This window comes from Caloenas nicobarica, chromosome 15, assembly GCF_036013445.1.
Source record: "Caloenas nicobarica isolate bCalNic1 chromosome 15, bCalNic1.hap1, whole genome shotgun sequence".
NCBI lineage: Eukaryota > Metazoa > Chordata > Aves > Columbiformes > Columbidae > Caloenas > Caloenas nicobarica.
The window spans coordinates 14,860,860-14,932,694 of NC_088259.1; the positions used below are offsets into that span (position 1 = coordinate 14,860,860).

The 71,835-nt window shown below is 41.7% G+C and overlaps 2 protein-coding genes across 4 annotated transcripts in view; one reads left to right on the plus strand and one right to left on the minus strand.

Annotated features, from left to right (window-relative positions):
• The first annotated feature begins 8,944 nt into the window (after positions 1 to 8,944).
• Positions 8,945 to 37,350, plus strand: ZNF217 (zinc finger protein 217). 2 transcript variants are annotated; one of them, XM_065645853.1, is made up of 6 exons: positions 8,945 to 9,087; positions 23,540 to 25,336; positions 27,627 to 27,752; positions 28,609 to 30,201; positions 33,953 to 34,081; positions 35,327 to 35,410. In XM_065645853.1, the coding sequence occupies exons 2-5, from the start codon at positions 23,938 to 23,940 to the stop codon at positions 34,060 to 34,062; spliced, it is 3,228 nt and encodes a 1,075-aa protein (XP_065501925.1). In that variant the 5' UTR covers positions 8,945 to 9,087; positions 23,540 to 23,937; the 3' UTR covers positions 34,063 to 34,081; positions 35,327 to 35,410. The 2 variants fall into 2 exon arrangements, with proteins under 2 accessions (XP_065501925.1, XP_065501926.1); XM_065645854.1 differs by lacking the exon at positions 33,953 to 34,081 and having other exon boundaries at positions 35,327 to 37,350.
• An 18,164-nt stretch (positions 37,351 to 55,514) lies between these two features.
• Positions 55,515 to 71,835, minus strand: part of TSHZ2 (teashirt zinc finger homeobox 2) — a 216,641-nt gene continuing 200,320 nt past the window's right edge. For both annotated transcript variants that reach the window (XM_065645595.1, XM_065645593.1), the window contains exon 3: positions 55,515 to 55,808. In XM_065645595.1, the coding sequence (XP_065501667.1) occupies positions 55,807 to 55,808 (2 nt within the window). In that variant the 3' untranslated portion in view covers positions 55,515 to 55,806. The remainder of the gene's footprint in view (positions 55,809 to 71,835) is intronic.

Sequence of the window (71,835 nt, forward strand, 5' to 3'; positions counted from 1 at the left end):
ATCCAACTTCACGCACATTTGCAAAACTCCATCGAGTTCCTATTTTCTCTTGAAAATCCACCTTTGATAACAAATGTCTAAAAATGTTTTGGTCTCTAACCCAGCAGAATAGATTGTTGAGCTTTTCTTACACTATACCAAATGATCCTATTTACTATCACCTTTCAACATTTGCTAAAGGTATTTATCTAAATCTACACGTACAACGCCAGAGGACACAGCACCACCAGGTCACACATTTTGCTAAACTTCTGCGTGCTGCATTAAAGGTTTTAATTCACCACGCAGCCTGATAAAGATGTGATGTCTGAAACAAACTGGTCTGTGCTGTTCCTGCAGCAGGGGCAGGAACCCTGCAGCAGGAAGCGTTTTTTCACTCTCATGGTTTACAGTGTCACCAGAAGTCCTTGATAAAGCCATGGTTGCATCTGTTGGGCAAGGATTTTGTGAGCACCAAAAGCTGTTATTAGGAGAGAGGTCTGCTTCTCTGCAGTATTAATAGCTAGTTACTGCAGTATACTCCAGACATTCTTCTTTCTTCTTCTAAGTATGCATATACATATACTTTCCAATTATTATATATAGATTTTATAAATGTCCTGCTTTCTTAATCACAGAAGCAAGCTGTCTTCTCCCAAACTGTGTTAATAGAAACTTCACTATTATGGAACTATAGTATCCTCTAACTTTGGAAGAATGGTCTCATACAAAAAAGTCCCATATAAAATGTTTATACTATTTAATCTGTAGTAACACCATCTCAGATGAATAAACTGAAAGGGGGTTACATTTCAATTCTACCTGTCATTTCATGTCTGATGGTTTAGTTTTTGCATTTGCTTCTACAGAATGTCACCTTCCTCTTTGTCTGATGCCAGTAGCTTAAGCTTAAAATGTGCTCAGTTGCATGTGTTACTGTAAGGCCTCACAGTGTCTCGTTTGAAAACAGGCTTTTTAACTATAGAAAAATTTCCACTTACGTTAATTTATTTTTTAAAAGTCCTCTCAAAAGCTTCCATATGAAGTAATAGCTGATTTCTTTTGAGAGGGAAAAAAAAAAAAAAAAGTCATACAGGAAATAATGTAACAATGGCAAAAATGAAGCAAAATCTGATGATTTACTTTGAATACTATCCCGACACAAACAGACCACAGGGAAGGTATTACTCTGTCCCATATACAATACTTCCATTGTAGCAAAACACCAGCGTCCAATTTTGAATTTCCACGCGAGTGGAAATCCCGCTTGCTGGCGGGCAGACTCCAGGGGCTGCCGCGTCCACCCGACAGCCTGCCCATCGCCGCAGGAGTACGCCTCCCAGAATAGAAGGTTTTAAAATCAAAACTCCTCTTCAGCACGGTAAAATGCTGCGGCGAAGCCACAGCTGCTGGAAATTTCTGTAGCTCCATTAAAGGCAATAGTGTGATATTGATACGCACCAGCTGAAGCTCTGAGCAGCCCCCACCGCATCCCAGCAGGGAAAGATACTGGTAGGGATGGTGCGCTGGGTAAGCAGGAACTCAGCATTTTATTACATTTATTATAACCGGGCAGGTTATTTTCTGATGCTGGCTGGCTATCAAGAGTTGTCTGTCTGAGCCAGAGTATTGGCAGCGTATTGACAAAACTCCCCTTGCGGGATTTTTGGGGAAATGTTGGTGTAAATCAGCACGGCGGGAGCTGTGGGTGCTGTGCAAAGAGGCTGCGCTTTGGGCTGGGTTTCAAAAGTTGCTTGAAAGCTTCTTAGATCTGGGAAGTGTGGGTTTTTCTGTTTCCCCCGCCCCCCTTTAGCCCAGAACATAGATGGCAAATGTTCATCACCTGTTTATCACAGCACGGGCTGCGCCGTCTAGCACAGTTACAAGAACGTTATTTTTGCAAGACGAGGGAAGCAGAAAAATGTAAATCAAATAAACATAACAAATGTAAGGCCAGGGATCAGGTTACTAGTCAGTTGTGAAAGGGGGCGGGGGGGAAAGGCTAATGTGTTTTGAAGTAAAACGATATCTTCTTATGGTGTTGGAACAATAATTCTCAAAATGGGGAAGCACATTCGCTGTGTGTGTAAGAACACGTGAGGCAACCCTGGCTCAGATCAAGGGATACTTGTTCTCATTAACCAGCATTAGAAACCAGTGAGATCTGGCGACATACCATGCCTTTGTCAACTGTCATGCTAATACCTCATTTTAAACAATTGCTTGTCTTTTTTTATAACCTTTCAAATGCACATTTTTGTCATACCAGCTCTGCAGCATTCACAATAACGTTTAGAAGCCTCAGATTTTTTTTTTCCCTGCATTTCTGATACAAGGAGGAAGCGTTGATGAAAGTACAATAGCAGCCGTAGGAAGAAACAAATAATGATAACAAAGAGCCAAGCTCGGGGAATTCTTTCTGTGATCAGCTTAGGGTGAAGAAAAAACGTTGCAGCCCTCCAAGAATGGTAATACACTTCAGGATTGATCAATATTAGTTTTCTGTTTATAGAGCACCTTTCATTCTGAGGCCGCGTGGTGTTTATAAATTAATAAACACATGTGCAAGAATCCCATCATCCATTATTAATGCATCAGCACTTTGAGTTTATGAGAGACAATTATTTTTAACGCCATGAAAGTTTCTGAAAGAATCACAAAATTGCTTTTTGTATCCCATTCTCCCTGCCCTACAACTCGGGCATTGAAGTGCTTTAATAGCACCATGGCTGAGTGTAAGAACACACTCTAAGGTAATTGCTTTTGCAAAAGTGTGTCTCAAAAAATTAACTGAACTCACCATGTTGTTCGTAGGGATTACACCTGACAGAGCGTAGGATAATCTTATATAAAAAACTTTACAATATGGATACTTCCTTAACTCCGACTTGATGTGCGTAGACGCCTTCACTGTCTCCGCTGTCTTAAGGCAGATTTTGTTTCCTTGCCCATGGGTCAGTTCTTAAGGATCTGCCTCCACATCATAATTACAAGCAGCAGTAACTGCCACCCTTTAAGGCAGTTTTGGTCTTTGAATACACTTGGGAGTATGCCATAGAAAGTAATGGAATTCACCTAGAGAGATGCCTTCCCAGTTGGGAACATCTTGTGAAACTCTGACAAGCTACTTCCATTATTTTGATTATACACCCTGTTGTAAATATTATCGGTGTGCCTGAAATTTCAATTCAATTTGTTTAAGATCAAAACAAAGAGGAGGCAAAATGGAAAATGACCCCCAAAAGGAGAAGGAGGAGAAAAGGTGACATTTGAATTACACCTACAGCACAGCATGTGTTGGGATTGAAATGTGGCTGTGAAACTCTCGTTTTACAGACTTGTGAGCTCTGTAAGAACTTGCATTTTTCATGTAGATCAACTTATGTTGTAACAAGTGTGAACAGAGCTCAGTAATGGAGTGTGGAAAGTTGTATTAAATACAGAATTTCAGCATGTCGTCCTATCAAACCGATATATTTAGGCTTCAATTTTAGAACCAGTTCACTGTACACCTACCTCTGCATAAGTAGTCAGCTCAGGGTTGGGCTTTTAATATTAGACTTTTTTTTTAATTGAAGAATGATGTCAGGTGCTAATTAGCATGGGTAAATATGCTTTTATTTTGCCATATCCAAGCAATGGAAAGCAGTAGTTTATAAATTGAGAGTGAGAAGATTGGAAGCTCAAACTAATCAAGAAAGGGAGAAGATTAACAGCCAGTCTCTAGATCCGACTCTTGATATTCAGCGTAAAGGCCACGTGATGCTGGGAAGGACGATTTGGAAAGTTACAATAAAAGTTTAGGGCCTCTGGTGCTGATAACTGAGCCATTCTGGGCAGAGGGTTTGACTTCGTTATCTTCAGCTTGTTTATCTTCTCAAGCAGCCTTTTTAACATCATTTGTGTTTCACCAATGTATTTGTCCTCACAGCACAAATGTAAGTGTGCTTGAAGTTTGTTTCTGTTTTCAGTCCTGAGGAAGGGCTGGCACGCCTGAAACCTCTTCTCTGTTCCAGCTACATCTAATAAAAGCAATTACTTCTCCCTGCAAATCTTGATTCTCTTTCTATCACCACGGTAGCAACAACGCTGCTGTTACTGCTGTTGTGATATACCCTATCAAGCAACTAACGCGTGTTTGAATAAACAACTGTAAGATCCCAGAGATCTTTCACCCCACGAGTTATAAGAAAAGAGAACATACGCGCCACGGTGCGCCGTCATTTCGAAAAGGATCCATTTGCAGAACAAAGTACAGGAACAAAACTGGAGGGTGAGCAAAATGAGCCTCAGGAAAGTGATATATTTTCTTTGAGAAATCTACATGCTATTGAACAAGCTTCTATTTACGTGTCTTTCCCTATGCTATGTGTACCGTGAGAAGTAAAAAAGAAAGGACGTGTCATGCTTCAAGTCTGTTAAAGTTCATACGCAGCAAAAACAAAACAAAATCAAGGTCAAACAGAAAATCTTTAATAGCTGTACCGTCAATGTGCCTTGCAGGATTTGAAATCTATGAGTTTATACAGACAGGATGTATAAAAGCGAAAGAAAAACCCTGCAATTTCTTTCTCATTATAAAAATAAACCCTTCTGCGTTAAATGTGCTGCTTGGAAAGTAACGAAACATTCACATTTGAGCTGAGCATAAAAAAAAAATACCTACGAATGCATTTTTAAAGAATGCGGCACTTTGGTCTAGAATGCAAAGGCGGTGGGGGGGGAGGAAGAAAAGAAAAAAAAAGAGCTGCTGTTGATGAGAGGGAGCCTGGTAACTGAATCTGGGCTGAGGAGATAGTTACTAATGCAAGAGCCAGGCACATTCTTGGGGGGGAGGGCGCGGGGACCTTCTGCATGGTGACTGCACAACAGCGCTGCACGGCTTTTCTGCTGTCGCAAGAACCCGATCGCTCCCAGCTTGCTCATCACCGTCTCGTCTGTGTCTTCATTTAGTAAATCTAATCATGTGAGCACGTTAGTGAAATCCGTGAGCGTGTCCGCGTCCCGGAGCGCCGCTGCAGCGGGCGCTTCCCGGCCGCCCAGCAGCGCCTGCGCTTCCGCGGGGGCAAAACCAGGAGAATCATCTGACACGACGGGATTTTCTTTTACTTGTTGCTGAAATAACGCCGAAAGAAGTAATTCGTGCAAAGGGGAAACTCAAAAACAAGCCACAGAAACACTGATAAAGCCTTCTCATAAGAGATCCTGCCTGTTTGCTAGTCTCGGTCTCATCCGAACGTCGCACAAACAATTTAGGGACAATTTTGTAAGCAAAGAACCAAAATGATACTGACTTTACAAATAGAAATTGTTGTGCAGAAATGAAGACTGTAAAATTTTACACTCCTAACTCACAGCCCAGACACCCATCTTAAAAAGGACTTCTAAAATTTGCTCTCTAACTTTGAGCCATTAGGTTACACTCTGATCATGGTTTCAAGCTTATCTCCTTAAAAGCTAAAACACTGCGTATTTATTTATCTAGTCATGCCAGTGAATGGAGAATTTCATGTAATGACTTGACTGCTAGAGCTTTTTTTTTAAAAAAAAAAAACCCACCAAAACCAAAACTGCCAAATTTTGTGAGCCCTGTGAGAAGACTCACCCAGTCTGTGGCAGAGCTGGGACTGAGCCCAGATCCCCTAAATCCCCTTTGTGCCTTAACCACACGACGAGCCAGATTTAATAGCTGCCTAAATATGAATCTAAAATGAGAGAGTCCCTGTGCAAAAGAATGAAACGTGGCCGATGCCCTGCTGCCAGGTATAGACTGGGTACTTTGCTACTCGGGTCAGTTGTTTGAGACAAACATCCCCAGTAACCCTCAAAATACTTTAAATTTAGGAAAAAGCTTCCTGTTGCCTGATCAGCTCTGTTCTCATTCTCTCTGACAGCGAGGGTTTTCTCATGTGCACTACACAGGAGAGCAGGACTTGAACCAGTTCGCAAGACTTTTAGTATGGATTTTTACATAATGTAAGTGCACATAATGTAATTTAAAAGAACTTATAAATTTAAGTACATTAGGAGTTTGGGGACTGAAGCTAAAGTTTTCAGCTTTCAGCAATGTTATTTTCTTTTTTTTTCTGTTGTTATGGAGGAGATTATCACAATTTTGGGCATGTTGCCTGGTTCCAAAGTCTAGTTTGGGGCCAGGTTTAATATTGCAAGACTGTGTAGTAACATATACTGCAGAACAGTAAACACAGGTCTGTCAGTCTTTCCTGTGCATTTGTTGTAGAGGTTTTAACTTCATACATAATGCATGGATTGTTGAAGCTTCTCCAGAAAAGCAGCAAATGTCCTCAACACAAGGCAAAACAGAGGGGGAAGAAAATATAAGACTTATTTTTACAAGTTGGCCCTTGCCTCATATCAAACATTTCCAGCACCATGAGCATAAATCACAGAGGTCACTGTGGCTGATCTGTAAAAAGAAATTGGATGTTTTCATTTCAGTCATGTAATGTGATATTATATGACGCATTTTGAGAAAAGAGGGAAAAAGAAGAAAAGTTTTAAGATATTCTGAGCCTCTCATTATTTCCTGAAAGTCTTTTTCTATTTTCTTATGTTTTCCACAGAAGTACCATATCTCAGTGGATAAAAACCATACGGCTCCTATGTTCTCTGTTAAATCATGTTTACAGTCATCCAGAGTCCTGGCTCCAGTGAAATGCCCCTCGCGATCAAGAAGGTCAGTATATTTCATCTAAAAAAGTACAATCTTTAAAAAGGGGTGAAAAAAATGAAAGGAGGGGGGGAAGTACCGAATTTTGGTATGTCATGAGAATAAGAAATATTGCAAACCCTGACTGTGCGAGTCTTTTAGGAGACATAGTTAAGACCAAAAGCACAAGTTTAATACTTTTTAAAGTTTGTGGGCCCTGAAGTTTGTAACTCTTCAACATAAGGACTTTCACAATGCTAAAATCAGAAGACAAGAAAAAGACTAATTTTTTAAGAGTCATAATTTTTAAGAGTCATGTGACTCGGAACATGGGGTGTAGCAAAACTGGTGACTCCTACACTTATTGCCAGCAAAATTCTACTTTATTCTTCTTGCTGTGCTGCCATTTGTAGATAATCGATACTCAAAACAAGTAGCAAGTCCTGCTCAAGAGTACTGGCCTACTCCTGTGCTTCACCTGGGAGTGTTTGTGGGATCAGGTTTGGTCACATAGTACAAATGAGTACACAGCAAGTTACAGAGAAATGTGAAGCTCTTGCAATACAGTGGAATATTTTGCATACACATACAAACACGTCGCTTGCATACATCATGCTGCAAAAAAAAAATCACACTTAAAAAACCAACTGCAATTGGTCATTGTTCAACAAGCCCTACATCGGTTTCCTCCTGCACCAATTCAAAACTCTTGGACCATTTAGAGCAGCGGGAGGACCGAGACTTAATGTCTAAAAACCTGTGAAGATGCAGACAAAGGCAAATCCCCGCGGTCTTGGTTCACACAGCTGATTCATGGACTTTCAGGACACTAGTAAGGGTGCACCATCTACCTATATGACTAGTTGAAGGGACAAGTCTTAAAGATTATATATTTTACAAGTTGGGCCTTATCAGTTTGACCTTCTTTTCGCAAAAATAATTGTTTCAAGTTGGTGTGAAGCAAGATGCGAATTTGCCAATAAAGATTTCATCTTCCAGACTTACCCGGTGAGTATATTACCACATTCTGTAATGTTTTTGATTAATCTTTATTTGCCGTGTAAGTGACCTAAATTTCAACCTGAGTAGTGTTGCTCATTTCGGACTGGAAGATCGTTTTGGGAAAAACTTTAAAAACAAAACCAAAAAAGCCCTCACATTAATTTTAGTTGCAATTATTTTAGAAATGTCCTCCATTCAGGCAGGATGATTTTTCTGTTGAAGCAAATAAGCCCCTGGGTGTGATCTAAACCTACTGATGTAAATTAAACTGACTTTTACAGGTCTCGGTGTGTCTTTGGGGGAAAAACAGGAGGAGAGAGCACATAGAAATTCACCTCTTTCTTAGCCCATTGACTTGAAGAAGGTGCTAACCTCAGAGTCTAGCAGAGATTAAGCACTTTGCTAAGAGCATTATAACAGTATTACAGATTGCATTTAACGCCTAAAAACCTCCTCGGTTGCAAGTGGAATCCTTGAAAAAAAATATTTTAGGTCTTTTGTCTGCTTGATTCCACTTTGGCGCCTATACCTCCAGAGAAATGATGCTACGCCAGACACGACAGCTGAGTGCTTATGACTGGCGAAAGAAAAGCAAAAATATACGAGACCCTTGGCTTTTTGGGGGGTGAAGTCCAGAGCAAATGGACTTTCTGCCAATGTTTCTGCAGTTCCCGACCCCCCAGAGCCCATCGCGGTTCCCGGTCGCATGACAGAAAGGTGGTTCGGGGCATTTCACCCCTCAACGACCCACAAAAAAGGGGACCGGCGGGCAATATTCACGAGGTGCGTTGCTTTCATTTACATCTGCAAAGACGCGGCTTCGGGAGCAGCCCAGGCCGATCCGGCCCGTAATGGCCCCTGCTGGGCATACACTTTATGTCAGGGTGATATAAGGCTTCATACAGCCGCCCTCCGCCGCGTTTTGTGATGCAGGGCGATAACCATCGCCCCGGCTCCCTGCATCACAAAACGCACAGGCCGCCGGGCCCCGACCCGCCGGGGACTCCCGCGCTTCCCCCCCGCACCGCGCCGCCACAAAGGGAACAATCGCCGCGGCTCCCGCGTCACCCCGCCCGCCTAAAGGCCCCGGCCCAGCCGCCCCGCGGCACCACCGGGGGCAGGCGGCAGCGGCGGGAGCCGCTCCGGGCCGCGTTATTTAACGCCGGGGCCCTGCCGGGCCGCCCGCCCCGCCGGGAGGGGGGGGGCGTGGCCTGCGACAGACGGGGGCGGAGCCTGCGCGCGCGCGGGGGGTGTGGGCGTGGCCGAGGGCAGGGGCTGCCCGAGCAACAGCTGCCGCGGGAGCGGTTTACAAACAGTGCCCGAGCGCCAGCGCCGCCGAGTCCGGGCTCCGGCGGCACCGCGGGCGGCTGCCCCCGCTCCCCTCCTCCCTCTCCCCCCACCTCAGGATGCCGGCCGGGGAGGCGGCTCAGGCACAGGTGAGGGAGGGCTGGGGGTCAACTTGCAGGGGGCTCCGGTCCCCCTTCCCCTCCTCCTCCTCCCCCCTTAGGGGGGCACCTGAGGGAGGCGCAGCCCCGTTCCCCGCGGGGCGGTCTCTGCCGTGAGGGGCTGGTTGTGTGACTGGCCGCGGGGCGGGCAGCTGCCTTCCGGGACGTTCTGAGGGGACCTGGGGGGTACGTGCCCCCACCTTGTGAGGAGGGGGGTCCGGGGGGACGCCCTCCCTCAGAGCAGGGCCGCCCACCCCCGTGCCGTCCCAGCGCACTGCCCGCCCCCGGGGGAGAGGAGGAGGAAGGGCAGGTGTGCGGGGGGACGCGGCTCCCGGGGAGGTGTCTGTGTGTGTGTGGGGGGAAAGGCCTGGGAGGGTCCAGGTGTGCGGCAGCGCGTCAGCCTTCCCCCCTCCCGCGGCAGGTAACGAGCCCCGCCCGCCGCCCCCTCCCCGGGGCCCGGCCGGCCCGCAGCGCCGCGGGCGGGCAGGGCAGCGAGAGGCAGCGGCGGGAGAGAGAGGGAGAAACCCCTTCCCTCGCTGCCGCCCACCCCGCAACTTCTCGCTGCCCCCGGTTTCCTTCTGCCCGGGATCGCCTCCCCCTCCCTTGCTCTCCCCCCCCCCCCCCGCCCCGAACAAGTAGGTGTCTCAAACTTCCATTGCATACCTGGGAATTTGCTTTTAAATACTCGAGCCTGGGTTTTGGGGATGCTTTTCTGCCGGGTGGGAGGCGAGGTGGGGGGGGGGGGAGCGGGAAGAGACTATTTCTTTGTGAGTCAAAGATGTTCCTGGAAGAAGGATTTGTAGTAAGTGGCTCATGGGGCGGAGGCGGGGGGGGGCTTGTTAATGAAAAGTTTATTGATCCGTTTTGCCAGTTTTTGTCTCGTTTACCTTTGTCTTCTAAAGGCTAAAGCCTTCCCGATCATTTCTTTGGCATCGTGTTTCTCTTTTTTTAAGGGGAATAGGAAGTTTAGAAAATAAATAAATAAGCCTCAACTGACTTCTTAAGCAACAAAAGACGTTGCCAAACGAGGACAATAAAATTCTAGAATATCTAGAGATTGGATTTCATTCCTCTTCCGTGATACCCACTGGACTTTCTGTTTCTGGGTGTGGGGTTTTTTTTGTTTGTTTGTTTCCCACACAGAAAACCTGCAGCCAAAGTAAGGTCTGTATGAATTCTAATGAGCCATCCCATAAAATGTGTTATGTGACTCCCAGTAAGTATTTGAATTGAAGTGTAATAGTTTTGAAGTGGTGGTGAACAAAAATCTTTATGTTAGGTTATTGATCTGCTGATGAAAGGCGTTTGAATTTGAAAAGGATTTAGATTAGGGGTTTGTGTGTTTAAAGGTTTTTTTTTAAGGCAACAACTTTTTTTTTTTTCATTTTTGAAATGACCTTGAGAGCTTTAAAACTACATCAGTTTCTACCAGTGGGTTTGAGGGGGAGGCAGTAGCAGAAGAATCTAGTGAAAATCGAAAATAGAAATAGGAACTGAAGTAGATGCAGTGAAATGTTTTCTTATAGAAGTATATGTGAAAAGGGAAGTTTTTGTAAGAATGTGTGAAAAAGAAGAGAGGGAAATAACGCGGTTTCAGATGCAAGGAGAGGGGGGGGAGCATATCATTCTTCACATTTTATTAGGCCCTGAAATGCAGGGGTGATATGATCTGGAAGACACAGAAATAAAACGCCTAACTACAAGTTGAATAGCAGGCATTGACTTGCTGACCAATGCTTACATGCTCGTTGGTTGGTGGGGGCTGGTTTTGTGTCTGCAAAGGTATCAGAGCACAGTGCTATGACAATGGCTTGCAAATGCTTTAACGCCATGTTTTATTGCTCTTAGGAGCTCTTATTAACTGTAGGTTTGGGAATACGACTAATACTTTAATTTGTGATGTCCACACTGAGGTTTAAGCATTTCCTTAGATAATATAAAAGGACAGTTTCAGCTAAGTAGGATAAACTGCATTCTTTGGCAGAGGGGGAGGGAGGAGGGAAAGGGTGGAGGAAGCATTTTTTTTTTCTTCCCCTTTACTAGTTCTGTAACTGAGTCAATATTTTAAGGGCTGTAGCAGGAATGTGGCTTTGTGATCACTAATCTTTCTGTAGCAGATACTTTTAATGAGCAGTATCGTAATTTTGTGCAAAATATTTGGATTTTGTATCTCTCAGCTCGTTCTTGAAAGCAGTATGAGTTTTCAAGTTTTGCCTTTAAGTTTTTAGGAGGATGAATATGGAAAACAACTTTAGAAGCATGGTTATTACAGTGATTATTGATTGGCTTGGCCGACAGCCAAGCAACTCTTCTGCATGCACCAGAGTTGCTGATTTGAATTCTATAGATTCTTTTTCATATGTTAGCCTTTTTGAATCGTTAAACAGAATATACAGCTATTTAAGAACAGTAGATCAGTTTTTAGTTAAGGTTGTTCAATTATGTCTTCATCGCTTTGGAGTTGGTTGAATGACTTGACATGAGATTAAGCACAACAAAAGAAAAGGCAGGGGAACAACAGCTGCCTTCCAGTACCAGAGCACTAGTATTCTGAGCAGTTAAGCATTTTACCTTTTAGTATTATGTGGTGTCAGGCTTAAATGTTAATATTTATATTCGTGTTTACAAGAACCTTGAGCATTCTGATAAAACATCAGACACTCGAGTCCTGGATATTCGTGTTTTGGGGTTGTTTGTCTCTTGCATTTTTACGAAAATTATCGTAAGATCTGATACTGAGGATTGAATTGATCTCATTAACTTTTAAGACAAAAGTAGCAAACAGTCACCACTAGTTTGTACTTGTTTAGTTACTGTGTGGTAAGAACTTTAAGGTGTGTCCTTAATGGCAACTGACGATTCTTGCTGCGAAGCCTTGTTTATTTTAGGTAGATGTTTTATACAGAATTTCCAGTGGGACAAATTACTACACTGACTGCACTTATTCTTTCTGAAGACTGCCTGTAAGCATGAGAGAATAATTTTGCCATGCTGCAATCAGTATATATTCTAAAATTGAAGCCATTAAGTTTTGCTGTGTATTTTGAGGCTTCTCCTACTTCCTTTGTTTAAACATTCTTAAACAGTGCATATCATGTATGAGTTTAAAACATTCATATAGCACTATTGGGGCTGAATTTAAATTTAAAATGAATACCTACGTCCTTGTTGATCAAAACAGAAAAAACATTTCTTTAAATAAGTGGATGTTTTCTGGTTTTGAATGTGGTAAAAAGGCTATATTTGTATCTTGTAAACAAAGTTTCATATTAAGTAGTCTTTAGAGAATGGCTTCCAGGCTTTGGATTAGAGTATTTTTTTTTTTCCCCTTCATTTTAAGTGAATAATGCTTTTTGGTTTTGCTTTGTTTTGGTAGAGGTGGAGAGAGCAAGATTTAGGGTAGGAGCTAGAAAGGGGAAGATGATAAACTTTAGCACCTTTTATCAGCCTGTCTTACACAAAAGGTTACTTCATTTTGGTTTCGCCTTTCATTAGATCATACTAAAAAAATTCCTTTTTGAGCACTTCTTTCTAATCTTCAGAATCTGTCTTTACTACTATATTTTCATTTAGAGCTGTGTCGATAGATTGATATAATATTTTATGTGAACAAAGTGCTAAGTTATTACTGTGATCAGGGGAAATAATTTTAAAAAGGAACTGTGGATTTCACTTAGACTTTCAAAACAGTGATTACAATAAACTTTTAGTTACAAAAAATCTGGAAGTTTGCAATTAAGAAGCTCTGGGGAAACATTAAGTAAATTTTAACTTCCCTTTGTTCTTTGGGACTTTCTGTTGTCCCAAGTGTTTCTAACCTGAATCCTGATTTGGAATCCATTGTCCTAGCAAAAGATTCTATACCCTGTGTATGTAAATACTCCCTCTTTGCTGCGTTATGAAATGCTGTAAGTGCTGCTGGCATATGGAAGGCACAGTCCCCTTCCCAAGGTGGAAGGGGCTCCGCTTGCTTTTCTTTGCGAGAAGCTGAAAGAAGAGTTTGACCTTTGAACTCACCCTCACACTTCCACGCTGCTTTCAGGATGATTAAATAACCAAGGATATTTGCCTGTGTCTTATGCTTATTTATCTCACTTAAAATGTTCTAATACTTCACTGTTGAGGTATTGTCTTTAAATATAGCAGGACAGTGCATTTCAGTTGCAGCGGGGCTGCCATTTGCCAGCTCAGCCCTCTTATTTTTGAGACTCTTGATTTAGAACATCAGCATTCCAATCAGATACTCTTTCCACATCTCATAACTACATTAATTTCAAACTGCTCTTTACTTCTACTGGACTTTGGGTAACTTCTGGTGACCCTTGACCCCCCCCCCCCCCCTTTTAAAGTGACTTTAGTACGAAAAAAAAAATCTTTCTAGTGCATTAATACAATCAGGGGACTCTGCTTGACTACTGTATGCATGCTTTTAGAGAGATATGACTCATACCACAAGAGATTTGCAACTGAATACAAAAGTAAGGAAAAGGATATGACCAAGCTATGTAAGATTCTTAATATGTGTTATATTTTAGGATTAAAAAAAACCCAACCAAACAAACACATTTTACCTAGGTCTTTGTGTACCTCCAAACAGAAAGCTACTCTCAAAATTATTAGAAATATATATATTTTTTTTAAAAGTAATCTTGTTTTGTTGCTGATGAAAACTTATTTATGCCAAACCTGGGTGTATGTCAATGGGAAAAAAAGCCCCAAACAAACAACAGACTTTACTGTTATAATCATATGACTTTGGTCAGAGCATAGTTTATAGCTTACCATAAATGTATCTCTCTTGAGTCTTCCTCATTTTTTTTAAGGGGGCAGCAACTTAGTGGTATGATAACAGACTTTCAATTTCAGAGCAAAACAATGTACGTTCTGGGAAAACATGAGTTACGAATCAAAAATATGGGTGACATACTTGTTTCGAATTATGTCTTTGATTTCATTGCAGAAAATTGAGTTGGTTATCAGACTGCCTTGAGAATTTCAAAAGAAAGTACAAGAGGAAATGTGGTTAGAATATGCAGGAAAATCTATGTAGATCAGTGTGACTTGAAGATTTGAGCAGAAACCAGTCCAAGTGTAAGTGAATAATTGACTGGATAGTGATTTTCTATGTGCTAAGGATTTTATGTAACTAAAAGTATCAAAGTCTGAGTTTGTTTATGCGCAATGGGTACACTTGCATTTTTCAGTGTAATAAAGTGAGTGCAGTTTACCTCTGACATAAGCTACATAAGGGAAATTAAAGGCCTTTGTATTGTGCTTACACTTCATCGTGATAGTTGAGAACTGGTCGAGTGAAATAAAATGTATTCCAAAGACTATGAGGTTTAGTACATTGTAAGGAATATAGATGTAAATGCGATCTGGAGAAACCACAATTTCTGTTAGCTTTAACATTTGTTTCTAATATTTTTTTCTTATGGTAGTAAAATTTGTGAAACTACTGCCTGTTTGAAAGGTCAGTTTCTTGTGGATGGTAACTGCGTTCTGGAACAGTTTGGCACCATGAAGCCCAGTATGTTGGGCTATATCATCACATACATCCCTTTAGTCCACTGGTGTGACAAAATGTAATGCCAGGTCATTTAAAAGGTTTAGTCTCCATCAGTCTCTGGGGGTTTCTGGAAGGTCTCCCGCCTGCATGGAAGAAAGGAGGCAGCTACTTGAAGTGTCTGTTTCTAGCACTTTTCTATTTTAGTATCATTGGATGCTAATCCAGGGATGACAAAAGTAGAAGTAAATGTCTTTCCCTTGAACCATGTACCTTTTTCCATCTTTCAAGACTGATTTTTGCAAATACATAATTGTGGATATGTTTGAAAGTGACAACTTCAAAGCCTGTGCTATGCAGAGGGGAGGGGTAAGAAGTTGCTGCTTTTTCTTGCAAGGTACAGGGGTTCGAGCTGTGGTGAGTAAGAGTTCGATTCGGAGTTGAGATTGGGTGAGTGCACTAGGGAAGATTAATGCCCTTAATAAAGTGAACTCTGTGGAAGTGACTACTTCTCTCAAATTCAGGAATAGTAAAATCATATCTTTTCCTGTTATTTCACCTATGCCGCCCAAAGGGATGCAACTTGCCTATAATTGCTATGGAGGAACTCCTGGTTCTTGAGTAATAGGGAATTAAGTCTAATTTGGTGAACTCTGAATTTAACACTTCTGTGTAGCTGTGGCCACTAGAGAGGCCTAAGGTCCTTCTGCCAAGAAGTAAAAAAGTCAGATTTGCTTTTAAGGTCTCCGAAAATATATTCTTTCAAATGAAAACCAAGACTAAACATATAAGGGCAGCTTGTGTAAGGTGAGACTGACTCAACAATAAAAACGTATCACTCACTCCACCAAGAGAGTCTTTACCTGCTGTGGAGAGAACAGTAAACTGTTTTGTAAGGTAAGGGGTCATTGCCAGTTTAAGTGCATGTAACTTCTTGATTTAATGAAGTTGCATCATCTTCTAGCAGTGGTGAAATGTGTCCCAGACTTATTTAAAATAGGATCGCTTTTGTGTCTTTCAGATTTTCTACAACAGGTATTGGCTGATGCATAGTGTCTAAAGTACAGAGGGAAAAAAAAATCTGGCTGTTAGAGCAGTCCTTCTGAACTTTAAAAGTCAATACTTACTTGTAGCACTTCCTCCTTTAGTGCCAAGAATTAGTCTCTTTTATATTTGCTCTTGCTCAGTGGAGGAAAAACATGTGCAAAATGATGCAAGCTTATATGTTCTCTGCTTTAAAAGGAATAATTACATCTTTTGATAGAAGAGGCATTCAGTTCACTGAGGAGACACATTCAGCTCATCCGTCCTCTGCCAAAACACTGTTAGACATATAGCCTTAAAGAAAAAGGGACTCCACAGGAAAAGGTTTTTTGGAGAAAGGATATCCTTTGTTTCTATTAGTGTAGATGTCTGAAATGGAGGGAGGGAGTTTTCCTAATATTGTTCATTATTAACTACTAGTTATTTTCCACTAGTGATTAAAATCCTGTTTGCTAGACTTCATGGACTTGCATGTATGTCTGTCTTATCTGACTACAAAAGAGCTTTCAATATAAAAAAATATCTCTAAAGTGTTTGAAGAAATGCCTGGATAATAACATTCTTGCATTCTGGTGTATGTGTTTCTGTTTCTTCAGTTCTGTTTTTATGAATTGTCTTAATATTATTGCTTTGGAAAGCCCTGTAACGTTGTTAGAAGGGACTGTAACTAAGGAGAACAGAGTAGCTTAGAAAGGATAGAAAGATATGAAAACCCTTCTAAGAGTTTAAGTTTAGGATGACTTTGAAAACTTCAAGCCTGAAGGATGAAGACTACCAAGGGAACTTAAGTTTGCAGATTTAGGGAGTGGAAATTCCAATTCGGGGTCATCTTTTATGTTCTCTTTTCAACCTGAACGTCTAACGTATTCGTTTTGATCTTTCCTGCAACTGAAACAAACAACTCTCTTCCTCCCCTTCCTCCCCCTAAATCTCCATTTCCTTTAAAAGTACTTATGTTAGTTCTTTATCAGGCTGAACTGTTAACAAACTTTGTTTAAAAACATTTTTGTACTTGAACACTTAAAAAAATGTAGACGAGAAACAATGTTAGGTGTACTCATGCGCTTCTCTGTGAACAAAGAAATACACTGGGAGGTTATGTTAAAATAATTTACTGTTAAAAGATAGAAGGGAGTAGCTCTTCCCATCCCTAGAAAGCAATAGAATGCACAGTAATGAAGAGTAAGTTACTGGCTTCATGTAGCGTTATGAAGAAAAACTGGCTCTTTTTGCTGTTCTGCAAAATAACGTTTTATCTGTGCTGACTTTTATAGCTTTCCAGTGTTTTAACTTGAGTCACAGGCAGATGGACAGTTGGACTCTTTCAGAAATAAGGTCACAGTCTATGCAGTAAATCGTGTGTTGTCTGTCCTAGATTTAGGGGCTGTCCTTCCCTCAAACTGGGGTAGGAAAGACATTTCTGTCTGATACAGGAAAACACCTTATTGTGTGAGGTGTAACATGTATGCATTTCTTCTTAAGTGGAGAAAGGAAGTTATTTGGTTGCCATAAAAACCCTGATGCCTGTAGAGGCAAACTTGAAATTTCAGGCTGTGGATGTTTGGAAATCTGACTAATGTTTTGGAGCAACTGGTAAATTAGAACCTCACAATAACACTTTGCTTCACCTTCTGACTAAACATAGGAGGCTGTGAAGGCCACAGCACACCAGGACGGTTCGTACAACGGAGCCATTGTCACTGGTGGGTTCTGCAAGCGCTGCACACACAGCCTAGGACACTAGAGGTACTATCTCAAGAGTTTAGAGCTCTTGAATATTGTTAGCAACTACTTGGGGATGGTATTTCTGCTTAATGTCCTGTGTGTGTAATAGGTGTGGTGCAACCGGTTTAACTTTATGCTATAATATATGTGTATTAAAAAAAGAAAAAAAAGGTGCTGTAAACAAACTTGAGTTCAGCCTGGGCTTTTATTTGAGAATTTGAAGTTATATTTATGCATGAGCTACTCTGCCTGTGATCAGTATGGTACCTGAATATAGATATGCTCAGACAAAATGGATAATATCTGTGAGTTAGTTTTTATCTGTGATCTCAATGAGGAAAAAGTACCGTTAACTAGTTAATTTTATTTGTGTTTATTAAATAGAACTGGAAAACTATTTAGAAAATAATTTTTAGGTTGAAAGAAAAAAGGTGTTTGAGTAACTTGTGGTTTCCAGTAAGCAATCAGCATTATAAAATCTATTTCTTTAGCAATGCCAAAGAACAGCAACCTGTTCTAAGGTATGGACATACCAAGAGAAAAGAATGTTTTGTGTAAAAGGACTCTTAATATCCTGAAACTTATTGAAACATGAGGAAAACTGGAAATTTTTCTTTTTAAAGTGGAACTGAGAGTTACACGGAAGTTTCTCAAGTCAAATATACACAGTAAAAATTAAGACAGTCTGCAGCAGCTGCCTCTCTGGTGGGATTATGTAGGACTTGGAACCTTGTGGAACCTTAGTAGGATGGTGAAAGAAACTCTCGTCATCTGTTAAAACAGCGATAGCTTTGCTACTGGCCTTGAATTTAAGGATCTGCTGAGGGTTTTTTGAGGTAGTTATATCTGCTTTTTACAGTTTAACAATAGTTTTGCTGGCACAGAATTAGTGGGGTATAGTTGTTTTCCTCATAGTAGCTATGCAACTTTTATTCCCAGTGCTCTGTAGTGTTTAAGATGGGAAATTCAATGGTTAGACTTCGCTATTCTCTGAAAGGTGTGCCTAGAGTTTTTATTACATATTCATGGAAATTTTGAAATGCAGGAGGTAAAAATGCAATAAAATTACTACTGATAGGTCATTTCCCAAAGAAATCTTTGAGATCGTAATATTTCGTCTCTGGTTGTGTAATTTAGTAAAAATAAATTAAACTTCTCTACAGGCACTTAAATAAAATTCTCTCTGTTTTAATAACCCATTTATATGCAGCAGATTTTTGGCGTGGTTCTTAGGTTGTGTGGCAAGTGCAATGAAAACAAGATGTTCTCATCTGTCCAGTTCAATCTTAATTTGTATATGTTTTGTGGTGTTTATAAATATAATGGGTATCGCTCCAAACCTGTTGAAATTTTTGACTAAAGGCCAGAAAGCCAAATATGACTCAGTTGCGAACTAAAGTTTGCTAAATGCTCGGGCTCCCGACTGTTGGAAGAATAAAGTACAAGAGGTGGGATCCTGCAGTTGAGAAGAATTTGCCACATCTGGACAGTACAGCTGCAGGATGTGCCCAGATGTGCAGAGCAGGACAGGTTCCCCCAACCTGTTCATTCTCCTGGAGGCAGTTGCAGGAACCGCTGGAGACGTGGGCCCTGGACTCCAGTGCGAGGTGCACGTTAACATTTACAAATGGGTAGGGGAGTCAGAAACCATGATTTCTTGCCTTGCTTTATTGTGAGGAGGGATGGTCATTCTTAATTTTCAACCTTGAGTTAATCTGTAGCAAATTTATCGCTTTTCAGCTGTTGGAAGGAAGGATTTCCTGTTTTGTTCTGTTCCTTTACTGAGTATCTTGGACTGATACTGGTGTGTTGTGTCTGTTCTTTTGTTTTCTGAAAGTGAAAGACAACAGAAGAAACCCCAGGTACTGTATTTTTTTGTTGTTGAGCTGGTATATAGACCTTCAGCCACAAATAGTTGCAGCACTCATCAAAACTGTAGGTTGGCTACTTTCCCAAGGAAGCAATAGTACAGAATTAAGGCAACTCTTCACAGTTTAACTGCTGCCTACAGGGTTTTGAATAACAGGAATGTATTTAATCAGCATTTTTGGTCCTCAAATCCAAGACATAATATTATCTTCATGAGGAAGAAAGGTTTTGTTAATAATGGATAAAATCCTACCTAGTGCAGATATTTAGTTTGTAGTTCTAGCATGTGTTAGCTTGTCCAAACAGCGAGAGTGTAAAATCATGCCTGCTTGTAAAAGCCATATACCTAATCAGGGTGAAGTGTGTAATCACCAGATAGAAAAATTAAACTAGAGCTTTATAGCTCACCTTCTGACTCTAGTAGTGTTATCTTTTTTCTTCTCAGTTTAAATACAATTCTGGCTAGTTGCATCTGCAGTGTTCTTCAGAAATGCTACCTGCAGTTTTTAAGTCTATAGGTACTACCTCTTGTATATGGTGGCACAGCCAAGAACAACAGTTGCCTGAACTGCAAATAGGCATTTGAGATTCCTAGAACAGGAATATCTTGCTCTGCTTTGCAATGCTGCCTGGAAGATGAGCTGTGGCCTGTTCTTCAAAAGTGTTCAGAGCTTACTATTAAAACCAGTGAAAGCCTGAAAAGCGTTGAGCAGCTGACACGGGGTGGTGGAGGTGTGTGAAGGGTGTTGAAGAGCTGTGGAAGATGTCTCCAAAGGGCTTTTGTTCAAACCTATTGATACCCAGTACTACTTGGATCCAAACTCCTCTCATGATCCTTGTGTTAAAGTTATATGCTCTCTACGTGCAGTTGTGAGGACAGGTTGAGTTTTTTGGGCAGCTGAGTAATGTCGTCTTTGATACATTTAAATGAGACGAGATTGAAACAAACCTGTTTTCAAAGCGCTTACCACAGAAAATGTTATTGATTGATTGGGGTAGATTTTTCACACATCAGTGACCAACCTGGAGCCTTCCCTAGACTCGATCTATGCCTGTGCCTTAAAGTCTAATAAATCTTAAAGCACATGGCTCCTACAAAATGTTTGTATTATTGTAGGTTAGGTTTGAGTAGAACTGTATGTGATGGTCCCTGTTACAAGGGTGTCCCTTCTACCCTTGTCCCAGAGTGCTGGGGAGTATAGGGGATTGAGGGTGGATTTCTCCTGGTTTTCATCTGCTTTCTCTTTACAGTGACTTAATTCTTGTTGCTCTATTGTGTGTATGTTGTAATGCCACAAAGTGGGAAGCGTAATAGGATTCCTCCGTATTCATAGACACTGCCAAGGAAATAGTTGATGATGAACCTCAGCAATTCAGTACGTGGGACTTCGGGCACTGTGGCGTTTGGCTCTGACTTCATACCCCAGAAATGCCTCTGGCCTCTTTGTAGGGTGATTCTTATACCTGTTACTGCACAGCGCTCACCTGTGGCTCTGAATGTAAATGCATTAAACTCTGTTCAATTTTTTTGTCTTACCTGGATATTCATTATTGGTGTTCAGGAGGCTTTCCAAGTTGCTGTTTATTTTTGGTTTGCAAATAAATTATTTTCAGGCTGATAGTCACCATTTATGCACATGAGCTTTGCCACAGCATGTTATCCTGTTGTGTAAAAAATACCTCTTAAAACTACAGTAGAAATAGAACAAAATGGCAAGTTGAAACATGAAGTAAAACATGCTAACCAGCACCCTTTGATATGTTTTTTTTTCCCTTGTGTTTTACAAAAGGGAAAGCTTTTTGAATATTCCAGCTTCAAACTTTTGTTATGGCTCCTTTACCTGCCTATGGGGGGGTGAGTGAAAGCCAGAAAGTCAAAACCAAATGGGGAAGATAAAAAGGCAAAAAGGTGGCAATAGAAGCCATTCGGAAGTGTTGTACCATAGGCTAAACCTGCCTATTACAAAAGGTTTTTGAGTCATTATGCGGAGAGGAAGTGTTAATCATGATAAAGCTGAAAATGGGATGAAGGGAGTAGTTAGAAGAGAGACTGGCTGTAGAAAATCCATATTTTGTTGCCATCAACGTATCAGGCAGTGGCTTGTTCCCTCTTTTGCCCTTTACCCCCACCATCCATCCGCTCGTGTTTAACTTAGCATATGGTGAGTCGTCGGCCTGGTCCTGAAACAACTTTGGTTAAAAAAAAAAAAAAAAAAAAAAAAGGTAGGCGCTTCTTGGTGTCAGATTTGATTGTTGTTGAGAGCTGGATTAGAGGGCTGGACAATGGAGATGGTAAGCTCTGGAGATACAGGAAAAAAACCATGGAAAAGAAGCAACTGGCAACATGAATGTTATTCTGTGTTGGCATTCTGGTAGTTTTGTTTGTCAGTCTGTATTAGGCTCCAGGATCTTGTTGTCTGCATGATGGTGGAAAAGTAGCTTCTAACTTTTCAAATTCAAACTAAAGAGCATTCTCAGGGCCAGGCTGTAGTGCAGTGAGTCGATCAAGTGTTTTGAGATGTTGGATCTGTAATTCCTAGCAATGTATTGTCATGTCTCCTTTCCCAGATGGTTATCTTGCCCGGGCTTGGCTGTTCTGTGGTAGGTAAAGGTATCATATGTAGTTGAAGGCATCATATCAAACTCTGGGTCTGTAGATAGAGATCGTTGCCTTTTTGCTTGAGCTGGTTACAGGTCCTGTCCCGTTCACCTCCTGTGGCTGTTGGACCTTCTGCCAGCAAGTGACCTGGCAGGAGTGTTCTCTGCAAACAGGCTTGGGCCACTGAACTATGTAAACAGTTCAAGTTCTGGTGGGTGATTTCTATTGAAATGGTTTAAGATTTAATGGCTTAAGACCACGTTTTTCTGTCCAGCTAGCATGGCTGATCAGAAAAGGCTGGAGGAGGTCACCTCAGCTGCATAGATAACTACATCTTTACCTGCTACAGCTGCTCCTCATGGAAATCTCTGTAGCCTGAACTATTACAGGCTTGTGTTTGAGTTGTTAACCTATTCATTGGCTGAAATGCCGCAAAATGTTTCCATTTTTTCCAAATAAAAGCAAGGCAGAGGTGGAAGCTGAGACGAATTTTAAAACCTTACTTTGCCCATACTGTCTTCTGCTATAAGAGCTATAGAGCATATTGTGTTTTGAGGGACGTTAATTCAAGTAATGTGAATCATTGGCCAGCTGTCTTTTGTGAAATAATTTGTGAAAGCTTGAGGTTTGAGTCAAATTTTGAATGCATTATTTTCATTAGATATTCACGTATTCGGAACTGTGCCTTATCTTAGAATGATTCTTCTTCAATTTCTATGGTCTTGTATTAGTTTGTTAGACTTTTCTTTTATCCAAAAATTTGATCAGAGTCCTGAGCTACACCATACTGCGATTTGCCAGCCCAAAGAGCAGTGGCCTTCAATTGCAGCTCACAGACATTATAACTCTTGTAGACTTACACATTTAAACTTGAGTTGTGATTAACTATATTATAACTCTCTTTAATCTTGTGGAATCTTAAAACTTCCCTTTTGAGTATAATCAATAAAGCACATTTTTTTTGTTGCATGTGATTTGAAATTTGAAGCATTTCCTTTTTAAATGTGATAGTTGGCCTCTTGGGTGATTTAAATACTAAACTACTATTCAAGAAACGGTGTAATTAATTTATTTCAAACTTTGATCTAATTGTACCAGTCTAAAATTGTCACTGAGACTATAAATCTGTGGATAAAATAAAAGCTTTGAGTAGTGGTATTAGTGAATAGTTCTTTAGACAAAGATTTTTACTGATGCTTACTGTGTACCAGAACTAAGAGAGCTGTCTAGTCTGAAAAAAAAGTATTTTGCTCAACAGCCTTGAGAGAACAAACAAGTAAAGTTTTTCTGTGCCTCCAAACTCTGGTTTCACAGGTTTGAGGAAAGGTTACTTTGGCTTGCTGCAGTTACTTGGGAATTCAGTAGTGTGCGTATTGAAATATGGTTTCAGCAGCTTTGTGTGGCTGGATGAGAATAAGTTTAGACTAGATAGCAGACAAAGTATTGCTGTTATGCAGCGATCTTGAAACGGATGCCCAGCTAATGGAATACAGGGATGTTCAAGACCATACTGTTCCAGCTGCGGTAGGTAGAAAGGCGACCAGAGCCCCTTCTAGCTGTCCCTCATTAACTCTTTGTTGAAAATAAGCCTTCTGTGTTCAAAAGCATTCGACAGTTCTCTAACCCTAGTGTTTTCATTATTTGGGAGACAATACTTTCCTTTTCTTTTGAAAAGTCTGACTTTGTTTCTTTTTTTCCAGGTGCTGGAGTTCTCTGTGGCACTGAACTTGTCCTTGAGCGTATTTTACCCAATGCAACTATTTGAAAAGTTTGTACAAAAAAACTAAGTGCAACTGACTGTTTCTACAGACTTGAAAAATCAGAAGAAATAGTTCAAAAAAACCCGCCTCATTCCGTCACTGAGAGAACCGATGGATACACTTGCAGTGATGTGTAAACGCAGATAAAAATCAGAAATATAGGGTTTTTTGCCTGTGGGAAAAAAAAAAACTTTTTCCTGGCAGAGGTTTTTTAGTGTAGCAGGCTTGTAAGCACATGTTGGAGAACTTTACAAGTGTCCTTATTGTGATCAGTGAGCATCCCCAAAGAACTGAAACCTTACATTAAAACATGTAATAGGGAACAGAACGTAGGAAACATGCCAACTCAGCCTCTCTTGGCATACATGGATGGACCGGATGGAATAGGCAGTACCGTTGGTGCACAGATGGAGAATAATGATGCCTCAATGACAATAAAAGGAACAAACACAATTTCTTACAAAAGCTTGCAAGAAAAGTTTCTCATGCAAGCTGAGGGCTGCATGCCTCTGGACTGCATGTTTTGTGATGAGACTTTTAAACATCCCGAAGAACTTGGTAAGCATGTTTTAAGTCAGCATAGGCCTACTCTGTGTGAACCAGCTGTCCTGCGTGTTGAAGCAGAATATCTTAGTCCTCTAGATAGATGTCAAATAAGGACAAACTTGCCTTCACCAAACAAGGAAAAGGACAGTGAAAAACTTAGCTGTGAAGTTTGTGGACAAACATTTGATGAGGCTTTTGATGTTGAGGCACACATGAAAAAGCATAAAGATTCTTTCATGTATTGGTGTAATGTATGTGGAAGAAGATTTAAAGAGCCATGGTTCCTCAAAAATCACATGAGAACACATACTGGAAAGCCTGGTTCTAGAAACAAGCACCAACAAAGTTCTGAAAGCCCCATAACAATAAATGAGGTGGTGCAGGAGCATGTAGCTGAAAATGTAACGTCACCTTACAAAATTTGTATGGTTTGTGGTTTCCTATTTCTCAATAAAGAGACTCTAATTGAGCACAGTAAAGTGCACACCAAAGAATCAGTACCCAGTGGTGAAAGCCCTCAAGTGACTGGTGAACCTAATGCAGAAGAAACATCTCAAAGAGAGGAATTTTTGCGATTCTTGAACTTAAGGCCAAACTTGGTTCCAGAAAATGACAAATCGCAAAAACCTGTGAAATGGATAGCTGAACTAGATCCTTTCAACACGTATCAAGCGTGGCAGCTGGCTACCAAAGGTAAAGTTGCAGTTGGCCGTGGTGAAGTTAAAGAAACAGGGCAAGAAGGAAGTACAGACAATGATGATTCATCTTCTGATAAAGAAGAACTTGGTGAAATTTGGAATGCAAATAAAGGTAGCCAGACTGAAACTACAGGGAAGTCGAAAGTAAATAAAAACAGCAGTTATACAGGGAATGGTAACTTATCCCACGACAAATTAAAACATCCTGGCGGTGAAGTGCCTTCTATGGACATGGATTCTAAACTGTCCCAGAACAAAGAGAAACCAACACATTGTTCCGAGTGTGGTAAAGCCTTCAGAACATACCACCAGCTAGTCCTTCATTCCAGAGTACATAAGAGGGACAGACGGACTGATGGAGAGACTTCAGCTGCTTCCAGGACGTGCTGTGCTGATATAATGGCAGGTCTGGATGAAAACGGAGCAGGAGATCGAATAGAAGGAGGCTCTGAAGATGGATCTGAAGATGGGCTTCCAGAAACGCTTAATTTAGGTGAGCAGCATTTTGAGCACATACATTTGAAACAGCTGTTATTGTGGTGTTTAGGGATTCTTTAGAGCCAAAGAATGCATCTTGCTTTTCTCAGTTACCTTTTCAAAGCTTGGGCAGAGAAATGAAATGTTATGGAGGAGGAAGGGGAAAAGAGAAGAATGAGAAAGAAAGCTTGTGACACCACCATTTTGAGATCTTTGAAGTTGTGTTGGGCCCTCTTGCAGTTATAATTTGATTTACTGGAATCATTGAAATACTTCTAATAACAGTCAGTCCAGGAAAAGTCACTGTTTATTTTCCAGCTCCCCTCCTCTCTCTCATACCTGTGATGGTAAGATTCTTAGTTTTACTGGATGCTTTTGAGTGTTGCGTATCTCTTCTTGTCCAGCACGTTTTATAAATAGTATTTCTGAAGAAAACATTTCAGTTTTACTTTTTTCCCTGGCATCTTTTAAGAAAGGGCAGAAAATAGCCAGTGCTTGATACTGGCAGCTGTTAAGATCCTGAGGAGTAAAGAAAAATTCCAGATTTCTTCTATCAAACTGCAGGTTTGTTTCTTTCGAATGCTATGTAACTCAAAAGCCTACATGTCAGAAGCAGCAATTTTAAATTATTTGTGTAAGGACGTGGCTTAGGGACATGGTTTGGTGTTGGACTTGGCAGTGCTAGGTAACAGCTGGACTTGGTAATCATAAAGGTCTTTTTCCAACCTAAATGATTCTTTGACATGCATGCAGGCTATTAATATGTGGACATCATGGATGTAAGAGGTGTATATTTAACTCCCCTTCATTGAAGGATTGCTAACAGTTCTCATTGACAGAATAGATAGGCTCAATCTGCATGTTACCCAGGATTAATTCTGCATCTCACAGTGTTTTAGAAAAAACAAGTGATACTGAATGATTCTTTAATTGAAAAGATTGTATGTCTGCGGACAAAAAGGAATAGGAATAAGTCTTCTAGCTAATCTAGCACATTTGTGTGTGACATGCTTTGAGTCTGCATTTAAAGAACAGACACTTGCACAACCTCAAGGAAAGACACAACGTACAGAATGTCCTGGCACACACAACTGACTTTTCCATTTCTGGTAATGTGCAGCCCTTTATTTTTGCCTTCAGCAACAAAGGAGTGGAATTATTACCTAATGTTAACTTGCTTGTTCTGTTTCTCAGTGACTTACCCTGAACTACAGCAGCTTTCATTGTGAGATGCTGAGTCACGCTCATGGAGACATTATCTGTTTGCTTAAAACAGCTACGGCTTGTCTTAGCCGTACTTTAGCCGTGCTTTGCGTTTCCCGTACAGCTTTCCAGCACACAGCAACTTCAGAGAACTGTTCTAAGCTTTTATGGATCTAACATCTTAGTTGGGCAAAACGTGGCCTTTCTTCTCTTCCCACTCAGCTTTGACTTGGATATTTTACTGAAGTTGTCTTGATGTTTTTTCAGTTCAACCTGCCAGAGAAATCATGTTGTTTTGAATGGTGTAATGTGTGGAAACTTCCTCCCCTTCCTTGTTACACATTATGCTGTGCTTGCCGCCCTCCAGTGGAAACTACTGCTGCTTACACTTCAGTGGAACCAGTTTTGAATCTGTGAATTTGTTCTTTGAATACATTTCACAGAACTAGCAACCGTCACTTTCCTACTCCCGTATTTGTCAAAGCTTAAGCATTAATGCTTCTAGTGAAAGAAGATTACTCATTAGATGTAAGGATGTTGTTATACAGGCGTGACACTCCATTGATTAACACAGAAATAATATTATCACAATTAATAAGAAAATCCCTCTTCCTCCCCGCCTTCCTTCCCCAAAACCCCTTCCTGTGTTTTGCCATGGTGCGCAGAGCAGGTTTACAGTCTGAGTCATCGTTGCTCACGCTTATTAATTCAAGCACTCCCTTTAATAAAAGAATAGAGTTTTTGACCTGTGTGAATTTTTGAGATGGGCCATTCTCTATCAAGTTGCTGTTGGTCAGTAAAGTTCTGTTTGTTTGTTTTTTCCTTTGAAGACTAGTTTGCATCTTGTTTATTCTCTGGGGCTTCTTCATTACAGTCACTAACCACAGAGTTACTTGACACAGGCAGAAACCTTTTTAACTCTTACACTCTTTGATTGCTAAGTGTGCAGCAGTACAGAACAAAAGGTGCTTGTAGACTGTGGTTGACAACAGATCATCATTCTGTGTTTTTCCTTAAAAAAGACAGTTAAGATAGTAATAGTTTTAAATGAGACTCCGAATCTGCATTTGCTCTTCATAATGTAGCTATATTTTCTCCCAAAGATAAAAACGAAGATGTTTTGGAAAGAGCAAAAGTTAAAAACCTTGGAGCCTCCAGAGAATGCAGCTATTGTGGAAAGTATTTTCGCTCAAATTATTACCTCAATATTCATCTCAGAACTCATACAGGTAAATGGGCTTCACCTTTGTGGGAGGGGAAGGAAATCTGCTGAATCCAGTTGGATGGAGTGTTTGGTTTTGCTTAAGAAAAACAGAAGTTGCCTTTAAAATTATTGATAGTGAGAGCATAGTTTAATGCTAAAAAGATCTAACTAGAATGTCTTAAAAGGAATTAATTGTTTACGTTAGTGTAAATATTTTTGAATAGGGCTAATTACATTAAGTACTGTTAAGAATATAATATACTTTAAAACTTTAATTCTTTCTGCTTTTAGCAGTCTAGCAAAAAGTGGGGTTTCCTTGGTGGTTTTTATTCTTGTTTTTTTAAAGCCTGTTTCCCAGCTATTAAGTTGATTGTCTGCCAGTTGCTGCTACCTGGGAAAAAGCCGTGTCTGTTTTTCAGTTCAACTTTGTTTTCCATAGCCGGACAAACTCTTTCTACTTCTGTTAGAGTATGTCCTCATTTCTTTTAAAACAGCTCTATTTATAGATGAACTGTAACATTTGTGTTGTTGAACAGCATACTTGTGGTATGATCAAGGGCTACAAATTGTTGTAGTTGACCTACAGCTATGCTGCTTATCTCTGCCAAACATATTGTCAGCTACCATCTCCATACATAGCCAACGTGTGGAAAATAATCTTCATCGTAGCCAGAAGGTGTCACTGTAGTTAGTAAAAGCAGTAAGATGTACTTTTTAAATGATTTAGATGAGTTTGAGAATTACGAGTATGTGGAAGGGGAAAGAAAAATCTATTTTGCTGTTTTGTGGTCTACGTTATTTAATCCCTTGTCTTTAAATAGTGTTCAAGACTCTCAAATCAAATTGTATGAAACTTATTTACCGATAAAACTGTGTTTCAGGTGAAAAACCATACAAATGTGAATTCTGTGAGTATGCAGCAGCACAGAAAACTTCACTGAGGTATCATTTAGAGAGACATCACAAGGACAAGCAAGCTGATAGTGCAGCAGATGTGAAAAGTGTCAGCAAAGTTTCATTACAGAGTCAGGAGGCGGAGCTCTTGCTGGCTGCTGATGGTGCTCAAGAAACCAAAAATTCAAAGAGGCTTTTTGATTGTGCCAAAGATGCTCAGAGCTGCCCACCTAACAAGCAGCAGAAGGAAGTTCTGTCCTTGAACAATGCAATAGGCAGCACAGTCCTTTTAAAAATGAAAAAGAATTCTAGGGAATTGAACAAAGATTTTGTTCGTAACAATTCAAATCAAATACATGAGAATGTGTCCACTCCTTACCCGGAAAAGCTGAAGGCTGGGAAGGAAACAAAGGAAGCTCAGCCCAGCATTCCTCATAAAAGAGAGAGACAGGATTTTGTGGCATCAGAGGGAGACGATGTCCAGTATGTTTGCGCTTTAAAGGATGGAAAAAATGTGAATGATGTGCGAGAGTGCACTGAAAACTACAAACGCAAACCTATGGTGGACTCTCAAGAAAGGCCCTTGAACTTGTCTGTTGGGACTTCACAGGAATGTTCAGTGGTTTCAACTAGAGGCCTCCTAGCACCCTGCACCTGCCCGTTTTGTACTTACAGAACGTTTTACCCAGAAGTCCTAATGATGCACCAGAGGCTGATGCACAAATACAATCCTGACACCGTTAACAAAAATGGCTGTAGAAGCAAGACTTTAGCTAAAGCCAGACGCACTGGATGCCCTCCGGCTCTGCTTGGTAAAGATGTGCTTCCTCTGTCTTTTAATTCTAAAAAAAATAAGGCTTCCCCATCTATACAGCAGAAACTGTTGCAAACAGGGAAAGCTAAACAGTGTCACCCTCCACAGAACAAAGTCCCTCTCTTTTCAGTGACTGACTCAAGCAGCACAACCCCAAGTAACCTCAAGTTTCACAAACAGCCAAGTAATATTGGAGCTCAGGCAAATAACTATAGACAACCTCAGCAAGAAATGCACTCCAGTTCCAGTACCTCTCCAGTATTGGACAGAGTAAAAAGATCTGAATCTAAAGTAAAAGCTCCAAGTGTCTCAGTGTCTCAGTCTGGTGTAGTAAACAGCAGTTTGAATGAGGCTCTCGACTCTCACCTAAATGAATCTGCCTGGTCTTGTCATCGAGGAAGAGACTATGTTTGTAGTAAACCTGTCAGCAATGTAAATCTAGACTATGGCGAAACGTCTTCTAAACGAATGAAACCTAATCTGTTAGCTATCGAGCATATTGACTCTCCAGTGGCTAATTACAGAAGATACGAAATGAGCAGATTTCGTGTTGCAAACAGATATGCAAATCTGCTACCTCAGGAATGTTCTCGTACCAAACCTGCATCCTCTGTTTTGCCAACCAAACAAGGGCTTCTGAATTCAGATGATGTTGATCCTCCTAATGTGTTGACTGTTCTCAAACCTTATGAGCCATACAGCTCTGGATCGCTTTACAGTTCTTGTGGATCTAGCAATGGCCAAGTAACCAGCTCTACAGTAGAAGGTACTGTATCTCCTTCCTAGTTAAATGTCTTACACCATTACAAAGGAAGGGTGAAGGAAAGATAAATGTGTAACCCACCTTGAAACAGAAAAGTAAGCTGTACTTAGCATTTCACCATCCAGTCAATGCTTGGATTTTAAATTTAAAATCCAGGTTCAGCAAACTCCTGGTTTGGGGAATTAGGCATGTAAGGTCTGAATTTTAAAGAGGGATTTTAAAGTTCCTCAAGTTCCCTCCACCCCCCTGCCGTGGATCTCTGATAGCAAACATGTATTGTTTGCTCATCAGAGCACTCCAGACGTGCCAACTAATCCAGGATATGGAGTGAGCCTTTCTGCTTAATATACAAGAAGCTTTGGACCATCTGGAATATTAATAAAACCTCTTACACACACACGCAAAAAAGCTGTCATGCACAATTGTTCTCTTCAATTGCAGAAAAGGATGTATTACAAATCATAAAACTATGATTTAAATCTTATACCTCTGTACTTTAATGGGTTTTTATAATGTTTAGTTTTTAGTAGGAACAGAAAACTTTGTTAAATCAAGACAACATATTTCTGCTATTCTAATTGTGGTGTCTCATTGCAGTATGTAGTAAAGGTTTGTGGAAAATTCCAGGCCTAGCAGAGATAAATGTTTTGTGATGTATTTGGCAAACTTCATTACTTCGATGAAATACACGCTTTTTATGTTTTGTTCTTATTCAACATTTTCAAAACTTAGCAGGAGGCCAAGATTCAAAGGTGCTGGGTGATATTTCAGCAGTTGTCTGACTATTTGTAGAAGATGGTATTTATGACTTTGAGCTGAGGTCAGTATGGACCTGGCTATAAATATAGGACTTTGAATTTTGAAACGAAGATCCTATTATAAAAGTGAATAGTGTGAGTGTGTGCCGTGTAGTCTTAAAGTCTCTGCTAAGTTCCTAAGCTCTGTGAATACCCCCATTCTCTGGAAGCAGTAAGATTATTCTTCTGAAGTCGTCTGTGTTCAGAACAAGCCAGGGGTATGTTACCTTAGGTCAGAGCAAACTGCAAAATACTGAATCTGCACTTAGTTATACGGCAAAAAAATTGTATTCGCTAACTCCATTCTGTGTTTTGTTTGCTTGTGTTAAGGTTGTGGGCTTCATAAATATTCAGGCTTGCCAGTGGGTTATGGAAGGATGAAGGAGAGTGGTGCAGTTCCATTTCCAGTCTGGGTAGGGAGGGGATGAAGGAAGAGCCAGCATTACAGTTCACTCACTGAAATTGTTGTGAAATTGAGTTAATTCCTTGTTTCATGAAGAGCGTTGTCTGTATACTGTGAATTGCTCTGAGGAATGTGAAGTGGGCACTAGGTTATGCATAGAATGCGGAGGGACAGGCAGAAGGACAAATGTTGTTGCTGTCTTTAGATTCCTAGTGATCTGAGAGAACGCAATACATACAGGTTTTTTTCTGAGCACAGACATCATTCATGCAGTTGTGGAATTTGCAGTGCATTGCAAGACTTTTTTAAAAAACTATTTAAATTAACAATTGATAGCAGCTGAGAGCTTCGTGTGTGATCTCAACATTTGATGGATGACAGGACTGTCCTTAAGCACTAAACTATGTTAATTTGCACCGAGGACTTGTGCTTCATGGCATCGTTATCTGTTGAGCAGATAGAACGTTCAGGATTTTGAGGGAATGCTCTTGGTGTTATATAGAACCCTAATCGTTTTCCTGCAAACAGGAAGGGGAAAGTTCAAAAGTCTTGCAGATAGACAAGGGGTAGTCTGCGTCCCAAGGACAAGATGTGGGCAGTGTCTGGCTCCTTTCCAGCATTACCGCATGTTCGGGACAGGCAAATTCTCTTATTTTACCAGTAGTTTTAGCGAGGTTAGCTTTTACAGAAGTAGCAGTTGATGCAAAACTATTTTTAAACAATGACTTCACTGGAATCCACCTTGTTCTTCTTTTGAAAGCTCCACCTATCTGCCAGAAAAATATCTGTGGTAGGTTGTTCTTCTTCTTTGGTACCAGCCTGGAAACAGTAGCCTGTAGTCAAGAACCTTTCTGCTGTTTCTTGTTATTTAGAGCTCTAAAAACTATGGCTGCAACTAACTTGACAGTATTGTTGTCATGGAAATAAGGATTTCGTAGTTCGTTACATAGTGCTGTCTCAGGGCAAGAAAAGCAACTTTTTATGGCTGTTACCTACATTGGAAAAACTGGCGAAACAAGACCCTCTCGGTAGGTTTTCGTAGCCACTTCAATAAAAGCCCTGTGCAATAAAATGTGGGCTTTCAAGGCTGATTTCCTAGTCTTCCAACCGTTCCGCTCAGAAGTACCTAACCCAAACCTTAATAGTTGTTTGAGAGGGCGGAAAATAGCAGACAGGCAAACTTCTCAGTGTTAGAGGTTTAATGCGAAGATGAAAGTTTCTGCAAATTCTTTTTTTTTTTTTTTTTTTGGTTAAAAAGCTGAAGTACAACTGTTTAAGAGTTGCAGCTCCTCAGAGCTGTATTTTTTAAGATATCATGTGCAAAGTACTGCAGGTATAGACGGCGGGTTTCTGTAGTGTTTTTATTGAACTCTGATGATATTATAAAACATGATGTCAAAACCTTTCTTTTAAGGGCCTGCGTGCCTTGTGGCAATGTTATTTAGGTTCTATGAACATGTTATGTCGCATGTTAAATGCTGGATCAGGTTGTCATGAGAATATGTTCCACTTGGCAAACTTGATTAAAGCATGATGCCTTCCCTTATTGCTTGTAAGCTCTGCCATTCTGTGTTGCCCCGAAGAGACAGAAACATTCTGAAACCACTCAGTTTGTGTTATTTTCAAATTAGTTGCCTTTGCAATGGCAGCATGCTATCAGGGATAACCTGTTGGCTGATTGATCTGGCAGAGGCTGCAAATTAAAGACAATTGCTCATGACACACTCCAATGGCTTTGTAGATTCCATTGAAATTTTAATTTAGCTTTGCCATTTTAATTTAATTAAATCTTGCTAGGTTTTTTTCAATGCTGCATTTAAAACTTTCATGGAATATGGATGGCAGTTGGGCTTTTTGTATCCTGTGGGGGTAATGACTCTTGACTTTTTCCTTAATTTTATGAAGTGTTTTTGACTGCTTGCTTAAGCTAATAAGACTTAATATGGAATAGGCATTGATTTCACATGTATAAATCTGAATTAACGGTCTCAGGTAAACATGAAATTACCTGCATACTAGACTGAAAATTGCTTAACAAAGGTCTTCAAGTCAATGTATATAACACTTGCAAGTGTCACAGTTGCCATATGATCTGTGATGGCAATAACGTAGTATACCTGTTCTTCCTCTCCAATACTCATATTCAAAAAAATCCATTTTCAAACAAACAGCAAGCGGATAGTAGGCATTATGCTATAGAATGCATTGCAGCACTTAAGCCTTCCTAAAGTGGAGCCTGCTGTACGATGAGTTAAGCAAAGACATTGCTTTCTTGTAAATAAAATGAGTGTAGTCTGGAGAAACGGATATCGCGTTTATACAGCTTAGAACAAAGTTGCTAAATTAGTATTTGTCATTCCTCTTGTATTAGATCTGGATACTGAATTATGTATAACCTTTTAATAGGACTAGGGTTACCTTGTCTTGGGCCCTGCTCTTGAGATGGTTTGTGATGTTGTGGGGTTCTGGATGCTGATGTAGAGCTGCTCACAACCGAATGTCAACCGATTAGATTAGCAAGAAATAATTCTAACTCTAAACTTATTTTTGTCAGGAAAGAGATCAGTGTCGTACCAACACTTACCTAGCAGCGGGCTACAAAAGCGAAGTTACGAAAGTTTCATTGCTAATGCGCACTTTCGACCAAGTGACAAGAAGAATTAATCATTTACTTCAAGAAACGGTAAAGAAACCTTTTGAACGAATTGTTACTTAAATGTTGCATTGTGTGCTCATAACATCAAAGGTTGCTGCATAGCGTGATGAGAGGTTATGAAAGTCTGAATCAGAACAGCTGAAAATACAAACCCCCCCTTATGAAGTGAACCAAATACGGGTGTAGCAGAACTAGTTGTTTTGAATAGTGCATAGAGAGTATGTGGATGGTCCTCCTCTAAAAGAAACGGGAGGGCTGGCAATGGATAAATTCATTAATTAGTTACAATACCACGGGGAATTGTTCAATAAAAGTCAGTACACGGGGGTGGGAAACGTGGTGTGGAGAAGCAGCAATGAGAGGAAGTGCCCGTTACCACAGTTGAGGAATCCCATGGGAGGTTGTGCCGGTTGGTCCTTCCTGAAAATGGAGATGTTACTCATCTTACAGCGAGCATTGCCCCAAACAACAAGGCTCTTTTGGTGGATTATTTCATAGGGAAGTAAGGGTTTCCCGATAGCTCCTTAACAGTTTGTGTATGGGAGAGGTTGTTTCAAATAGTTTTTCCTTTGTTTGACTGTGGGGTGGGTGTAGCCTCTTAGGGAAACAGGTCAAGTGAAAAGAATGACCCTGCTGTTGTGAATTCCTGTGCTTCAGCTCCTCAGTTCTCTTGCTGTATCTCAGAACTTAACCACCCCATTGTGTTTGCAACATTCTTAGCTGCTAAGGAGATAAGTACTCTGTAAGACTATAAATAAATACGTCTGTGTGCTTTTTTCAAACCCGGAGCTACAAATAATTTTCCTCATTCAAATTTAAGGAGATAAGTCTTGGACGCTATAGCACCTGGACCAGCGTGCACTATTTTATGGAAAGACTTCACGTATCTGGGGAGCAGAGCTATCTCGCATCTAGCTGACAGCTTTTAAAATACTTTATTTCTTGATATTCTTCTAATCTTACTGCTTTTATCGTCCCCATACTAAGCATATTTTTGTCTAGTTCTGCTTTTTTAAGCTAACTCAATTTCCTGCCTGTATTTCTAGTTGGGGCTGGAGTATTTTCAAAAGTAGACTTGATTGCCAGCTTTTGTTTGGCAAATAGAAGACAGAGACCTTATATTGCAATATCAGTTTCTAAATACGCTTATGCAAGGGTGTGGAAGGAATTATTTTTGTGTTTTAAAGATGCTCCTCACAACAAAATAAATGTGTTGTACTATTTTATACTTGTATATCACAAAACAATTTTTTCCCCTTTTTTTTCCCCTAGGTCTAAGGACACAAGTGCATGTTTTACGGAGTTATAACTGCAGTTCATCCCTTGAAGAAAAATGAATGGTGAAAGCTACTGAACTAAGCTGTGATTGTACTGTATACAAAAACACTACAGTTTTATAATACTGGTTCTGTTAACATTTTGTACCAAATAGCCATAAAAAGTAGTCTAAACAATGGGATTATGAAGACATGCGGAGAATGTATATCTTGACATTGACTTTTGAGTATTTTTCATTAGAATTAATTGACCAAATATTAGGTAGGAATTATATTTTTACATACTTGAGCGCTGCTGAAGAGTTTCTCTTGGAAAGAATTTATAGTCATTGCACCTCAGGTAAACTTATAGATACTGAAGTTGAAATCCTGTTGGCTTAATGCCCCTTTTTCATAAAGGTGAAAGTTTCTCATCTGTGTTTTTCTGTTGAACTATGTTAGTTTTTTAAAACGACTTCCAAATAAACTTGTCTGAAACTGTCCGGTTTGTAAATGTTGTGAACGTCAAAGCAACAGTGCTGACATTCTGCTGATCTGCCTTGTGTGCGTTAGGACCATAATGTGTTGGAGGGATCTGGTTCCCTGGGGCTGTTTCTAGCATATTTTGAAGTGCAAGGATGAGGCAATACTTGACATTTGGATTTCAGTGTGGCGTTCCTGAAATATGGTTGGATTCTTCTCTTGGCCTTTGCTGTTCTTCAGAGAAGCGTTTTAAACAAACATCTCTACCAACATGCAAACTTTTACAGCAGAAAATACCCAGGACTTGCGTGGGAAATGATACTAATCTAAATGTTTAGTTTTATACTAAATTCAATACAGTTACATTTAGAGGAAAACTTACTTTGCACCTTTGTCCAAACTGTAAAGTCACAAAGAGACTTGCAATACGAATATGGGATTGACAGACTTCGAAAGGGATGTGGCTGTGGTGTAGCCTGCTTGACTGTGCTTGGAAGCTTCTTGATGTCGAGTTTTAGCATCTACTGGGTGTTTAAAATAAGTGAGAAATAACCTGTTAATGGGAGAGTATCTCCTTTTTATTTTTCTGTGAAGACAACAAGAGTTTTTTCTAATGCACATGCAGTTTGATTTTTGTAAAGGGAAGATGGCCAGTTGCCAGCCAGTAAAGCAGAATTGTTGCGTATTTTGACTCACATTCCTAGTTGCTTCTCATAAAGCCGTAGTTAAGAGTTAATTTCTTCTGTACCTGGCTTTGACTTCCATATATTTTAGTAAAACAAAAAATGAAAAATTTGCACTGTTCATTTTGCTCTCTTCCCTCCTGCAGCAAATGTAAAATAGCAAAACCTAGAAACTCTTGTTTTTTCATTATGCAACTTGAGATGTTCCAGTTGTACGTCTTAGTTCCTGTATATGGGACCTATTTTTAATGTCTCTGTAAACTGGCGATGTAATGAAGTGCTGTGTATCAGGAAATTGTACACTATTTACCTTTTTTCCTGTTCATAAGCTGAGCCATATGTACATAATCTAGATTTTTGTTTTCCTAGTTTTGCACTTTTATAGCCTATTTTTTGAAGATGAATTCACTTGGAAAATGGTTGATCTATTTTTTTGCGTGATCTTTCAATGAGTCTTGTAGAATGCATGCTGTAACTATCATCTGTGTACCTTACGGGGTTCTGTGATTAAAATGTATGGGGCTGGTTTTTAAGATTTCTTTTTTCTGTTGGCAAACAGACCTAAAACTTGTTTTTAATCTCCCTTCATGCTGGTACAGTTTCCCTCAAGGCCTTTTTTAGTAGGTATCTTGGGGTTGGAATGGAAAAGTGGACATGAAGACTCTATTTCATGGCAGCACAGCCCTGTACTTCAGAATACACTTTGCCCATCAGTATTAACTATTGGGATACTACTGGTTTTGTATGTTTCTTTGGAAATAACAGTGCATATATAGAGGTACAAATTGTTGATTTTTTTTTTTTTTTAAATGTATTTATTTCATTCCATTTTCTTTTATTGTAATTGTTGAAACCGGAAGTTGTCAAGCAGTAGGCACACATTACTCATTTAATTTATAATGTATTTCACTTTAGCTGAGTATATTATTACATGTGGATGTAAATATAGACTTGGTGTTTTGCAAAACTGGTTTCTGTGTCTTGCTTTTAAAGCTTAAAATGAGTTTCCTGGAATTTTGTATTCACTTGACCTTTCATCCTTCTCACACTGCTGGAGGAGGGGGAGAAGGAGAACCTGCCAATACCCAAAACCAAATTCATGCTGCGTTCAGTTGCTCTATATGAATATACCGGGTAACTTCCCAGAAAATCAGTCTGTGAGGCTTAAGAGGAAAACCTACAATAATGAAGAAACCTTTTGTTTCTTCTTTCAGTTATTTTCTTTCAAGAAAGGGAATTGAGTTATTGTATGCAGTCTTTGTGGTAATAAGAAATTATGAGGAGAGCATGGACTTTTTTTTTTTCTTTATTTTTGGTGAGGTTTCAGGGTTTGTTTAAAGCTTAAACTATTGTGAAAAATTTCTAGGTCTGATGTGTTCTTGGAACTCAGCTGAGGTGTCAGACCTCACCAACACCTCTGCCTGTATCTCAAAACCAGATGGTGAGGTTGGAAGGCAGCTAGAGAAGACTTGCACAAATCCAACCGCATTGAAGGGCACTTTGAGTGACCACAACCTCATTGGCATCACAGGTTAAGCTTTTGATTCCTGCTCAAGGCTGGGGCCTGTTACCATGATAAGGTTTGTAGAAGTAGATTAAAGTAGTTTATTAAGTAGCAGTGCTGTTGGGGAGCAAAAAAAAGTCAAAGTGGGAGCTTAAGAACATAATGATGAGCTCTGGGTCTGCCACTTGCTCTGCAAATTGCCACTAATTCCAGTGCTGGTGGTGCCCAGGCCGGGGGTCTTGGAGTCGCGCTCCTGCGGATTTAAGCTGGGCTCAGGCCACCAGGACCACCACGAAATCTCTGTGCAGTGGTTGGGAGACAATGTGGTTGGACAGGATACAAGAAACAAGGTGTCTGCTATTAGCCATGGCTTTGTGCTGGGGCCCCTAGGAGCGTTCAGGGCCTTTTTTTTTTTATGCCTTTAGTAGTTTCTGAGAATCTACACTGGCTTAGAGACAATAGATGTGTATTCCAGTGACTTCAGGTATCATATTTAGATGCCTCCAGTTGCCAGACTGATCTGTGACCTGTGCGAGCCGGCAAAAGTCAAATTCAAGAGCAAACCTCCGTGACTGACTGAGAGGGAGGTGTTAAAAGATGTGGAACCAGCACAAGAATATTCAGCCAAAGGCTGAAAAGTCTCTTTGGCTTCAAGTCTCCGGCATCTTCAAACAGTGTCGGATCTGGGAGGTGTGTTACAGCGACTGTAACTGTTCGGTGTCAGAAACACTCATGTGAGGGATCTTCCCCCTGTACTTCGGATACACGGTAAGACTATGGTATGTCTTGAAATTATGAAGAAGCAACACTCATTTTCTCTTCTGAAGATCTAGTATCAAATCACAAACCAGTTTCTTCTTCCCCTTTGTGAAAGAGAAAAATATGCGAGTGCGTTACTGAGCAGATTTCTCTGTTCATTTGCACACACTTAAGAGAAGTGCGTTTAATTAGGATTAGCAAGTCTCTAAACTGCAGATGGTTCTCAGGGGAAAAAATAGTTATGAGTGCATTCATGACATTAAAATCAGTACATTTAATTCAATTTCATCTTAATATTAATTCATAACATCTAAAGTAGTAGTTCCTACAGAAGATCTTCATGTGACTTAAGATTACTGGAGAAAATGAGATCTGGCATTTCCAAACATGCTACAGCATGACTACCACGTATAACTGTGCAGACTGAGTAACTATGTGCTAATTACAAGAGTGCCCATTTTCCCATGAATTGTTGTCTGTAACAAGGGTCAGTTATATGATACACAGTTTTATTTAGTGTGGAGTTCATTATTGATAGATGCTGGCTCCAGTATGTGAAATACTGCCAAAATCAGTAGCTGTTCGTAGACGGCTCCAGAGACAGCAGCCTGCTCGAAACAAGAAATTCTGTCCTTTCGAACCCTTTTCTTATTGCTGTGTCGGCCTCTGTTCTGAGCACGGATCTGTAAGCATGTCACCTCTTCTGGAAAGCGTTAAATGCAAAGGTGCGGTATCTTCCCAGATTATCTATTCTTGATTTTATTACAGGCTCTAGTTGAACTGAGCCTGATCTGCTTAGGGCAGATACAGCAGCTTCGTGTTGCTCCTGTGTATGTTTGTATGAACGCAAAGTAACGTACTTTGCTCTGGTCTTTCTGCAGGGCATCGAAGCTCGGAGCTGGGGAGCTCTGGGTTTCGGTGGTGCTGCTCCCTTTTCAGAAGTTTCCTCCCTTTGTTTCCACTGAGGTTAACCCTGGCTCCCTACGTGCACGATATACCATTGCCGTCGGCTGCCAGGCTGAGCCGGAGGAGTTAATCTCTTCTGGTTTTTAAGACTCCACAAAAGCCTCAGCTTCTGTAAGGGGAGGGAAAGGCTGTTTGTTCCCTCCGCTCCTAAAAAGTCGCGATTGCTCCACTTGCCCTTGTTGATGGTGGAAACTCCCGGGTGGACAACAGGGTGGCTCCAGCAGCTCTGCGGTCAGGAGATGCTGCGGAAAAGGCATCACGGCATCGCGGTTCCTCCTCCTGGCGAGAGCTGCCGTGTGTTCGGGCGTTAGATGGCGATGCGAGCCAAGGAGAGGGCCGGGAGCCCGCTGCGGCGGAGCCCGCGGGGCCCACGGGCTGCGCCTGACGGGCGACTTTGCTTTAGATCCCTAAGTTAATTAGCGACTGCACAGAGCAGATAAAAATAAAACACAGAGCGGCCCCAGAATAGAGCATACATGTGGATGTCGGCCTGTTTAAATAATCTGTGTAGCAGAAATCACAGCATAACCGAAAAACTTCACTGACGAGCGAGATGAACCACAGGAAATCTGTAGATAGAGAAACGTTATCTCCGATTTTCTCTTCTCACCCTATCAATATTTGCTGAAATGTGTTGCTATAGAGCAGATTTAGTGTGCAGTTTAGCTGCTGGCTACCATTGTTTTTGACTGCTCAAGATTTTCTGATCAATTAAATGCTGCATTTTATAATGTGGCGCCCATCACTGAGACAGACATTTCTCTGTGTGAAATCTTAGGTACAAAACTATTTGCATGAGCAAATCTGGTCTAATAAATAATTATGGAAAGCTTTGGCATTTAAAATTCATTTTACACATATGAAATATTTTCATTAATCCTCTATGAAAGTCATGACCTAATTACTGATTTTTCAGCCTGTTGAATAATTACTGGCAAGGAGCCTTCCCGCGATTTCGCCCTTGCATCTTTGGTGCAGTTTGCTGGAACAAGTGGGACGTGGGGAACAGGAGGAGCCGGCGCTACCTGTGTGAACCGAGGAAACAACAGACGGCTGGTTTTCTGAAAATTCTGGAAAATCAGGTAATAGTTTTCACTTAAAGAAAAAGATCCCTCCTTTTTTCAATTAAAAAAAAAAATAGTTCATGTTTTGTCATGAAATATTATTTCAGTTTAGGGTATTTCTGAATTTTTAATACATATATAGGTTCTCAAAAATCTAATTAAACATTGCTAAATAAAGTCATTCTGAGCAAACCAAATGAAATTTTAATGTCAAAGTTAAGCATAAATTGTTCAGGAAAAGAAAAGGTCAGAACAACTGAGTGAAATTAGAATTAATTCAGAAATATGTTTTCACCCAACTTGCATTTTTTCCTCCTCTGCTCTTCCAAAAGCTCCAGAAACTCCCCAGCTTTTCAGCCAGCACACAGTATTTAGTGCATCTGCTCGCAGGTTTCTGTTCTCAGTTAACCGAGCACTTCAGTTATCTTTATTGCCCAGACAACATATTTTCCAGGACCAATTTTTTCTGGTAAACTTTAGTGCAAATAAAACTTGAACACCTTCCCGCTGCACTTCCCAGCGACAGTGTCGTGCGGTCGCTCTGTGTGTTCCAGAAAGTCGGATAAGGATGAGATTGGGCACTTCTTAATTTCTGTTTCTTTTTGATTTACCTTCGGCATTATATTTGGGGTTGTACTTCTTGTCTCCCTCCCTCTGCAACAGTTACCGGAGGGTAAAAGGTAATTGAACTCAACGTTTCTATTCAAATTTAGTCTTGTAAAAGTCTCGTTATAGCAGAACCTAAATCTGGGCCTTTGACATTTTGACAGAATCTGTTTTCAGGTTGAAAAATTTCTTTCCCAATAAGAATTTTGGTTGTTTTCCTGTTTGACTCCAAAAGCCTGAGCTGATCATCTTTAAAGCATTAGCACAATTGCTTGCAGATGGACTTTTTATATAAAAAATGTGATTTCCCCCTTCTCTAACCTAGCATTATTGCTGTTTTCCTAAGCTCAGGGCCTTCTCATTTTGTTAATTTAACCTGAGTGAATGCTGGAATGAGTTTATCCAGAGCTATTGACATTTCATTAGTTAGTTTGGAAAAACAAGCAAACGAACTTCGGCAGTGCGCTGCTGATCATCACCACCAGGGATCATTTGCGGAGGGCCCAGTTCAGTCCTTGCGTACGCGTGGCCTCGATCTTGCTGCGTCTTTGGCGTGGTTGGTCGGTTGGTTGGTTGGTCGGTCGGTTGGAAGGTTGGTCGGTCGGTCGGTTGGTTGGTCGGTCGGTTGGTTGGTCGGTTGGTTGGTCGGTCGGTTGGTTGGTCGGTCGGTTGGTTGGTCGGTCGGTCGGTTGGTCGGTCGGTTGGTCGGTTGGTTGTTTGGTCGGTCGGTCGGTCGGTCGGTTGGTTGGTTGGTTGGTTGGTTGGTCGGTTGGTTGGTTGGTCGGTTGGTTGTTTGGTCGGTTGGTCGGTCGGTTGGTTGGTTGGTTGGTTGGTTGGTCGGTCGGTTGGTTGGTCGGTTGGTTGGTTGGTCGGTCGGTTGGTTGGTTGGTTGGTTGGTTGGTTGGTTGTAGGAGGCTGAGGGGAGATCTCCCTCTCTTCAACCACCTGGAAGGAGGTTGGAGCATGGACGGTGTTGGTCTCTTCTCCTAAGTAGCAAGTGATAGGATGAGAGGAAATGGCCTCAAGTTGCACCAGGGGAGGTTCAGATTGGATATTAGGAAAAAAAAAATTCACGGAAAGGGTTGTAAAGCATTGCAACAGGCTGCCCAGGGCAGTGGTGGAGTCACCATCCCTGGAGGCCTTTAAAAGATGCAGAGATGAGGCTCTTAGGGACATGGGTTAGTGCCAGATTTAGGTTATGGCTGAGCTCGATGGTCTTAAGGGTCTCTTCCAACCAAAATGATTCTATGATTCTACCTGCCGTGAAAGAAGCCTGGCCCTGACTGCTGACACCAGCGCACTCCTGGTGACACCAGCGCACTGCCACTGACACCAGCGCACTGCCGGTGACACCAGCGCACTCCTGGTGACACCAGCGCACTGCCACTGACACCAGCGCACTGCCGGTGACACCAGCGCACTCCTGCTGACACCAGCGCACTGCCACTGACACCAGCGCACTGCCGGTGACACCAGCGCACTCCCGGTGACACCAGCGCACTGCCGGTGACACCAGCGCACTCCTGGTGACACCAGCGCGCTCCTGCTGTCCGTGTGAGCTGGTGGATGCAGGAGACCGGGGCTCCCAGCTCATTGCCTGGCGCGGGTAAGTGCCGGCAGCCGGGCCGTCTGTGCTGCGTCCTGGGAGGGTCTCCAGCATCATCCTCCTCAGGACCCTGACTCCTTCCTGCGAACAAGGAAAGATCTTCTCAGTAGCGAGGAGCAACTTCATACAGCCTGAACTTTTGTGCCCTGTTCCAGATTGTTTTTCTTGTGGTATTTGTTGCTTCTCTTTCTGTGAGGACAGCCTGAGCTCTGGAGCCCACTTAAAAGCTCGGTTTGCTCCGGAGTTGCCTGTGAGCTGGGGCTGAGGAGTCAGTGTGAGCCAGGAACAGATGCTGAGGGTATGTAGGGTTGCCTTTTGTTCCTCTAAACTTTTGTTTTCCTGACCATAAATCTGCCTAATAAACTGCCCTGAGCGACATAAACCTCTCGAGTGGCTGTGCCGGCTGGCTCAGGAGCTGGGGCGGTCGAACCCCTGGGAAAGCTCAGTGCGTGCCCCAGCGTATGCAATGGCCCCACAGGGAGATGCCCCCAGCCCAGGTGCCCCCTCACCCGCGGAGGGGATCGGGACCACGAATGGAGCTGTCTGTGAAGGATGCCCAGCTTGGGTGGCACTTTCGTGCTTTTAAATTTCGGAGCAAAGCGTGGGTGCTCCCCATTTCGTGGTGTCTCAGGAAGGGGGGTCGGACGCTCCCACGGCAAACCCCAGCCCTGCTCCCGGGCTCTCCTCTCCTGCCTCCCACAGGCTTGGCCATGTCCCACCTGAAGCCCTTTGTACCACGAGCTCGGTGCCCTTCTGGAGCTAATCGATCTCTCCTCAGTACCCGGACTTCACTGTCAGACCAGCTATTTAAATTGTAAAACATTCAGCAAAGGTAGACCAAATTAAATTTATTCCTGAATTGTTGAATAATGTAATGTTCGTGTTGTACATAAAAGAATCACAAACCACCCAGCCTGATTTTCCTATGAAAACATTTAACTTTTATTAAATCAAGACAGTTTTAAGGAGCAGCAAAAAATGAAAGCAAAAACAACAATTGAACCAGCTTTCAAAGTTGCCCTGTAGCCAAAACATCCATCTGAGAAGCTGAAGGGTTGATTTTATTTGTTTGTTTGTTCTTCTGTTGGAGTGTATCACCAATAATTAAAAAAAAAAGGAAAAAAAAAAGGAAAAAAAAAAGAAAAAAAAAAAAAAGAGATGCAAGTTCAAACCATCGGAATAAATTAGAGCAGTCTCTTAAGCCTGCTGAGAGCTGCCTGCAGCTGGCTGGGCAATCTGCAGCGGGACGGGAACGCGGCAGCACGGGCAGGTGCCCGATCCTGCCCAGGCTGCGCCCGGGACACGGGGACGCGGCCCCGTGCGGATCCCGACCCCGCTCCGGCACGGGCTGGTGTGAGCCGGCAGCCGCGGGCGAGGGCACGAGGTGAAAACCCGCTCCAGTGGTGTTTGTGCTGCTGCTCCGTGGAGCCACTAAAATATTGGGGGTCAGCGCCTGTGCACCTTGCAGGTGAGAGTCCCTTCAGGGCAGGATTTGGCCCCGGACCTATAAAACATGCCTGAACCATTAACTGTTCTTCCCAGGAAGGTGGCAGAGGACCCTGCGTGCCGGAGTTAAGTCAGAAAGGCCAGACAAAGCCCTGGGGAGAGGTCTGCGGGGAGCAAACCTGTATTGGCAGACAGCAAGATAAATTGGATGATCTAATAGTCCTTTTCCATCTCTAAGTTTTATGATTCATTTGTTATTTTAGCCATCTATATATATTTTTTATTTTACCCTAGAGGCGTTTCTTGATATGTGTGCAATATATTCCTTTAAAAGGAAAAAAAAAATCCCTTAAAAAAAAAAAAAAATCAGTGTTGCAGGATCCAAGGAACCATCTCGTAAGTGTATTTGCTAACGAACTACTCGATGTGTAGAAGCTGAAGGTGGCTCGTGCAGGTCAGCAGTGGGTGCGTGTGGGATGGTCACACCAAGGGGTGGGTGTTGGGGGGAGGAGGGTGCGGGGCCTTTCACCAGCTTGGGCTTGGCGTGCTGGGTGGGTGGCTGGAGAAGGGCCGGGCGGTGCTGCCCTGCTGTCCCCTTTCCTCCATGCCAGGCCGGAGACACCCCCCAGGGGAACTTAGGAAAAGCATGAGATTTGGAGGAAACCCAAGGAAAAGGGCAATGGTGGGGTGGGGAGACACATCCAGCACTTCCTTCCCCTCCAAGTTGCACCAGGGGAGGTTCAGATTGGATATTAGAAAACAATTCTTCACAGAAAGGGCTGTCGGGCATTGGAAGAGGCTGCCCAGGGCAGTGGTGGAGTCACCGTCCCTGGAGGGATTTGAAAGGCGTTTAGACGGGGTTCTCAGGGACATGGTTTAGTGCTAGAATTAGATCATCGGTTGGACTCGATGATCCTGAGGGTATTTTCCAATGGAAATGATTCTATTATTCTATACTATTCTATTCTATTCTATTCTATTCTATTCTATTCTATTCTATTCTATTCTATTCTATTCTATTCTATTCTATTCTATTCTATTCTACTCTATTCTATTCTATCCTATCCTATTCTACTCTACTCTACTCTACTCTATTCTACTCTATTCTATTCCATTCTACTCTACTCTACTCTACTCTACTCGATTCTATTCTTTTCTTTTCTTTTCTTTTCTTTTCTTTTCTTTTCTTTTCTTTTCTTTTCTTTTCTATTCTATTCTATTCTATTCTATTCTATTCTATTCTATTCTATTCTATTCTATTCTACTCTACTCTACTCTATTTCATTCCATTCCATTCCATTCCATTCTATTATTCCATTCCATTCCGTTCCATTCCATTCCGTTCCATTCCATTCCATTCTAGCGGGCAGCAGCAGTGTGGGGAGGATGCGCAGCCCTCGGCTGCCGGGCTGGAGTTGGGCCCTGCCACTCGTCGTACGTTTATCGCGATGAGGAGGAGCGGCGGCAATTAAATACGGCTAACAGGTGATGCTGTACCCGTCAAAATTTAACGAGTGCAAGTCTTGGGGATCTCTGCCACGGAGAGCTTTGACTCCCAGGCAATAAATAAGCCACCGGGGCTGCTCGGGGGTGAGCTCCGCGCCGGGGTGTGTGACACGCGGTCCCGCTCACGGGGACGTTCCGGGGACGAGGGGACGCGGAGGGGGAGCGTTAAGCGGAGGCAGGCGCGTGAGGCGCAGCGCTGGGGAGCGGGGCGCTTGCTATCTCAATCACGGCTGGTTTATGGCTCGCGAGCCTTGAATTTGTGTGACAGCAGCCGGTGCCTCGCTGGAGATTACACCATAAATAACCCCGGCACGGCGTGGTCAGGGGAGCCGCATGAGGGGAAGGAGAAGATCTGTAGAAACAAATGCAGGGTGGTGTAGGCAGATTTTTTTTTTTTTTTTCTTATTGTAAGTGACTATTATTTAAGGGAAGAGAGGCTGCTAGAAATGGTTTGCGATTTTTACTGAAACAGGCACATTCCTGTGGTTTTTGACTCCCACAGCCTCTCCAGGTCAGTCTTTTTCTTTCTCTGCAGAGAAAGAAAGGGGGAAAAAAAAGAATGAAAAGAAAAACCCACACAAAAATCAATCCATCAAATGTCATTACAGATTTATTAAGCCTGATGTAGAAAGACTTTTAACAGTAACATCTTCAGAAAGCATAAAAAGAGCACTTCTGTTCAGTCTTGTGCTTTGAAAATCTAAATATATTTTTATCATATAAATAATTCTTTTCATGTTTTAAGTGCATCTGTTTTTTTTTTTTTTTCTCTTTTCAAATTTCCATTTTACAATTGGCCAAAACTGAAGTCTGCATTGACTGAAATGAAGCCATTTGCAAAGCTAATGATGTTGTGAAGCATGTCTATGGTGAACCGTATCAGCTAGATTTCAGAAAGGTGGTTCAATGAGTGCAGCATTAAAATGAGGGACAGCCTCCAGCAAAATCATAATTGAACACACCCAAATCCTTAATGTCTGCAGTTGGGTTTCCTGATGCAAATTACGATAACATTTCAGATGTGAGCAGTCGCTTTCCAATAGCTGCAGTGGAAAAAGAGACATTTTATGCCACAAAGGAAAGAATTACCATGTTTAAAAATGTAAATAATATATGTATAGAAACCTTTTTTATGGAAATGAGGCATTCAGGATTATGTGAACAGTTTGGGCTATTTTTTTTTCCTTTTTAAACACAACAGATAAAGATGTGTGATCTATTATTCAGGGCTTTAATTACAGTTCTAAAACTGCAGTGATTTTATTAAAAAAAAAAAAAATCCCTGGGCATGAAAAGTCGTGTTTTCTGTGGTAAAGTTGAGGGATTTTTTTTTTTTTTTTTTTTTTACAATGTATTTACTGTGGTAAAAATACAGAACAAAAAAATCGCCATTAATAGATTTCAATGCTGCAAAATGATATGCAGAAATACATCTTAAATGCACTGGAATACCGTCATCTTCCTGTAAATCAGAAAAGGCCTTAGATAAATAGGTTTGACCTGATTTAAATTTAATGAGATACATAGTCCTGATTGTTAATAATTGGTTTGGGGGAACCCAAAACAATAAAAGCAGTAATCTCTTCTAGTATAAATTATACGAATTTATTTAGCAATCAACCAAAGGGAAAAAAAAAATGCCATTAACATTATCAATTTGTTTAGTTTAAGTTAGTTATAATAAGCAAACAATTTGAAGCAAAATTGCCAGCTTGGCTTTGAGCGAGACAGTGAATTTTGGGCAGAGGCGCCTCTGCCATGAGGCTTTGGGCCACTAGGTGGTTCTGTCCCCCCAGCAGAAGGGGCTGTTTCCATTGCAAGGACCATTCATAATCATCAAAACCAAGTGAAACATGGTTTTGATTAAAACAGCCTGTTGGCTCAATAATCTTAGTAATTTTAAAAACATCCTTAATGTGGAAGAAGAACACTGCAATGTCAGAAATGGCCTTGGGGCCCATTATAAACAGCAACAAAATAAATAAGGAGGAGAAATGAGAGGTCATGAAAACAAAATTAAGCTAATGTTTCAAATTTTGACAATTATGAATTGTTCCTCCAAGAAGACATTAAAAAAAAAAAATTCAGGCACTATTAGATAAAATACAAAGAGAATAATTGTACGTGTATGGGTTTTCCCGTGGGACTAAGCATGCTTTAAAAGCAAAGCTTGACTTCAATTTCCCCTCTTCCCCCCACCCCCTTCCAGCCAGCAACTGGGCAGGTCTCATGCAAACACAGACTTGCTTCTCGGAGCTCCTCCAAAAACTCCTCGCTCATTGCTTTAGGAACCATTGAAAGACGATGTCCAAGAAAAGAAACAAACGAAAATTACAAGCGTATTTTCTATTTAAAAAAAAAAAATCCCCGAATATGGACCAATTTTTTTGTAGGAAACCAAAACGAGCAAATATAACACAATCTGTGTTCATAACATGGCAATATAGTCAATATATACAAATATGTACAGTATAAAAATGCATCAAAGGCATAACTTTTCATCCAAACAAGCTGCAGTGCACAATGAAAAGCAGCTTGCCCCCCCCCTCCACTCTAAGTATACAGGCAATATATTCTATACAGCATGCACTTGTTACAAAATTAGTGCATAAGCACTGAAACATTCTGCAGATAAAGTCACCGTGAGTCCTCTCGGAAAGGAGTCCCATTTGCGTTGTTAATATATAAAAAAAAAAGTGTTTGATCTTTCCTTTTTGCAATTTGTAGTATATACATTTTTTTAAAAACAGAAATGAGCTTTTGATTATTTTTTTAATTATTATTATTTTTTTAAACAAAATTCTAGACCTAACGCCACGGGTCGCAGGTGTAACCTGAAGATGCTGCCAGTAACGAACCTATTACATACCACAAGCGCTGGGGCAGAGCAAAACCGTCAAATTTACTGTTATGGCCAACTATGCTCTGTTCTTTAAAATGGGGATGAATCTCATGATTTGTGCTGACGCGTTCGAGATAATAAAAACCAAAACAAATGTACAGAGAAAAAGAACAAAACTCAAAAAAGGATTAGTAAGTGGTGCCTGAGCACTAGACAAAAGGGCACATTGTACCAGAGACGCACGACAGTGAAGTACCCTGAGCCAAAGAAGAACTGTTTAGCTTGTCAGCTTTTGCAACCTGTATTGCACATTCCAGCATTTGCTGCGTTATAAAGCCAAAATACTGCATTGTACATCCTGAAGATACCTGCTGCTCCGCTTGGTGCCAACAGTGCCCAGCTGCCACTTCAGCCACAGAATTGTTGCCCGTTTAGAAACAGCTCCACGTACACACCCCCAGTGCGTGCACAAAGATATGAATGTATACAGGGGGTAGATACCTGTATATAGCTGCATATCTGCCTAGATATATATAGAGATATGGATTTTTTTAACGTTACGTGGACCAGTTAGTAATTGAAAACATTGCTTGTATAAATCTTCCACATTTGAGGTCATTGCGTGGATGTTCTGTCACTACAGCCCTTCACCTCGGGCTGGTGCCCACCCGGGGATGTGGGTTTCAAGGGAAACCATTCTTTGCATTTAGCGCAGCTACGTTTTTGCAAGATGTTATTTTCATTTTTCTCTTTAAAATATTAATATTTTTTTCCTGCTATCTCATCTAAGAAGTCTAATGAAAGAACTTGTTGTCTCAGATCAAAAAAGAAAAAAAAATAGTTTGCTCAGCTAGATGACATGAACTCAAGTGGAGATGTACGACCTGCTAGGATTAGTATTTAATCTGGTGTCTCAAGCAGGGCTTTTTACAAAGGCCTGAAGACATTTCATGAGCTGAGAGTGATGATGAACTGGAAGTTTATTACTCTGCAGTTAAGTCCAGTGGTACAGCTATTTCACTTTTAAAAATACTCTCAAAGAAAATATTGTACAGACACTTTGGTACAAGAAACAACAGTGTCATCTTAAACTTTATCTACTGTTCACGTTTTTGCCAGCATAGTTAAACCAAAAAATGAGCACTAATGTCGACTGAAGTATAACCGGGATAAAAGTGCTTGCACTGGTATCAAAGTGGTCCAGCAAAGCAAAATAAGCTGTACCAGCATAAAGTGCTTTATAGCGATACAACTGTTTTTACATTAGGACTTTTACCAGCATAGTCACATCAATAATGAAGTTTTGCAATCACTTCCCTGACAAAACTATAAAACTTCTCAAGAGCAGGCTGTGCCTTAGATTAAATCTGCACAGAGCTAGAGACTGTTTGCCGAAGTTGTTTTCAAAACCATCTAAACATGTTAGGAATCCAAGGTTAGGACCGTGAGGACAGTGTTTGGAGCTGTGTAGGCAGAGGGTAAATATACTGAATTCCAAGGAGCGGCTCTGGATTTACACCAGAATAAATGAATTCAGAATCTGGCTTCTGGTTTGGTTTTTTTGTTTTTTTGGTTTTTTTTTAGGAGTTGGTATAAATAAAGCTGAAGACTGAAGTGAAATCAGAGGGAGGTGGTTGCAGGGAAGATCAGGAACGTCCCAGTGGGACCCAGCACAATGCGTGTGGGATGCGAGCCCCCTCCCTGGGCACGTGCTCGTTTGCAAAGGTATGTTGGCTTCTGTTATCATTTTAAACCCTTTGTTTTTGTTTTGTTTTTTTTTTTTTTTATTCTTTCACTTTCTTTCAGGAGACAATTGGAGAATAAAAAGAATCCGAAATTCTGTGTGCTTGTGTGAAGTCAACCTCCGCAGGAAATTGTTAAGAAAAGAAAAAAGAAACTCCAGGAAACTTTTATTTCTGGAATCGTTGCCTCGTGCTGGCTCACCCGGGGCCATCAACAGAAAGACTTACCTTGACTTCAGGTGCTGACAAATTAGGACCTCCGTTTGACGAAATGCGAATTGAAATCTGCCTTTAGACGCACGTCATCTGTTCTTTAGTTACAGGTTTTGAAATGTTACATTCACCGTGTCCAGTCTGTCACGTGTAAAAAAGGCTTCGTTTCCACCTGCCAACGTCCAGCTCAGACTCTTCAGCACCGTTCCTGAAAAGTTCTTAGTCTTAGTGAAATTCAATAGCCTCTTGCTGGTCGTTTCCAACTGAGGACAGAGGTTTGGCAAAAAAAGGAATGTTACAAGCTGTGGGATAAATTGTGAGGGGGAGCAGGAAAGCCAGGCCAGCAAAGCCACCGCGGCACTGGCCCTGGTGAGACTCTGGAACCCAACGAGAAGCTGCTCTGAGGTCTCCTCTGGGGTGGCCAGTGACCAGGAATTACAACTCTATGTAGCTCCTAAACACAGTTTCCTAGGAGCAAAAATAATATGTCAGGTTGTACTGTGAGAAGATGGGCACATACCAGTAGCACTTTTTCAAAAGATATAGAGGTGGTTATATCAGTGTTCTTGCTTGGGGACAGATGGTCTTTAAAGCCTGCTGTAATTGCAACGTATTGATCTGGAATCTGTGATCAATACTGTCTTTATAGAGAGAATTTTAAATATAAATTGCATCGTATATCTGTTTGGGAAGACAAAAGCCCTGTGTGACGGACATCCACCTCCGCTTAGCCGACGCACTTTCTCCAGCCCGAGAGTGACGATGGCGAGTGCAGAGGGGACAGGGGCGGTGGCCTCGGCCCCCCCGGCCTCGGGCGCTGCACAGGGGCCTTTCTTCAGCGGGAGGAATTCTCTACCGAAAACGAGGTTGCCATCTTTCATTTCCGTGTGTTTTCTCAACAGGTTTGATGGCGAGATCGCATTTGCAGCAAGACTAACCCGAGGGCTGACCTGAGCTGCTGCGCTTGCGCCCGGGCAGCACCTCGGCTGCAGGATCGGGCCGTTAGTAATTAGCAATTAGCAGGGACCAATGCTGCAGAAAGCAAACCTCCCCTCGGTAGCTCTCAGCCAGAGGCTGCCCCACGCCCACACTCGGTTACTTGTGTATTTTCCCGATCAGCGAGGACGGTTTGCTTTCCCTGCAACGCCTGCATGGACGCTTCCCGGCGGGAATGTCCCCTTCTGTTGTAGGAACTGAGCTGTGGGTATAAATTAGTCAATAAATATGGCACTTTATCAAAATGCGATTAAGAAAAAAGACCAAAAATTAGGGGAACAGTCCTTGCTGTTTGACTGTGTGAGAGTTGGCTCAATAGCCTGTAAAAGTGGCTTGGAAGACTTCAACCCCTATCACGTTAATGTATAAGCATTGATTTTTAAAATGACTTCTTATATCCTCTGTGATCTCTAAAAAAGCTAAGGAGGTCAGTCTTGTAAACACTTTCACAAGTAGGTAATAAAACCCATAATGAAGTTGCATTGACAAGTAATTACTGGGCAGGTTTGTTAGCAGATTCTCAAAGATTTTTTTTTTTTTAACTAACAATTATTATTGTACTAATGATGGCCATTTTTAAAGCTAAGTGTCCTCCTCATTCTCAGCTTAAATAATAAGAGCCTGGAAAAAACACCTGAGACTGATCCACTGGAATTGTTACATACTAGGCTCCAGAGAGATGGCTATTACGTCTCCTTCTTTTAAAATAAAACTTTTTTTTTTTTTTGAGATGATATGGCTTATTTTGACATGGATGGTGGCAGAAAGGGAGCCGTGGTTTCTGAATAAATCTCTCAAAGCAGTGTGTAACGGTAACAATTCTTACTGCTTTATTGCAGTGCAAGAGCATACGCAGCTTGGATATGTGGTATATCAATATGCCACTTGTTAATAAGCAAGGATGTGAATCATAAATATTCAGCTGTTTGATCACCAGGCTTTTAATTAATGTTTTGATGATCTCCAATAAGAATAAAAATCAGAACGATAGATATTGAGTAGATACGATAGAGAAAAGACGCAATGATTTTCGGTGTTACCTGATTTATATGACAGATAAACTATCAACTCATCCAGTTTTGTACAGAGCAAGAGAGAGGAGAGATGTACATTTTCTTTTTTTATATCATATTGTAAAAAAAAAAAAAAAACAAAACCAAACCACTTAATTCAAATGTGTACCTAAAATGTTCCCAGAGGACAGCGATGCAGGCAAAATAATCAAGGTTTAGCACTATGTAATAAAGGTTTGTGGCCAGATTTTAAATGAAATAGCTGTTTCTGCACTTGCCTGTGCTGGAGCGAAGCTTCCTGAGCAAAATGCGCTGCCGGGCCAGCCAGACCTCCCCGGGGGGCGAAGCAGCCCCCCTGAAATCCGGGTCCCGGCAGCTCCCGTGTTGGCGGCCGAGTGGCCGCGGCTGCAAGCGGCAAAACGCCCGGCACGGGGGGCTCTGCCAAAGCAGCTCCAGAACGCCCAGGAGCGCGGCCATCAGACGTCGGCGAGAATCTCACCCACTGGATGCCGCAATAAGCCAGATATTCTTTCTAGAGCACCCAAAAGCTCGGGGGAAGGCACGGGGCTGGGGCCACGCACGTGGTCTCTCCCGGGTGGTGTTTGGCCGCTGCCTTTGGGTCTGTGATGCTGGACCCACCTCGTGCAACTTCGCCGAACAACTCTGGAGTGGGCTGTGCAATTTAACAGCTTCTGAGGAGCTCGATGCTAATGCATGGATTTTTGCTTTAATAGAATTTTGTTGTCAATGGCCGGTGCTCAGCACGGTGCAGGCTTCAATCTTAACCCATCTGAAGGCTCTGCTCGTTTCCAGTTGAGCTCCGTTCATTTCCAGTTGAATAGGTTAAGCAAAGACAGACCTCACTGTTCTCAATTCACTTTATGATCCTCCCATCATAAAAAATAATATCAGCACCTTGCTTTTCATGTCAGAACTACATTTGAGCTGCTATTCCCTATGCCCATGAGTAAATCCCATAAAAGCCGCCCCGTTGTACTGTCGCTATTTTTCCTTGTGGATGATTGATTGATGGATGAGTGCTGACACTTCAATGAAGCTATTTCGACTGCCATCTCAATCCGATGATGTGAGGGGTATATTTTCTGTCCATGCCTCATTACTTCAGAATGACATTCCTGGAACTTCATTTACTTTTTCCCTCCTTCCCTCAAGCGCCATATTTTTTCCCATCTAGGTTATGCATGCCATAAAAAAAGCAATTTGCTATTATATGTGGCATAAGGGCAACACTTTCCCTAGGAGGTAAATAAGAAGGGACTTTTTTTCTCCTCCATGTTGAGTTTAGGGATCATGTCAAAATTTCCCAAACAATGACAAAAACAGGCCCTTCTGCACAAGTCACAGGGAATGCAGTAAATGTATTTAGTCTGATTTTGCGAATGCTGCATTTCAGTTACATCCTTGAACACCTAAACCAAAATAACAGCAAAAAGACACCCCAAAGCCCTCTCTTATTTGAGAAAGATCCTCTTCTCAACTTGTGCCTAGCATACTTTGGATATTTCATTTGCAACGGAGCATTGGTTTACAACTTGATCCAGACTTATTTTGCCTTGGAGAATACGGGAAGTTCATCGTTAAATGCAGAGATGGATTTGTCTACCAGACGTTGCTTTCGCTGCGAGGAAATGCTCAGCGAGAGCAAACGGGGCTGCACCTGATTTTCCACGCAGAGCACTAGGTAAGGTGAGACTTGTGACTTTAGTGTATCCTGGAAGATTTTGTGAGTTGACTTGGGACCCAATTTTAATCTGTGTAATACAGTATTCCCGTTAATAATAATGTATAATTAAGACATCCGTTAAAAATCCATAACGTTAATTTAATGGAGAAAATCTAATACAGTTCTATTGGAATTTTTACGTTAAATTAACTTTAACGGGCTTTTAATGGATGTCTTAATTAGATCTCATTATTAACGTGAATATTCCACAAATTAAAATTGGGACCTCAAAGTTTTAATGAAAAAGTTACGAGCACAAATTTGAAATTGCCATCTTTGTAGCCCCCTTCTCCCCAGGTCTCGGTTGACTTGAAGCCAGCTGTGCTTCCCAGCGCAAAGACCAGATTCTGATCGCATTTACGGTGGCATAAATCCAGTGTAACTCCATTGACTACAGCCGAGAGGTTTAGATTTACACTCACCTAACTGAGAAAGCGATTCTACTTTCGTCCTTTTATATCTATATATAGATATTTATATAGTGATATTTATATATAGATATACCTATATTTATATAACGTTCAATAATCTAACAATAGTACTTTTGTTTAAAAATCACTCCATCGCATATGTCTCATCGTAAAGCGTAATGGAGATTTAAATATATATATCTGAGGAATAAAACAAACTGAAAATAATCCATTTTAAACAAATCTTTGGCAGCAACATGGTTAAGCATAACTATTTGAACAACTTGCACAGAAGATTAACATTGTTCAGAGGTTTTTTGGCTCAGAATCTGTTTTAACTTAATAATTCTTGTACTTACTGTGATGTATTGATCCCTAGTGCAATGACTGGATTGGGCAACCCAGGTGCAACAGTAATAGCTGCACAGAATAGAAACATTTCCTTTAGACAAACTATCCCAAAGGGGTTATAAATAGGAAATGGACATTACCATGAAAAGTAAAGCTTCCAATGTGACTGCATCTTGTGTAGCACACTTGGACATTAAACTATGGAGAATTTTTTTTTTTTTCCTGTCAAGTGTTACAAATTGACAAAATAAGTACATCAATGTTCTCAGTCATTATCTTACTTCAGTGGCACTTTGTTTTAGTGACAGCAAAAAGGGACAGTGGAGACCAGACAGCCCCAGTGCAGTTTATCAATGAAAATCTAATATCGTCCATAAGCAGGGGAGTGGAAATCAATACTTCATTACCAAATTGTTAGTGAGGATGAAGAAGAATAGCGGGAGTTTTTTTGGCAGTCTTCTCGCTCCGGGTTGTTGTGAGTTCAATGTCGGGATCGCAGTGACGTGCGGAGGCAGGCTGGGTGCGGGAAGCCTGGGCTGGAGAGCTGGAACTAAGGCATTCGTCCTGCAAGAAGAATCGTGACAACATCCATCGTTACCAAATTCGTAATCACAAATCCAGATTTTATTGAATGTGTACTTTTATCGATAGAAATTTCTGGGAATGGGTCAGCTTTGCTTGGTGGTGTCCACCCACAGGCCCACAGAAAGGCAAGGACACGGAAGCGTGAATGAAAACCCCAGATTCTCACATCCGTAACTGTGCCTGGTCCGCAGAGCGTGTCACTCTGCTTCTCTGCTTTTCCCTTATGTTGGATGGACCTGGATGAACCTCATTCTACAACCAGCCAAGCATATGCCCTGAAATCCTCAGGGTGAACTGGACATCTTGGTACCCACATAGTGTTTAAATTACCGGACCGTTGCTGTGCTATTTCTGGTCGTTAAGGCGCTTCCCCTCCCCAGCACTAAAAGCCGCCGTTCATCCATTCTGCAGCTACTAAAAGTGCTAAGTGACTCAAGTTGTGAAGTTACTTCTACACAGAGACAGAAGGTGCTTGTTTTGTTTAATTTCAAGATGCGGGTTTAAAAGTTCAGCCTAGAGTTGAGCTCTGTTTTGCCTACAACCTGGGAGAAGGATACTGAGAAAAGCAGTAGAAAAAAAAACAACTGGAAAAATAGGGTGAGAAATGGGGCGGGCAATAAGTAGAGTGAAAGTCAACCTGGAGAGAGCATAGAGGAAAAAAAAGACCAACAGCAGGCAAAGAGAAATATGTTACTGAAAAATATATTATCTGTTCAAGGCCACGGACATTTCAGCATATACAACTCAAATCCTGCAGCGTGTTCCCTGTGTTCTGGTTAAATCAACTGGAAATTCAGTAGTAGCTCTATTTAAAGTAAAATAAACCCAGCTTTTAAAAAATTCCATATGAAAACAAAAAAGTCCATGGACTCCATGCTATTTAGTTTATAATTGAGTTTGTTTTACAATATTTTCACCTTTTCAGTTTTCACAGTGATGTTGAGTTTTGCATGGGCAACCCAAACCTGCTATGGAGAAGCTGTTGGAAGGGAAGAAGAGGTTTTGGCAGCTGAATGTAGAGACTTTTGGCAACTGAGGATGCATGGAAATCAGTTTGATCATTATTACCACTTAAAAAAACATTAAAAGCAATCCATGTTGACACTTTAAGGTGTTGTCTTTAGGTTTCAGAGGTAACGCCCCAGAGCATTTTGCACTTTGCAAAGCTATTGTTTTTCACTGCAAAAGGACAAAGCTGTGTCAGCTTACACCTTGTTCAAGTTTTAAAGGAGTGCAGAAGCTTTACTATGGTAAAGCTTAGAGCTGAAATCCAGTAATTCCGTGAGCTGGCTCTGCTTCTGCAGCCACGTTCCCAGCTGCAGGATCACCCTCTGCAAATGGTCCAAGTCCAGACCGCGGAGACAGCACGGACTTTACCTTTCCAAGTAGATTTTGCAGCCCTCCCCGGGACGGAAAGCTACCTGTGGTGTGCCACCCAAGTCCTGCCTTGGGTCACACCAAGCTCTGTAGCAGGTCTGAGTTGCAGAGTGTCCGTGTCTGGGTGTGGGACACAGACACTATGGGCTGGTCCCGCATATGCCAACGTGAGGGGTGGTGGTGAAACAGCTGGGCGCAGGAGCCGTAACTCTTGATTAATTCAGCTCTACCCCCAGAATGTTGTCAGGATAATTAAGCAGCATGTAGTATTACTGGAAGTGCCAAATCTTGGAAGGAGTCTTGGTTTGAAGCAAAGTAACTGCAGAGTACCAATTCCCTGCCAGTGGGAAATATTTATCAAGGGCTTGCACTGGAAAACTGAAAAGCTGGACTCCTGCCTCCTTTGCTTTTGATTTGTTGCGAGGAAGGTCCTTGGACTTTAGTATTAGACCAGCCATAAAATCAGCTTAGTAATAGTAGTAAAATCAGCTTAGTAATATGCACAGAGCAACATTAAGAACATGGTTAACCCTTGGCAGAGCTCTTCAGAGGCACATCGGTCAGGGTGTAGGTCTATCAGAAACTCTTCTGGCAACAAACCTGCTTCAGAAGCTCATGCTCCCTGCTATTATTTCCACCCCACAGTATGATACAACCCTCAGCCGCATTCCTGCAACCGGCCCTGGGTCTGCACCACCCCAGCCCTAGACTGGATCCATTCCTGACGTGGCTCACAAGGGGCCACACAAACACTTCCACCAGGAGTCCCCAGGGCAGGGCTGGGACAGCACAGTGAACAGGGAAGGGGAGAAACTGGTTTTGCTGTGGGAGGAAAGATGGAACAAGGAGCTGGGGAGATGAAGGGGGTCTCTGCACTGCCGTGTGTGTGCAGGCAGTTTTGGTCTACCTCTGCTGTAACAGCCGCTCATGGCAATTGCATAAACTTTTGATGCTGACTCCATATACTTGACTAATGGTAACATCCGCGTGTGACTAAAATCAATTGGGACTTGGCATTGATTTCAATGGGATGAGTACTTCACCCCAGGTCTTCTGGCCAACCAAAGTCTCCATCCTTGAGTTTTGATTTTTTTTTTTTTTTTTTGCGTTGATATCACTGCAGGGCTGGGACAGGACTTTGGGAAATTAATTAGTGTGAGCCATGATCAATAAGGGTCATAGTTTATGTATTTCATTATCAAGTCTCTAAGAGATACAGGGAGTATGTGGAGAGCTTGTCACCTGCAGTCCAGGGCACAGCAGCCTGGATGTTCAAGCAGAACTTGATGAGAAAAGTTTGGTGATTCCTGGGCATCTCTGGAAATGGAGTTCATCCTCTAGCACGAAGAAAAATCTATCACTTAAATTATGTTATGAAAATGCAGTTGAGGGTGTTCATTGTGCTGATGTCTTGTACAGCATATTTGAAATATCAGTTGCAGACACTGAAGCTTTTCTTTTACTTAACATTAATTATCAAGCCATCAACAGACGTAAAAAGTTGTATCTATTTTAATGTGGACGTGTCAGGACTCAGGATTCTTTCTAACAACCACCTTCCCACTCCTTGTCCATGGCACAGCTTCCTTCTCCTCGTTCAAACCTTGCCATAAAAACACAGCTGTGAAACCTCTGAAATAGGAACTCTCAAACGTGTCTGCGACCTGAGACAACCGTCAACTGTGTGTCAACAGCTCGTCGCGCATGAGTCCGGGCTCCGCGGGCTGGCACCGGCGCTGCTCAGCTGGGCTCCCTGCACGGCTCTTGCCTCACCAGCCCTTTCTTTCCTGCACACACACGCCAGATCCTCCGCTTTCATTTGCTCTCTCTAGTCTCCTTTTTCCTTTTTCTCTGTGGCTGAATGACACAGCATCCCGGGGTTTTGCTGTCACCGTTTGCTTTTTGGGTTCTGCAGGAGAACACCCAGCACTTCAGTGGCACGATCCGAGGTGTGACGGTGCTCTAGAGCCAGGCAGATGACAGCACTTCACGCGTTTATTAATATAATGCTTTTTTTGTGTGTTTCCGGATCTTTGCTAATATCATTTATCATCTTCTATTAGTGCAATGGGATAACAAAGATGAAAATACGTATCTGTGATCCACCCACCGAAGTCCATGGGAGTCTGTGGATCAAAATCTTTTCATGCCGCAGGTCTACCTGCAGTAATAAACTGCAGGACTCTCAAAAGGCCAAATAGAAAGACACAGACAGTCCCTTTGTGGTCACCAAACATGTTATCTCTAGATGTCATTTCTGACCTACTTTTGCTAGATTTTTACAGCAGCAGAAAATCTGTCCCTTAAAGAATCATGTTCACATGCATATTACCTAGATGGGGAGAAAAACCCAATTTAGATATATTTTATTTGTTTAGGACTCATCTCACCATGAATTACAGTATTACAGACTCTAAACGCCTTCTCGTTAGCCATAATTATAACTAAAATTATATCAATCTAAACAGTAACTACTCATATGATTCATCCTGATTGTAAGGAGCATGCTCTCTAAAGTTATGCCTGCCCATCCATTTTAAAGCCTTGTGGCAGGAATAGCTTTCCAGAAGGTCATTTAACAGCACATTAAATAAATAAATAGAACATATTTGTTTCAGGAAACACACTCTGATATGGTGGGAAAGCATTTTGGGAGAGGTTAGAATAACCCTCACGGAAAGTAATCCTTTCGGTTCTTGCTCATTCTTGCTGAGGGTGCAGCACCCACCCAAACACGTGCAGAAGCTCCACATGATGCCAGCAGGAAAAGGTCCCTGATGTTCTCCATACTGATGGGTGCTGTGCTCAGGAGCTGCTCTATCGTAAAACATATTTCTGTCCTCTGATCTGAGCTTATAAGAATGTGGGACAAGATAATGGAAAATTAATGTGTGCTTAGGTGTTCCTGGGGTGTGTCTCACTAAATACAAAATTTTCTTCCACCAAGGTGGAAGAACTTGGAGACCCCATTGCCTGGGATGGTGGAAAGTATGTTTAATAAAAACTTGAAATCGTTAAGTTGCATTTGTTTCAGAAAACTCTTTGTTGAAGATATTTTGCTAAGAGGCTAAGGCCAAGGTCAGATAAAAGACCTCTGGATTTCAGCAGCAAGATCATCAGAGCACAGATCTGCAGCTGGTGCAGAACACCGGATCTGCAGGAGGTCACTGAAGTTATGCTCATTTACCTCAGCTGGCCTGGACCAACTGTTCTGGCATATAAAAGAAGAATCTTCTTGAAATCTGCCCAAAAAATCCCCAAAACCTTTCACTTTCTGAGTTTCTTGTTTTCGGAAACCTCTGATAACTGTGCATATAATTTTTAATGACAGATTTTTTTAGCTGTGACCCTGGTTCAGCAAAACTCCTGAGCATATGCCCGTTTGTCTTGCGCACAGGCAGGGAACACAGTGATCTGAGACCGTCAGGAACTGTGGACTAACAGAACCAAACACCGCGGCCGGGCTGCACAGGTACAGCAACGCTGATGTTTTAGGGCATGTCTGTTCAGGCATGTACGTGGACCAACCGTGCCACCTGAGACGTAAGAGAGATGCAAAAATTCTTCTGCATATGCATTACAGTTTATGTACAAATATAATATACAAACATAAGCACATTTTATATGCAAGTATACATGTATTTCTATACAAAAAGCAGCTCATCAGAGCTACTGAACATGTGCAGCAGTGCCCAGCTCACTGGGGTTACTAGACATCCCTGAACAAATACAGTTAGATCCTCCAAATCCACCAAACAACATGGCCTGTGCAAACGCTGACATCTGTTAGCCTGAGCAGTTCCCCAGAGGGCAGGCAGTTTCTTCTGTGAACGACTAGAAAAAGATCCAGGAGTATTTTAAAAGCAAGAACGATGAGCCACGTTCCCCAAAAGACGGGGAAAAAAAAGATGCGGTAAGGGTGGAGGAGAGCGCGGCTGGCTGAAGCTGCCCCATTCCTCTCTCCGCATGCGACCGCTCAGCAGCACCGCCTGTACAATGCCACAGGCGGCTATTTAGGATGAGAAAAATCAGAAAAAAAGTATATATATTTTTCCCCCTTGATAGTTTGGGCAATGCGGGTCTTTGCATGGGCCCATGCAGCGATGCCGGGTGTGGGGAGGGCGCGTCGGTACCAGAAGCGACGCCGTCTCAGCCCATCCTCGGCTCCCTTGGAGAGGGCCAGGAGGGGGTGGGAAGAGAGCGGGCCAGGTGCTAAAACCAGCATCCCACCCCCAGAGACCTGGTGTGCACAGCTCTACGCGAATCATTTCACCTCCTTGCACACCCCAGCTGTTTTGCTGCTGATGGAGTCAGGTGAAAAGCGGGGCTCTGCAGCTCCCTGTGTCTCCACAGAGACCTGGGGTGCTGGAGAGAGTGGGATTTCTGCTGCTTGGGGGGGGAAAGCCAAGATTTCACCCCTGATCTCAGCTTGGGCCTCAAGGTGCCATAGGATACACATGCTCAGCGACAAAGAAGAGCACACATGATATCTGGCAGGCACAAAGAAGTACCCTGACACTTAACTGCTCCCTCCTAATCGCTTCTGCACACAAGCAAATCCCAGTACGGGGGTATCTGGAAAGATCGCGGGCTTGTAGGAAAAAAAAAAAGATATCACATTTAATTTTTGATTTTTTCTATAAATAAAGTTTAGTCATCAAGTCATAATGTATTTGAGAGCACGTGTTATTGACAGCCTATTCTTGGAGGAAAAAAAAAAGGTGGTTTTTTTTGGCAAAGTTTCTCTATTTGCTAAAGATTAAATTGTTCATTGTACAGGGCACCATCTGCCCTTGGAGAGAGATTTAGTTGATGGCAACTGCAACCAAAGCGTGGAAGATATAGCTGAATTTCTGGTTTCTTTTCAACTAACAACTGTCATTACAGGTCACATGCAAACTGTGTCATTTTCTGTGACAAGCAGGTTCTGTAGACTTGGGTGTTTGCTACATTTTAAAGTGCCACCTGTATAGATCCCAGGAGAGAAATAGCTTTTGTAACACACCTCGACAAAAGTGAATTTAGAGCAGATAAGGCAAAACAATTATGATTCAACCATCTGGACACTGGCAGTGGGTTCAAGTCCCAGGTTTACATGGATGGAATCAGGATGTACTGGTGGGCCACTTAAAGCAAGGTTTCTCCGATTAATTTAGATGCTTAAAAAGGCCAATTTGTCATCTGCAAGTGTTTACTTGACTGCTGCATAATTCCTCAATTGCCTCCTTGTTTCCCTTGTAAGGTTATTCCCAGTTAGACTAAACCCCACATTTTTTCAGTTCTGAAGATAATTTCTTAATCATCAAACTAGAAGCTATTGTGGGTGGTTTTCTGCCAGCCCCACCTATCGCTCTGTGACATTAAAATGTCTGGATTCACTGCGAGAGAGCAAAGGGCGCTGGAGAGTGGGGAGATGCTGATTCTGTCTCTGCATTCAGAGCTATTTTCTTCTTACACGAAACTCGTCCCTGGCTCCAGCAGCACCTCCAGGAAGGAGCTGGTACCTCTCCCCTCTCTCCTGAACACTGGAACTCCTCGGCAGGAGGATTAGGTTCCCTCTCTCTGCTGAACAAAATCGGAGGCGAGAAGTTAAGAGCACACTGGTACATTTTATTAGGACTAAGAAACAAAGCGAAACAAAAAAGCGAACCCAAACCTCTTTCCTTTCATCCCTGCCTTGCTATGAAAGCGCCTTCATATTTCCAGGCTCGCTGACAATATTTCAGGATGGTACATCAGACACCGTCTCCTCTGGAACAGCAGACACTGTCAGTGCTGCGAGACAACCACTCTCTGGATTGTACTTCACAAAGATTCCCTATAAAGCATTTCTATAGAAAAAAGATTTTTGAAATTTGTGAGTCTCTCAGCCTTTCAGACAAGGATGGGTTCTGGTTAATTTTCTTGTGATGATTTCCACATTTTCTGCGAGAAAAACAACAGCCACTATTGCCTTAAGACAGACTGAACTAGTTGTAACATGCCTAGACATAAGTTTTTCTTTTTTTTTTTCCACGTGAAAGTATTTGAAGGACTTAAATTTGTTCTCAAGTTTATTCTGTTTAACTTTTTGGTCTTCTATCACCTTTTTCTTGGTGGTAGAATGGGATCATGATTTGAAACAGAAACTGCTACTGCTGGTAAATTTTTAACAAACCTGGTGTGATTAAAGCTATGGTTTTGGATAAAAACTTTTTCTTTTTTTTTTTTTTTTTTTTTTTTAGTGGATAGAGGCTTTGCCTTTCCAGAAAAATATGGTCCATCATTCCAGGTGTCAGCACATGTTTCCGATTGCTCCACGATGTGTCCGGGCCATCCAAGCCATACCTCCTTGGGAAGGCTCATGCTTCCACGTCTCTTTTCTGCTGTAGAATGGAAACACACTCAAACCTTCATCTTCAGTCAGATGCACCTGTTTATTTCCATCTCCGATTTGACTGAGCTCAAGTGCTCTGAGGACTTGAAAGAGACATCTGGAAAAATTCCTAAAATCTAAGACTATGCCTGCCTGGGTTACTTTTTGCAGAAAGCATTAATCAGCAGGAGAGGCGGGCTGCTCACCCGGACGAGCGTACGGTGCGCTGCCTTCTCCTTCCTTTGTGAGGAAGCACTTAAAACACAAATTCCCACCTTAAAAAACTGAACCAGCGTAAGCTACAAGTAAATCACCTACTCTGCGGTGCCAGAACTGCACATGCTCTTCTGCTGCTGATTTATCTACAAAATATATCACATGCCAGTTACTTGAATTAGGATCATGGGGAGAAGGGAATCATTAGAGAGTAGCAGAAACTAACGCATAAAGAAAATTTCTCCGTTTGTCTCCTCCGCGATGCCCGTTTTATTTCCTCTTCACACCCTGACAGCGCTGATGAGGCAACGGATGCCGTAATCCTAAGCAGTTGCTTTTGGGGTAGCATCATTAGGGTCGCAAATGTTGCAGCAATAGCTTTGAATTTCCAGGCAGGCCCTTTTTCCCCATCGTTGCAATGTGTTTAGTGGTGCCGGTAGGTGAACGGCACAGCCCGGATCAGGTGTTTCGCTCCTGGTGCTGTTTCCTTTGCTATCGGCGTGCCTCAAAAAGCCAGGTAAATTAGACTTGGAGAAAGGGACGCTGCGTCGTTGAGTAATGAGGCTGGGAAACAGGGAACGCATTTTCCACTAGCTCATGTCTCACTGTATGGCATTCCGATTTCGTGACACTTCATAATAAATCATTGCTTATCACTCACATGGGAACATAACATGGTTCAAGTTAAGATTCGTTAGTGATTGTAAAGAAGAAACATGAATTGCTGTATATCAGGGATTTTTGATCATCTTTCTGTCCACTGCAAGCATTTTTTTATCATAATATTTACAGTAACTGTTCTTTAAAGCATAAATAAAAGGAAAAGAAAGAGCAGAAAATATGAATAATGAAAATAAATTTATTTGTCTTATTTATGTGTTTATGTAAACATTTGGCAATTGCTTTGCACAGCAGCTTGTATGCCATGTCACAGACTGCTGCACCAACATAAGTTTCCAAAGCTGGGATTTTAAATATATATATGTGCGTGTATGAAAAACCCTAAATGTCAATACATTCATTTTCTGGAGGAGAAGGTTCTAGCAGGCACATCTAGAGCCAATTTGCTTTGTCTGCTGCAGGGGGAAGAAAGTCTGACCCTGCCCTGCAGTGCTGTCCCCCCGGACCGGTGGCACGAGGGGAGCAGAGACCTGGTGGCGTCAGCCCGGAGCCGAGGGAGCCGGCGTTGGGCTGAAGCCAGGCTGTCCCCCGCCCAGGGTCCCCAAAGGCTGCAGGAAACAGGGATTTGTGTTTGGGAGGAGGGATGTCTGAGGGCTGGGCCAACCTTGCTCCAGCCCCTGTCCCTGTAGGGATGGCAAAACGTGAGCTCGAACGGGACGGGTGCTGAGGATGGATCCAGTGATATATTTGGGCAGTTCACCACCTTCTTGGACCTTCAAGAGACGGATTTTTCTTCTGTGTGCTGTCGCTCACAACATTTTCGTCAGCAATTTAGAGAGAGGGGTGAAAAGCTTATGGGTTTACAGGTGACACCAGTAGTGCTTTATGGGAACAGCAAGCTTATTATAAAAAGACCTACTAACTGAAAATACGGGAGCTTGCTGAAATAAAGAATTATAATATATATACACACGAATTTTTCACAAAAAAAACCCCAACCAACCAAGCACATATTCCTTCCCTTGTGTTACAAATAGTTTAATTTAATTTGTGTTCTTTATCTTTTGGGTTTGATTGTGGGAGGTACCTAAAAATCTGGGATGACCCGAGAGAAATCAGATAAGGTAAATATTTGCTGCAACTATGGCTTTGATTATTCCCCCTTCAGTAATTTGCTATTTACTGTATTAATCAACTATATAACGTGTCATTTCTACTGCTCTCTGGCTGAATAATTTCCAAAACTGCTAACAGTTTTCAATATAGTTGCCAGACAGGTGCAAATTAATGCTTTCAGAAATTCTTCCTAGAAACATTCCTATGAAGAGAATTTTTTGCACCCTATATTTGTGTAAAGGAAATAGAGCTGGGACAAAAAAATTTTAAATTATTATTTTAGACAAATTCTTGCCTTTTCTTTTTCCTGATTTTATTCCAGTTGAATATTGATCTTTTACCAAAAATATAAAATGTGTTAATGTTTACCTTTGCTAGAAGAAGTAGCCTTGTGAGACGAGGTGACAATGGTAGTTAACTGTTTGCAGGATTAGGGCTTAATTTAGTAGTTATAAAAAAGACAGACCTGATTGTCTTTTACTGAGGCAAATAATCCCCTTGATTTGTGGGACAACTTGTCCGAGTAAAATGGCATATGACCAAGGGACTGTAAATTCAATCGTCTGATCCATCTGATCTCTCTCCCTGACACTCCAAATTGCGAGTATTTGTGGCTAAACCGGCCGCTGCCTTTGATCTCCAGTGTGCTCTTTTCAACTGGGTTTTGCTTCTTGTGTTCATGGTCTGGGGCTCTGCAAGGCTCTCCCTTGTGCTCACAAAATCCCCCAAACACATGCAATAAATGCATTGTGCACAAAAATGCAAAATCCCCCAAATATTAACCTTCTGAACGAATAAAAGATCTGCTCTGGTGAAGTACAACTTCAGATGCATTTGTTGTATCTTTTCACCTACTACCAATAGACAATTATAAACAACAATTAAACTCCCCAAGTCTTGACAAGGAAAAAGACATACTTTTTTTTCTGATATATATGATACAGACCCTTAATCTGCTCTCACTTGAAGTGGTATAGTGAATGGGATTATTCTCCATTTATTTTGGCTTACACTAAACTGGAATTTTTTGCCCCATAAGCTTCCTGTAATTTTTGTAAGTGGAACTGCCTTTGTCAGCATTCTTAATATTTCCCCATGGAAATGGTATTAAAAAGCAGCACATTTGCCCTACAACCTCATGTTTTATCCTTGAGAAATGAGGATTTCCGGTAGATTTTGTTTTCCTGTCGTTCTCTTTTTCTGTAGGCAAATGGTTTAATACCAATCTCAAGCCGAGCCTGGAATGAGACAGTGTACCTCCAAAATGTTAATTCTATCGCCAGCCATTCCTGGGTCAAAAACAGATATTGAAACAGGGGAATAAATATTTGACAATGCTGTTAAGGCAACTTTGCTAACGATTTTTGAACAACCTCCAACTGAGGTCTAAATGTCTGCAATATCCATAAACAACTCTATACTGTCCAATTAGGGAGACAAAGACATAGAGTCCTGTCAGGAAGATTTGCATGGCTAAGTGTCTGAGATCACAGAGACGATGAGGGATCGTTCGGAGTGATGGGGGATGCACAGAACGGATGACTATCATTACGATATTACAGAGGCTTACACCTTCCCAATTACTGGCAGGATTCATTAATTACTGCTGCATTTCCCTAATAGAATCCTCTCTCTTTGGCTTATCGCTACCTTCCCTCTGTCTACGTAAACCCGCAACTCAGCAGTCGATCACCTATGAAAAATTAGATGGTATAGCTTCCAGTGGCCTATTTAAAATGAAAAGGCAACTGAAGAAGAAATAAAGAACAAAAAAAAAATAAGGGCTGTAACGCAGATATGTGGGAGCTACAGAAGCGGCATCAGATGGGTTTGGAATTCTCTTGTTATTGAACTGTTTGAGAAAAAAAAAGAAAATCAGTGGCAGCTGCAGAGAGAAGCACCATGGTGGGTTTAAAAGCACAATGAAAGCGTTTTACATAGACGTCCGTACACACACAAACTACAGGCAGATTGCAAAGTGACAATTACTTAAGGCCCGCTAGGCTGAAGTTTCACAACTAAGACTGGTGAATATTACAGGGGCTCGATGCTGTTGCAATCGACTCAGCCCCATTAAAGATAATGGTGTGAGCATTCCCATGCTGTCATCCTGTTACTATCAACAGCATTATCAGTATCAACTGCTTTTACAATTATGCACAATGGCTCTTCCTGCACAAAGACTTAGCAACCACCAAACTCGTTTTCTTTTTAAATACACTGAAAAGAGCGTAGATTTCAATCCTTCATCGGTTCACAGATGAAACAACATTTCCAAATCATCACTGATAGCATTTTTTTCTTCCCATTCTAAGGATGGCCAACTGTTCTCAGTGATTTCTATTACATTTCCTACCTATTATTTCATGTAATGGCATTCCTTAAATTTTAAATTAGCTCTGAAGAATAAAAATAATTGAATTCCTGCTGTTTTGTGTACATAGAGGGTGACAGGAGCTAATGTGATAATTTAAACTGTAAATGAGTCTTCACTTTGTGTTCATTAATTACAGCTAATTACTGAATTACAAACCTTCTTGGTTCGGCACTGTTATGTATTCATGTAGCATGTTGGATTTCCAGCTGGTAGAAAACTGTTTTATAGACTTACAAGCTGACACACCAAGCTACCGCTGAAACAATTCAGTTTGAAAAATAAAGGAAGGGTGGGGGGCGCGTAACCGCTCTCGCTCTTTGAATTCAGTGAGTGATGAGAAACGGTGCTGTAAACCTGAACCTCAGGTGAGCGAGGATCTCGCGTATGTAATTAGAAAATATACGCTGTATCTAGTAGGCAGAAACGCAATGATTTTGAGCTGCCGCTTTGGGCGAAGAGCGCGAGTCTGCTCTGCTCACACCTGTTTTACTCCAGTGTTAATTCCCTGATTTAAGCAGGGTTACTCTCTCTATAGAGGCAGTAAGGCAGAAACACCCCTGCAAATAGGGCCAGTGCTCCGAGCACCAATTCTTCAGCTATACCCATGAACAGCAGGACGGTAATATAAAACTGAACATCCAAGCAAGCGTGCATTGTATTCCATATATAAGTGCTTATTGTTCCTCACTGAAGGATTGTATGTAATGCTATAGGGCTGTCTTGAGCATTTACTCAATGTTTTCTGCACTGAATGGGTCTGTCCAAACCTCTCCTTTGGATACCTTTTGTCTGCTGATGTTTCGTATTGAAGCTGAATGCGCTATTTGAAGTCTCCCTCTCTGCAAAGTGAGCAGGAGGAGCGCCACAATGACAAAATCAGCAATGTTAGGATTTTACAAGCTACAAAGCTCAGTGCCCAGAGAGAGAATCGTGGCAAGTGGCCAAACAAAGAAACCAAATAACTCATCTACATTTCTGATAAACACATAGACAGAAGATACTGAGATTTCCCTTTTCTTAGCAACTGCGTTTTCCACTAGTTTCGTATGCTTTGCTCTCTTTCAACAAAACAGGCCAACAGTGTCCCCAGGCTGTAGGTCCAACGCCACCGCTCCTGCACAGCCCCGCTGGCACCTGGCCGACCCTTCCCTGCAACAGCTCACCAAAGCCCCGCTCCATGCCGAAAACAGCAGAGATTGCAAGAAACTGTTGAATCAAATAATTAAATTAAAACAGTTTAATTGAAGTCTTCTATGACCCACTTGGCCTTCCAGACTGGGGACTGGGAAGACCCAGATCAAAGGCGCAGCCCCAAGGGGCTGATGTTGGGTCTGGAAAGCAGATCCTTCTCGGAAGAGCACCGTGTTTTGTATGGCCTGCACTGGAACAATTTAGCTAAATAATACATAAACAGCTAGAAAGGAAGAGCTGGATTCTCAGCTGATGTAAAACTGTGTAGCATCATTAATTTCAGGAGAGTTATGTTGATTCACAGCAGCTGAAGATATGGCTCAATAGGTTTGTAATAATAAAGACTTTGATGAGAGACTCCTGAAAGCAGTAACATCGATGTGTGACTGCTCACATAAACACCAGTTCAATGACAAGGCTTTTCTGCCTAAGAACTAGTCTGTGTCTTCAGGTTTAATGATAAGTACTAGTCTTTTGTCCTTAAATAACCGTTTTCATCTGGAGAATGGCAAAGTGACTTGTTCTAACGCCAACAGAAATTCAGTAGTAGACTTTGCAATGGGATTCATGTCATGTCCTATTCCCTCATCACCTTTTCATGTGACTGCTTCTCTTTCGGGGTACAAAAAGAGATGGGGAAACCAGGGGAGAAAAGATGTGCCGGCACAATTTCCTTTCTTTCTCTGGATAGTAACTCTCTGCTATCATATAAAGATAATGACTTTCATTAATCTTCCGTGGGTCTTTCATCAAAGAGTTCTTTTCGCTCCGCATACACAGACCACTTAAATGCTACTATATATTAAGTAAAAATGAGAATTCTGGATATCACATTTTAAAAAATGACATAAGAAGTAACATCGTGCAGCAAGGTACCTATAGAGGCTCAACACGACTGAGGAGGTAAGACTGCTGTTCAGTAAGTTATCAGCCACCATTTCTAGGCAGTCTCTCACCCAACTTGTTTTCATGTCTCACTCCTTTTTAATCTGACAGTCTCCAGCATGCAAATTTGCACTGAAACGAAACATTTCAAATGTGCCAGAGGGAAGCAGAGGCCTCACACCTATTGGTAGATTAGTGCGTCTAATGCCCTTTGGCTTTTTTTTTCTCTCCCCTCTTTTTTTAACATAAAGGCTGATTACTCCATTAGTTGAACAACTTGGAAGAAATGACAAGGAACTAACAAGAGAGTAACACTGTATTTTCTATTTGTTTTCTTCCGCTGCGGTAGTGCTAATTAGAAGGAGTAGTTCTTGATACGGTGCTTTGGGGAATGCTGATGAGAAGCACACAAAAGGCTGAAGTGCCTCTTCTGTACAGCATCGGATGCAGCAAAGCACAGCACCCTCTCCACCGTCATTACCCTCATCTCCCACGCCAGCTCAGTATTTGGGGCATTACGGCACTTGCGTATTACAGCCTGTACAGACCAACCTTTCTGAAGCCTAAACCCTCACTTAGGGATGAGTAATATCGTATTAACTCTCAGCTTATCGTAACAGAATATGTTTTCAAGCAGAAACATCCAACCTACTTGGCAGTGGTGGGAAGGGAGGCAGGAACGAGGTGGGCACACTTCTGCGCTGGGAACACGGGGCTCTGTGCTGCCTGGGCACCCCTTTGCCCACAGGGTACGAGCTGCCCTGGGGGGTCATTACTGACCATCCTCCAGGCAAAAACCTGCCTCTGTGTAACCTGCCTGGTTTCAGCTCTTTGGACGGGCTGGTTTCAGATGTCGGGGAAAAGGGAGAGACTGCCCTAACTTCCCAAATGCCACCACCGACAGCTTTTCCTTCAAAGACTTTCACCCCCTCTTGGACTCGCGAAGGGGTCGTGGGGATGGCGGCTGCGAGGGTAGGACGGCACCTCTTTCCCATTCACCGAGGTTTGATTCTCTTTATGAGCATGATCCGCCAATCCGTAATCAAGGGTTAATTTCACAGCTCACTGCTTCATCTAGCATAATATCCATTCAGACTAATTAAATCTGTCTAATAATGTGAGTGTCTTTGTCTTTGTTCTTTCCATTCTTTGTTTTACACCCTTCACATCTCATCTCCAGAACTACACGCCATCACACTCTGCTTGACAAGCAGAATCCATCCCTAAAATTAAAACATTCCTGACCTATCTGCGATGACAAGGCAAGCAAGCTTCACAGCGCTGCGGCCCATGAAGGGAGCTGACACATTTGTTTTTAATTTCAAAAGAGTAGAAAGTGAAGATCTGACCCTGTCAATCAGGCCCTGTGACAAGTTTAATCATTGCTGCCCCACAAAAATCACGGCTAAATAGGAATGCAAATAATGTATCACAGGGCTCTTATAAATGCTAATCAAGGAGAAGTAATCAACTGACAATTTCACTGATCTCCTTTCTGAAGAAGTCAGTCAACGCACTGTCTCTGGACCACAAAGAGAAGAAAAGACAAAAGGCATAGATGCCGTTTCCCAAAAAAACCTATCCTTTTTCAGGGCTTTCTTTTTCTTTCTTATAGAGAAAAACAGAGAATTCACTCTTTTTGATCCTCTACTGAACTTTAAAGCAAAGCTGTTTCTCAGGAACTTGAACAGTTATATGTCAAGTGTACTTTATTAACAGCACCCTCCCAACTCAGAGACAGCACTTGGAAACTTCTGCTAAAATAAAAATCTTCATTTGTCTTTGTCGTTCATCCATCTTCAAAATTCTTTTCCGTCTTAACAGCTTCTGTCCTCTACGGGCAATATATTTAGTGATAAATGAAGTTT

Coding starts and splice junctions, on each gene's coding strand:
- ZNF217 (XM_065645853.1), top strand. CDS start 23,938: ATGCCAACTCAGCCTCTCTTGGCATACATGGATGGACCGGATGGAATA. Junction 25,337..27,626: donor TCCAGAAACGCTTAATTTAG/GTGAGCAGCATT, acceptor TTTCTCCCAAAG/ATAAAAACGAAGATGTTTTG. Junction 27,753..28,608: donor TCATCTCAGAACTCATACAG/GTAAATGGGCTT, acceptor ACTGTGTTTCAG/GTGAAAAACCATACAAATGT.